Source organism: Ptychodera flava, chromosome 1 (assembly GCF_041260155.1).
Source record: "Ptychodera flava strain L36383 chromosome 1, AS_Pfla_20210202, whole genome shotgun sequence".
In the NCBI taxonomy this organism is placed as follows: Eukaryota; Metazoa; Hemichordata; class Enteropneusta; family Ptychoderidae; genus Ptychodera; species Ptychodera flava.
The window spans coordinates 58,716,062-58,777,009 of record NC_091928.1 but is presented as its reverse complement, the minus strand read 5'-3'; the positions used below and the strand labels follow the sequence as shown (position 1 = coordinate 58,777,009).

The 60,948-nt window shown below is 36.6% G+C and overlaps 3 protein-coding genes across 4 annotated transcripts in view; 1 reads left to right on the top strand and 2 right to left on the bottom strand.

Moving 5' to 3' along the window:
- The first annotated feature begins 8,482 nt into the window (after positions 1–8,482).
- On the top strand, positions 8,483–23,533 carry LOC139146090 (cysteine and glycine-rich protein 2-like). Its single transcript, XM_070717534.1, has 7 exons — positions 8,483–8,572; positions 11,671–11,830; positions 17,836–17,970; positions 18,716–18,887; positions 21,094–21,232; positions 22,347–22,440; positions 23,069–23,533. The coding sequence occupies exons 1-7, from the start codon at positions 8,483–8,485 to the stop codon at positions 23,143–23,145; spliced, it is 867 nt and encodes a 288-aa protein (XP_070573635.1). The 3' UTR covers positions 23,146–23,533.
- A 6,822-nt stretch (positions 23,534–30,355) lies between these two features.
- LOC139141966 (palmitoyltransferase ZDHHC17-like) lies at positions 30,356–55,948 on the bottom strand. Of its 2 annotated transcripts, none has more exons than XM_070711752.1 (15): positions 55,879–55,948; positions 50,064–50,365; positions 48,889–49,111; positions 47,710–47,774; positions 45,631–45,793; positions 45,080–45,205; positions 44,326–44,465; positions 43,640–43,740; positions 39,373–39,497; positions 38,469–38,667; positions 35,341–35,424; positions 34,756–34,913; positions 33,566–33,660; positions 32,275–32,425; positions 30,356–31,855 (listed from the first exon to the last, which is right to left on the bottom strand). In XM_070711752.1, the coding sequence occupies exons 1-14, from the start codon at positions 55,927–55,929 to the stop codon at positions 32,281–32,283; spliced, it is 1,977 nt and encodes a 658-aa protein (XP_070567853.1). In that variant the 5' UTR covers positions 55,930–55,948; the 3' UTR covers positions 30,356–31,855; positions 32,275–32,280. The 2 variants fall into 2 exon arrangements, with proteins under 2 accessions (XP_070567853.1, XP_070567860.1); XM_070711759.1 differs by lacking the exon at positions 55,879–55,948 and adding an exon at positions 52,919–53,092 and having other exon boundaries at positions 38,511–38,667.
- A 3,111-nt stretch (positions 55,949–59,059) lies between these two features.
- The window catches only part of LOC139146077 (cysteine and glycine-rich protein 2-like), a 23,930-nt gene continuing 22,041 nt past the window's right edge, over positions 59,060–60,948 (bottom strand). The window contains exon 6 of the mRNA XM_070717527.1: positions 59,060–60,948. This exon is cut by the window's right edge and continues 247 nt beyond it. The gene's annotated coding sequence lies outside the window, so the exon portion shown is untranslated.

Here is a 60,948-nt window from a genome sequence, read left to right as displayed (position 1 = left end):
TGTGATAATAATTCACGCTGGTATAATAAATGTTATCTTGTTTTAGGAATTGTGGGAGTTTCATTGACTGCATTAGGACTATATTGGGGGCGTGCTCGACATACCCCCTGTCCCGTTAATCGATCGAGTCCAGATCGGAAAGATCCTCCCCAGAAAGCGAAAAAAACAGAGCACGTAGCGGCTCCCTCCGGAACAGTTCCGACAGGGGAGGGGGAGGGGGAGGAGAGGGGAACCCCAGCTCCTCTACATTGTATGAGATGGATTAACTCCCATATTTTTATTTTTATTTTTATTTATTATACTAGTCAGCAATCATGGATATTAAAACAGTTGTAAACACAATGTACGATGGTATTGTAATCGCAGGACTTGCGATGGGATATCTTATGATCTCCAGCAAATTTCTGAAAATAGAGGTTGGCGATCCAAGTCGTCCAAATTTGACTCGATTGGCAAAATTAGGTGGTGCGACTGCTGCCGCAGTTGCGACCAAAGATCTCCTGAACAGAAAAATATTATTCTGCAGAACCTTATACTTCGTAATAATATTCATCGAACACTTATACTTAGTAATATATACAACGTACAACGATGATCATTTGGATTGAAAGTCAAACAGGTGAACCAGTCACTGTTAATTTTTACCCTTGCATTGACACGACACAGTTTACGAAGATAAGACTGCTAGAGTGCGGACTATATAATTCATGGCATAACATAACATCGACGAATAATGTAATAAAATATCAAGAAGGTGACCAACCGAAGAAGACTAAATCAATACGTCCAGGTAACTACAATATCGATACGTTAAACAAAGCAATCGGGTTGAAGCAAAAAATTAATTTTGAAAAACATCTGCCGACAAACCATGTTTATCTAACTTTGGCTAAAGATATTAAAGTCTATTTCAATGCTACAGGTAGCTTCGCCAACGTAGTTGGTTTTCAGATAAACCTGTGGACAACCCAGTTATAAAAAGTACTATGAGTCCGAAGAAAGTGGATTTCTTAACAGTCACTAAATATATAGTTCATTCAGATGTAGTCGATGTTACTGGAAATTATGTTTCATTTGGTTCGGGTGCCTCCGGAGGATACATACAGGGGAAAGTATCGAACTGTTTACAAATACTTCCCATCCGGGATACGAGAGAAATAAGTGAAAAGGTTACTTACGATTTTAAAAACGGAGCAATTTCTATGCCATTGAGAAAAGGGGGAGATTACATGAATTCAATTCGTATCTGGATAACGGATCAGGATGGAAACATGATCGATTTCAATAACTGGCCAATTAGCTTTGTATTGAATTATGTAGTCCCGAAGCGGGCCGAAGGGATCCTACCGATGTAACATAAACCATCCCACGACCAATCCTCCAGCAATATAGATCATCTCATATTTCTTTTGCTCAGGACTGGGTTGATAATAATCTGAGAATTGAACTGCCCCTTCGGAACGGCTTTGCACCGCTTCTGCTTCTTCCAGGATTTCTGCATCTGTATCTCTTAATTCTGCCGCAGCATGCGCGTCCTTTGCCTGATTTTCTCTTTCCCAGTCAGCCTGTAGTAATCTTTTTTCTGACCAGACGTTGCGATCATGTTCAAATTTTTCTAATGCTTTATCATGTCGGACCTTTCTTCAATAAGAGCGTCACCATTACCAGAAAGCTTTTGTCCGATAATATTTCTCCTGTGAATGCCGTTGCATTTAATACAGCACCGAGAACTGTCATTCCTATAGCTGAAGCCATGATTGTATATTATTACAAGGTATTATTTTAATTTTCACTGTATATAGGTCCCTACGGAGTATGTCTGATCCAAGTGGCTTCGGTCTAGGTACAATTCGTATGCAAAATCTTGAGCTTGAAGATCTGAGTGATGTTAAAGTTAACAATAATACTAAGATGGCTGCTAATCATAATAAGGATTACGTCCTTCGTTATAAAGACCGCGAAAAATATTTCGTTTTAGCCAATGCCGCGGCGCCACCCCACGAGCATGCTGTAGAATTTTCCGAACTTAAAGACATTGATGAAACTGTAATTGACGCCACAAAGGCTTCGAATGATTCTACTCCTTTTGCTCTGACATGGGATTCGGCTAGTCAGAAATTCATGCCTTATAATGTGCCGCGTAACATCTTAGATATATTGGATAGTGAAATTGCAGGAGGTGTTGCTGAACCACCAGGAACTCCGAATGTGATTTATTTTGATAGCAATGTAAACAAATATAAATTGTTAGATTTTCGTAGTTGGCTTACTCCTACAAATCCATACATTGCACTTCTTGGTATACCGATTCACCTTAAAATTAGTCCTCTTAATACAATAATGAAGGCAGATAATACACTAAGAAGGTGGATAAACGAGGGGGAGAATTATTGCTCGTATACATCTAGCGGAGTTCCAGTTAGATTATTTTGGGACACAACTTTAAAGAAACTGGGTCTTAAAAGTGTCGGTGATGAGGCAGCTGTTCTCACTTTACAGACAGTAAATCAACAGATGACAGATAATATGAAAATACTTCAACATGGTACAGTTCTCATTAGATGTGTAAAGTTAGCTACTGGAGATGAATTTGACGATTTGGTTGGATATTATGCTATGAAAACAGATAACAGAACAACTTGTGATATTATCATAAGTATGATAAAGATCGGGGAGGGGAAATGAGTATTGAATGTTTTGTTGGTGGGAATAGAATAGAGAACGACTTAGGAACTACATTTGTACGTAAAGATAAAAGAGTGAACACTTTAGATATCAGTACCATTCATCTGAAACGACTCATTTTGTTTGAAGTAATGGTCTTTCGTCATATTTTAAGTTCAGAGGAAATTACTAAAATTTTATCTATCGGGTGAACAAGTTCGCACCGATAGGAACTTCGTGTTCAACATCAGCTAGACTCCGCGACGGCCGGCCGGACTGACAACGGGGGTCCTTATATAGGCTAGTTTGATGGTGATGACTCACACGGAATTTCCCGTACATGTATAAACATGTTGTGTGTGACTCAGCAGGGAATTTCCCCGCTTAGTTCAGGACAATGCACTGCGCGTGAGTTCATATATAGGTCAGGGTCACACTTTAGTTACATGGATGGTTAATTTTTCCTTCGCTTCATGTAGATAAATGAATAAAATGGGGTGTAAAATCTTATTAATCACAGTGTCCACCTTTCTTTACTACTAATGTAGAATCAAACCCGTAATATTGATGTGATTTGTGTCTATTTTCCCATGGCCTATTACAGAATTCACGGCGAATATTCACATCACCCGATTGTCCTCGTGACTGAAACAACATAGCCCGTTTATCGTCATGACTCCCAAGAAAGTGACAACCATAGTCGAGTCCACAAACATATGGACTACAGAGAAAACCATGAAATTCACACATCTTTTTAATAATATCGTTGATATTAACAATAAAGATATATATCCCCGTTTATTTAACACTTTAATTGGAACCCCTGATCACTTACCAACACTCTGCCGTTATAATTAGTCGATGAACATTACTATCATATAACCTTTGGGGATTAAGGTAGAATACGCCTCGGGGACAGATATTTGGACTCTCAAATTTTAATAAATTCTTTTCTGATCTACTACTTGCGGGGACTCGGTTTAAAGCTCTTGGAGTAAGAACCATTTCACCGTCTTACTTTTTAAAAAATCGAAAATTGTATTTTTCCGTATGGAATGGCGGCCATTTTGAATTTCAAATACGGGTAAATGTTAGGAAATTTGTTTCTTTAGTACCGAACTTTGTGACCCCTGATTTTTATTCTCAAAAAAGTTTGAGCAAAAGTTTAAGTCTTTCACTTTTTAGGTGCGTACTAAAATCAGTCGGCAATGCATCTCCCAATATGCTAATGACGTGAGAGAGAGAAAAAGAAAGGGAAAATGACTCTACACCATCGGGGATATTTAATGTTGTATGTTGTCCGGTGTTTATGTACTCTCTCTCTCTCTCTCTCTCTCTCTCTCTCTCTCTCTCTGAAAGTGTATCTTCTCTTGTAAAAGACAGCGTGAAAGATAGAGTCAAAATAGAACGACGGTCCTTTATGTTTTCTGTGTGAAATTTTCTGACGATAATGAAGTTATCTTTCTCATGTTTTCGTTTGCGACGTTCTCAACAAATCCACAATAATTTATTCCAAAGGAGAAAGTATTTAAACTTCAGAATTAATTTCATTTATGAGCAATATGTATGATAAATCTTAAACATTGTCAGCAAATCGCCGTTTTCACTGAAAGAAAAGATCTGATTTGAGGAATTCATGTTTTTGATTTTACTTGATGTGGAAGTCTGTTGTAAATCTACTTAAATCGTGCCATGATCTCGTTCGGATGCATTGCTCTTTGATTTTCGGGTAAGAGAGAAAACGGCTATACTATAGCTCTCTAGGATGACTCAAAGTGGACGGACGTGTATTCGAAGAGACTATAGGAGCTGTGATACAGTAGGATAATTTCTAACGGCTAAAGTGACGACGACGTCAACCGTCTTCCTTTCCAGCGTAAGGCCTATTTAAAGTTTCCGATGGATTGATGGCAGGGTAGACGGACGGGGACGGGGACGGACGGCTGCACAGTGTTTTACTATTATATTTCCAACCGCTACTCGTTTATCTTGCCACAACTTTTGTGAAACAAATACACACACAATATGAAGCTGAATAAGTCTAAACTAACTTTGTCAATAAACATTCAGTTATTTTCAGAGACTAGCAAGGAATTACAGCAGAAATCGACATTCGAACAAAATAAACGAATACTGATGATTAGAAGGGAAGAGTGATTGGAAAATAACTACTATAATTAATGAAGTTGTAACTGTCCTATCCACCTAATATAAATAAAATAGCATGCATAATGTGACGCCCTCACGCGGTCAAAAATTGACTGTAGACCGATTCATATAGAACAGAAATAAGTCCCTGCAGCATACGTTGTGAATAATTTCGTGATTGTTTTCACGTCTTTAACTTTATATCTCTTACTTTTGTGTCCGACACATTCCTCTGTGATATATGTTTTTGACAAGCCGTTCATTACTCTCCGTATATTGTGGTAAAAAGTTCGAGTATCGACGATGACACCGTCCACCACATCAGGTCAGGTGCTCGCTTCGTTGTTTGGATTGTCCGATCGAAGGCCGTATGGCCGGGAGTCTGAAGCCGGAGGATGGACGGCCTTACACTCCCGGCTTTCGAGCGACAATCCAAGCAATGCTGCCAGCACCTGTGCATCACAACACTCGCTCACGATGCGTCCAGGCCATTTGTCCTCAACGGCTGAATGTTACAGTTATATATGCTGTGAGGGAAATATAAACTCCGTGAACGTTGAGGCTTATAGTATGTAGTTTGGTAACAGACGAAAGACAATTTTGTGGTTGTGGTTGTCAATTGGTTTCGTGAACGAAGAAAATGTAACGAAGTGTTGCAAAACAAGTGTATACATTAATGCACTAATTTACTTACATTGGGTTAATTGATATATCAACAGTATTATATCGCTGTAAACGTGGCCCCTGTATACGGCTGCATGTCTGCAGATCTGCATGTGTGTAGATGGAGTATATAGATATTGTACTATCTGCAGCCGCAATGTTTTAGTTTTATTTCTTTCAACAAAGAACAGATAACAGAATAAAAATTGCTCAACAAGCTCCGAATCTGATCTCGCTGTGGTATATACGAACAAAGGAAGATTACTTCACAACTGTTTGTTTTGCTACGATTACTAAGTTTTCCAGTATCACCTAGCCATGTAAACCAGTTTACGAGTAACTAACTGACTGATTAGGAAAATTTGAATAGACAATATTAAAATTAAATTTTCCAGAATGCTGACTACTCGCCGTGCTAAAATAGTGTGCCACAGTTTACGACATAATCTAAGACAAGCCTAGAAAACTATCAAGCGCAACTTCTGAAGATGTCAGCTCCTGCCATTTCGAGTAGTGTTACCTGTTTTTTTAACCTTTCTCTGGCGAATGCCGAGATTCTGTGTGACTGGAAATCAGCAAGAATTTCTACAAACTTTACGAAAGGCTCAAGACAGGAACTTGGAAATAATCACCCGATATTTGTATTGCAAGTGATCTCTAAGCTCCTAGAACGTTATGTTCACAACAAGTATATGATTTCCTTGTGAAAAATAATTTATTTTGTCAAGAACAATCAGGGTTAAGAAAATCATTCTACTCAATCTAGTTTACATAGACAGACTGAGTTCTTTTATGACGCGCTTCATTCAGGTAGGATGGTCGGCATGGTGGCTCTTGACTAACGCAAAGCATTTGATACCGTGGACCATACCATCCTCTTGAATAAGCTGATGACAGCGCTTGCTGCTGGTTTCGATCATACTTAAATAACAGAACCAGGTTGCTTTTGTTCTTGGATTTTATTCCGAAACTCGAGTTCAGGAGTTCCCCAAGGATCTGTACTTGGTCCGCTCCTGTTTTTGGTTTATGTAAATGACTTACATAGTTGTCTGTCACATTGCACTTGTAACTTATATGCTGATGATACATTGTTCTATGTTACTGGTACAGAAATTAATGAAATTTCTACCATAGAGGGTCTTGTCGAGGCCCGGCGGTGGCAGTCCCCGGGTTGGTGGGTACCCATGCGCGTTACTCAAGTTTGAAAAGTACCCCTTTCCTAGAATGTTTCTGAGAAAAACACCCCTATTTGTGTCAAATCTGGGAGAAATGAGCTGTAAAAAACATACCCTTATTTTCGAAATCTAGGAGGTTAGTATGTTGACTTCCAGGGTTGACCCTGGAGGTTGACTTTGTATACATGTACATACATCACAAATGTTTGTCCTCACCTGATTTTAGTCACATTCATACACAATCATCTTCCTTAGGGGTGGACCATTTGATATCCTGGGGGGGGGCTTGGAAGATTTGGGGGAAAAAAAGATGCCAGGTGGAGTTGCTCGAAAAAAAAAATCTGGCTTTAGGTGGCTGATGGAAAAAAATTATGGACCATTGCGACTCGGAAAAAAAAAATCTTGGTAATTGTTCGATGCACACTGCAGCATCAATAAAAATCAAGCAGTAGCTCTGGAGTTTTATAAAGCATAAACCATTTCAAGCTTGAGGAACAATAACTGAATATGAACAATTGTACAGTATACATGACCTTCTGATTAGAGGAAGTATGCTGAAATTGAAATTGCTCACCAGTGTTTTCCAGAAATGTGTAAATCTGAATGTAAGGATTTTGTAAAAATACCACAAGAAGAGAGACAGCCTGCAAACATTTTACTATTATCGTTTGCGCATAGAAAACTCATAACAATGAAAAAATGCGTAGAGACTCAATCCAATGCGTAATATTATTACGCATTGGATCGACTCTACACAATTTTTCATTGTTATGAGTTTTCTATATACGCATGTTTTATTCGTAATTGCGAACACTGTTATAGTGAATTATCTTACCAATGTTTTTCTTAACAAAAGCGAATGTGTTTTGATTAGAATTGAATGAGTTTGATGGTTTTGGGGAAACTACTATGTGGTAATGAAGAATGGGAAATGGGCAATGAAATGAGCAGACTGCAGGTGATTTAGATTAAATGTTACATCTTCACTGCAAATAAAACCATAAGTGTGTCATAAATAATACAAACAAAACAAAATCATGTTTGTTTGTTTTGTTGTATGTGAGCCACGTCTAAGACACACAACAAAAGTACTGTTTCAGTCAGTAAATGTCACCTCAGATGCCACCAGAGAAAACCATTTCCACTCCAAAATTTCATTTTTCGCCTTGCGAGAGGGGGGACACCCCCCTCTCGCGCTCTCCCCCCCTCGTTCGCTACGCTCACTCGCCACTCAGTCGCTTCGCTCCCTCGCAGTCCACCCGTCTACTTTCTTAAATTACCCGGCTACTTTCAATGTAAGGACAACAATAACAAGTAAATGCCATAAATGTACATGATTTTACAAATATGTTTTTGTAAAGTGAATCAAAAATGTATATGTATTTACATAACTTCATTTAGTTTCTTGAATATAGTCTGTGTGCGATAGAACAGCATCTTGTTACTGGGTGTGAAAAACCAAGCAAACAAACATTGCACCAAAATTTGGTAAAAAAAATATATCTCGAAGAAGGAAAGTGAAAAAAAAAAGTTGCCAGCATATGCCCTGTAGAAAAAAATAATTCATGGTGAAGCACGTGGGAAAAAAAATAATGGCTCTCCACCAATCTTCCAAGCCCCCCCCCCAGGATATCAAATGGTCCACCCCTTATCCGTTTGGATCTGGAGTTCTCTGCTGGCTCCTGTGTGACAATACACCTCATTTTCTTTGTGAGTGAGACTAGACCAGATTAAGTGTCCTAGGGAGATTATGAAAGGACTACCCTTAAACTCGGAGGTTACTCTGAAAAAGTACCCCTTTTTCTCGATTTCACGGACCTAGAATCTCCGAGATGACTGAAGGAAAACACCCCCTTTTCCGTGAATTTGGTAACGCGCATGGGTACCCACCAATCCGGGGACTGCCACCACCGGGTGTCGAGGTGAGTGATTGTCTATTTGCTAATAGGTTAAGACTTCACATCGGCAAGACAAAATGTATGATTGTTGCAGCAGACAAAATGAAGCTCGTTTAAATACTACCATCTTAGAGCTCAGTCTGGACATAGACCCTCGAGAAAAACGTTTTTCTCGAGGGTCTATGGTCTGGATAATCAACTGATTGATCAAGTTGAAAGGCTTGATTATCTGGGTGTCCGTATAGATAAAAACTTGAATTTGTATTATTTAGTTGTATTATTATATGAAATGCATATAAATAATACAGTTAACAGGATTAATAGAGCACTCTGTGTTCTCAAGAGGATAGCCCAATGGTACCTCTACATATTCGAATCACCCTATACAATACACTAGTTCTTCCCTACCTTGACTATTGTATATTCGGTCTCATTGTAGTGAGGCCAATATTTTGCGACTACAGCGGCTGCAAAACCGTCACGTGGTATACGTATCATGTAAAAATGTCACTACAGAACACACAGCGTAGATATGCTTAAAAGGTTGAACTGGGTGTTACTGAAACAAAGATTTTACTTTTGTAAATGCGTTCTGATGCATAAGATAAATAAATAATAATTTAACTCCTCCCTATCTAGAATAGATCAAATCCATAATTATAGAACTAGGGCAAGTGACGGCGAAGATTTTTACCACAATGACTCTCATAGAAATTCCTTGAAATACATCGCAGTCAATATCTGGAACAAGATTCCTACTTACATAAGAGAGAGCTGGAATCTCTGAACAGGGCATGTGCCCACCATGTCTTGGATTTTTGAAATATTGTATTGTATTGTATTGGTTTTATTGTACCGCGAGGTTTTTTCTCAACCTTGTATTGTTCGTCCTTTTGTTAATTTCTGAGTATTTTATTTCAGTTTTGATTTAGATGTATTTTTAGAGATTTTTTTGGCTCCATGAAAAACAGCCACCACTCTGTAGAAAGCTGATTGTATTCCAATAAAGAATAGTAATAAGAATAAAGAAAGACGCACTAGATAGAGTTGTTTAAATTCCAACGATTTGACAAAACACTATGTGGATATTTGTTGCATTTCTACTTAAAATAATGTAAACAATATTCCCACGGCACAAATTTTGGTGATAAATTATAATGGGAATACTTTTCCGATGGCAAATATTTACCCTTTTTTGTCGATTGTTTCACAAGAGTCATTGAATAGACACAGATAGATACCATGGTTATATTATCATTTAAAAAGAAGTGTTTGAAATTCTTACGTTTATTGTATCACAATGTACATTTGAAGCTTTATAAGAAACCAAAAAAAGTCACTTCTACATACTTCCTAGTTTTGCAGCGATCAACACAAAACATTAGCTGAAGGGCCTGTGAATAATCCTATTGATTACAAAGTAGTGTGACGCATTCCTAAGGCTAGAATAACTCTGTTGTTACTGTCTTTGATGAAGACTATCACAAGTGTTCGTCGTTTAAAGTGTTTGTCAGTCACGGTTATACTGGCCGTGCCTGACAGCGGTGATAGCTGAGTCATCGTTCGGTCCGCACGGCATGGTGTAGGTCGGCGTAGTATATTCTCCCTAACCAACCGAGGAAGGTCTCTACCCAAAGAAACACCCTTGGCTATAGCGAAGTTGTAGTGCGGAATAAATGAATGAATGGATATGTGAATATATGAATGAATGAGTGAATGAATGGATGGATGGATGGATGGATGGATGGATGGATGGATGGATGGATGAATGAATGAATGAATATGTGAATATATGAATGAATGAATGAATGAATGAATGAATGAATGAATGGATGGATGGATGGATGAATGGATGGATGAATGAATGAATGAATGAATATGTGAATATATGAATGAATGAATGAATGAATGAATGAATGGAGGGATGGATGGATGGATGGATGGATGAATGAATGAATGAATATGGATGAATGGATGAATGAATGAATGAATGAATATGTGAATATATGAATGAATGAATGAATGAATGAATGAATGAATGAATGAATATATGAATGAATGAATGAATGAATGAATGAAAGGAGGGATGGAGGAACGGACGTATGGATGAAAATACACAATATTCTAGAACGGAACAAGCACACGAAGGAAGAATAACATGATTCTTTTAGAAAAAATGAGATTCGTGGTCTTTAACTTCGCTGCTATACTTTCATCGGTATATCACTTTGTGAGCATCGAATTAAACTTTAATTCTATACAATTTATCTTCGATCTAAGAATAGTATCAGCTTAATCTTCGTAGCCTATCCAAACCATGCAAAAATGTTCTTACTTACGGTTCTTCGTTCCATATCTTGACATCGTTGCCGTTTTCAGAGATTTTCTGATACTTCATGCATTAAGTGACTTGGTTTGTCTTGAGAAGGGTAATGTGAGGTCACTGAATAACATCCGGGTAATCCTTGTAATTTGATCTTGTCGAGTTACGGCAGATAGAGAGTGCATAAAGTAAACAAATCGGAGCAACATGATCTCAAGGTCACCAAAGGTCATTGGAGATTCTGGCACTTGTCGACAACACAGCCACTGTCTGTTTGTCCATGATTTGGATCTGTGAATTAACATAGCAATTTTCTAAAAAGATAAAATTTTAATATCAACAGAAACTAGAACTGGTAGATATAGAATGATTAGCTTCAGTCACGTTTGCGAATTCAACCAATTAACTGTTCTGAGAGATTTTCTTCGTCAGATTGGAAGTTATTGATGATTTAACATTGTATATACATACCACAGCGTCTCTAAATTCAAACAACACTTGTTTTCAATGAGACGTGAAAATTCTGTTTGAGGAATGAAATAATCTATGAACTGTGATAAGGACATCATCAAATACATGCCTGGTTTATTCTGGCATCAACAAAATTTACTTTTGGTGAAATGTATCCTTTCGCGATTCATTGTTATGTAAGAAAACTATTGGACTTGGTAAGACAGCTGCAACTCAGAAGCGTGCTGTAATATCTTGTGTTATGGCTGAAGATGTGCTTCTGTGCCCCCGTTTCCACGGCGACAGTTTTTACACTCTGTTCAAACTTTTAACTTCCATTTCTGGGTAGAGGACTTTCGTTCTGTGTGCAAAACGAAGATTTCGAAGTGTTGTGTGCAAATTATGCCTGGAATGTCCGCATCCAGATCTTACTTCTAGAGCTTTGCCAAAGTTAGCCACTGTCAAAGGCTGCCAGTTACCCTATCCCACGTCTGTCTTGTCAAGTAAAGGTAAGTCTGTTCATTTCATCAGTTAAAATCCAAGGATTGTGTGGCATTTATCAGCGTCAAGTACTCTTTGATGAATGTACAGACACGTTTAAAGCACTCATTAACAGTTGAATTCAAAGACACCCAGTATAATATGTCATGGTCTTTCTAAATCTGTTCCTTCAATTCTATGCTGAACCTATCTGGATAATCGAAAGATATGAGTGTAGATAATTGGGATAAATTTCAAACAAGTTTAATCCTTGTACGGAAAATACGTTTTCTCTATGATAATTTGAAAAAAAAATCAGGAAATGATATGAGACAAGCTGCAACTTTTATATTTAAATTGTATTCATGGTTGGAGCTAAGATACTCAAACTAATGGAGCAAATAGTCAATGCGCTATGTGTAAATATATGCAGTTGATTCAAGGCCATGATAGATTTTATACAAGACACTTGATTATAGTTTTATCTTCTGTCACTGAATGAAGAAACCTTTATTCTTGTTGTCTGGGAATACTTTTAAGTAGTAAAGATTGTATTTGAGTAAAGTTGTCGATATGGATGTGACGACGATTGAACTGCAAAGCTGGAGAATTAAAGACGACAGAGGACAGACGTGTAATTATGTTTCAATGTAGACTGAACGTTACTTATACCACGCCATATATGGCAACACAGAGGCCAGTCTAATGATCTCTTAACTCAACACTACAAATATTTCTTTGGGATTTCTCGATTCCTTGATCAAGGTCAAATTTCTGTCTACGTCACAGTGTTCATAGTTTTACTACCAACAAGCGACAAACTTGGTTTCTATGCTTGAGGTGGAGTTTTTGAACAAAGCTGTGATTATATGTTCTGCAGTTCATTGCCCCGGACGGTTTCTCAGTTGCTGGATTTAAGTAAACTAGGTTCAGTCTAGCTCTACGTAGCAAGGCTGTAGTTATCGGCTGTGCCCGTTCCATACAGCCCTGCCAGGCAGAGTCAGGTTCAGTCAACTCTACGCTAATATTTTGTAAACAACTTCGGTGATTAGGTTTGTAAAGACACGCTCATAACACTATGCTTCACAAGACATGAGCGTTCGATTATACATCGTACCTGAATTAGTTTAATTCTGTAAGCGAGGCAATGTTCGTAGTTTCGACGTCCATGAAAACTATTTTAAGGTTACGAGGTGCAAGGGAGGAGTGTATCTGCCATTAGACTTGGGGTCACATTTCATTTCTCTATAAATCTTGCAGATCTTCAAAGACATGGAGTATCAAATAATTTTTGTTGAAATTTAATCAGCCAGGATGTTGGGGCGTCAGGTCAATGTGAGATTAAATGTCTTGAAACTGTTTCAATGAGAAGTATTCATCGTCCGCTGTGTATGGCAAACTTTTTCACAAAAAAATTGGAAGCATTTCATAATTTCCAGCCAGGCGATGTTGCAGCAAGCTGACCTCAACGTTTCCGTCAAAGTTAACCCGAAGTTACTTTGTTTTTACCTGAGCGTTTCTGATCATAGCATGTCTGTACTAATATTTATTCGTTATTTTAAGAATATACGACAAGGACTGCCAAAGTGTGGGAAAGTTAATTAAATTAATATTACTAAGTGAAAAGACATTAGTCGAAGGTGAGAAATGAGGCTGATAACTTGTGTTGACAATCAGACAGAACAGGGGAGTTGTAGAGAGGCACCGAAGACGACAAAAGTTGTTTCTGAAAACTGCAGGTTTTACATACAGTTTGTTTGTGTTCTTAGAATAATCGTCAATAAAATTTCGCTGAAACTATTTACTGTGGTTATACGACTTATCCGGACACCAAACTTGCTAATTACCCAGCAACTTCGCTGACAATATTGAGACTTTGATAGGTAATTACCAAAGCACTTCGGTAATTCACCTCAAACTTGATACTCGATCTGGCTGCATGAGTGCTCCATGGGGTACACAATGTGTATACAAAGTCACTGATAAGTATCATACTAGTGCCATAAAACTAATTTGTGACCAGGGGTTGGCATTCCACTGAACAGCATTCCTCAGTAAAACCAAACATGTACATGTGTGCTGTTCGTCCGTGTTACATGTAAAACTCAACTATGGAGAGGTTAGGAGAGTATAATGGGTTGTTAGAGTTTGTTTTCAGAGCAGAAAAACTATTACTAACGTTAATACAAGGGGACATTTGAATTGCTGTGACAGCATTATGAGGAAAATCCGACATTATCCAGTTTATTTAATCCTATGACCCTCCGTCTCCGTCACCTATATAGAATATTCCCACTCCACGCATCCGCCATTGGTTTTCCTCCTCTAAACCTGCAGTTTCATTCATTTGAAGCAATTATCCGTTCATCTTTGAAGAGTTTTTACTGGTGACTATTACAACTTTCACTGCCAGTTGTTGTTTTCATAAGATGCAGACCATTTGATACTGAGTACACTGAGTTGCTTTTACGTGCAGGCAATGCAGATGCCACTTCACAGCTCACACTGTGCTGTTGATCGGCAAAGTACAAGTCGTCTTTGTTTCACTTTTTTTAATTTCAAGATATGATTCATGTGAAAATTTTACCAAATGTCACTGATGGGATTGTGTTTTCAATTTCATTTGATGCAGGGATATGAAATACTGTGTCAGTTTAGCTCGGAATCGTTGCTGAGTTTTGCTGCCTTTTGGCAATGGTTGTCTATCAGCATAAATGTGATTGAGGAATGCCCGTTCATGAAGATAGAGAGATTGAAAATCTTTTCTGTATTCTAACTTCCTTTACAAGTTCTTCAGGTGTAAGTCGATTTAGGAAAGTGATTGAAAGTTTGAGTGGTGTTCAATAATTGTGCCTAAATCAGCACGAATTGAGTGGAAAAAGTATTTAAGTAGGACTGTTCAATCAGGCATGATGTCCATTGAAGTTACAGAAATCTTTTTGGTGCAGTGGGCAGGTTTACTGCAATGCAAGTTGTATTTGTCCTGTGCCATTTTCATCACTTTGTTCAGCAATTTTTTGTATGGGTACACTGTTGAAAACTTTGAGTGCAAACCTCATGTCTCAAATTGGTTTATGCTATCACAGTATGCACTGAGATGTCGGCGTCTGTGTTTACACTTTGCCACCCATGGAGTTACTGCAGCCAGATCAAGTATCAAGTTTGAGGTGAATTACCAAAGTGCTTTGGTAATTACTGATCAAAGTCTCAATATCATCAGCGAAGTTGCTGGGTAATTAGCAAGTTTGGTGTCCGGATAAGTCGTAAAACCACAGTAACGTAACTAATCACTCATCTAGCACCACAGGCGTCCGTGGGTTGGGTATTCTGCTTGATCGATCGCGTGCTGGTTCTGCCCTCCACTTCAACCTAAGCAGTGGTGGGCAAATCGAGTACGGGATCGATAGATCGACCAGAAAATTGATCGATCAAGCAGACTACCCAACCCATGGGCGCCTGTGTCCGGCACAGATTTGGGAAAGGATCAGCCACTGCAATGACTTTTTAAACACACAAAAATAGACATCCTTGACTGCTGTGTTAGTTCAATTGGTAGTATCAGATACTAATGAGACAGGTCAGATTATAAATAGAGTTGTAATGAGAGTCATTTGATGTCAAACATACCATGGATTAATCTATGCGTCCTTCTTACACACACACGTTAAAGTTTTCATTTGACAGTTTTGTCTGTTTGTTTGTGACAAGTAAAAACATTTTCGTTGCAGAAGGTAGATGTGAAGGGTAATTTCAATTTAAAGAATGAAATTGAAATACTGGGATGCAAAAAATGCCTCTGAGAAACTGCATTGTAAAATTCATATTTATGTTTTCTTAGACTGTAATAATGCCTGTTTCGATAATCTTTAAATGAATTGTAATTTCCAATGACACTTTCACAATGTTTGTCATCATGAGCTTCACACTAACAAAGCAATGTCCAGAATTCATAATGAGCAATGCTGGATTCTTTGTTTACACCATGTCATTGGTTAGTACATGGCTACTTAACAACTGTGCTCTGTCTGTTATGTTTGCTAACATGTTTGACATGTAAACACAGTCATGGAACAACACAAAGCCTGTCAATCAGTCCTTATTAATTACTTTTCTTGGATCATCTGATCTCTCTGAATGTTCGCCATAAGAAAACTTGTCATCTGTAAACTGTCCTATTACAAGGCAATTCTTTGAAGGAATATTTTAGTCAGCTTCAAATCTGAGCTTTATTTTTAAATTCAAAAAAACTTCATGGAGAAGGGTTGACATCCCTAATAACTTGTTTTGGATAATCCCACCAATTAATGACCAATTAATGACCAATTAATGACCAATTAATGAGCAATTAATGGATTTGTTCCTCATTTAGTTGTGATTAGATGCTGTGATATCACACTATCTTTGCAGCTCATCACATAAACATTTTAAATGGAAACAGAATAATGTAATGATCGAAGCATCAGAACTTACAAACAGTTTAAAATAAGTGTAACAAAATAAGTAAAAGACCAGATGTAAGAGATAGTGTCATGATTAAACTGTGCAACTGTCTTGCCAGAATCTTATGAAATTCTCTCCATGCAAGTCAAATACCAGAATCTGAAATGTCATTCTCCAAATTCCTGGTCTCTTGTTTGCAAATCTAGAATGTGTGGCAGTATTATCTTGGAATCTGACCATCAGCTAACCAACACTTACAGCTGCTTTTCATCTACATCTGTATTTTCTTTCTTCAATGGTGGAAATTCAACTTTCCCAATTTTTCTTGAATGTGTGTAATTTTTTTTACTTCTGATTTTTTTGTTTAAAAACAATGACAGTTCACGTTTTCTAATTGAACCATAACTTATGAATGTATATCAGATTTGTCAACAATGGAACAGAATAATAGAGTGACACGTTTGATATGGTAATTAGTAAAATTATTGAATTTGTTATCACTGGTATTATTTGACATTGCTCTACTATTCCAATTCAATTTGTACACAGTTTGACATGATGGTGTCTGTGTATCTTGAAATACAGGGACACCATGTGGTGAACGCCATCAACGTGAGTCACTCTACGATATTTGACATACCATACTTGTACCTTCTCCATACTTGGTGAAAAAAGGGGCCCAGGAAATCATGTGACCCCAAATCTCACTCCCTAGGCAGCACATTATCATACTGTGACCCAAAATCTGTCTCCTTAGGCATCACATTATTATACTGTACCATAGCCTTGGAAATACCAGATCAGCCATGCCATCCGGTACATTTGAAAAATGTGATCTGCTGCTATGCTATGTCAGCTGTTACATGACCTCCTACTGTCAGGGTCACACTATGATGTTATCAAATTGCTACAGGACACACCCAACTCCGGCTGACTTTTACTTTGATTCAAAATGATTTTCTTTGCTGTTTAATATTAAATAGCATATGCCTGATGTGATGAATGTTGTACTAGTGCTTTTGTAGATGAACTGATCTAGAATAAAATTAAGTTCCTTGCTCACCTCTAGCAGATAGTACACAGGATGTTTATAATAATAAGCTCATAAAGAAATTGATGAAACTTTGGTTCATAACCAATGTTGATGACATCATTTTCATTCAAAGATAAACATAATCAGTTTCTTCCTTTTTTCAATTCAATGACTATGACATGCTCCATCAAATATTAAAATCATAAAAATGTGTCATTAAAATATAAACTTTCACATTGTAGTTAGGTAATTATGGGAAATGAAAACCAGACAATTGGCAATATGAGGAATTTGTGACGTTGGTTTTATTTCTCCTTGTTTTCTTCCTACGTAGAGTACAATATGTGTAGTGACAGGCTGTGAATAAATTTTCACTAAAGAGACTGTGTTCACACACTGGTAGCTGTTACTGATGTCACAATACTTACAGCTGGGTGTTCACACTGGTAGCTGTTACTGATGTCACAATACTTACAGCTGGGTGTTCACACTGGTAGCTGTTACTGATGTCACAATACTGACAGCTGATTGATTTTATCTGTACATGTGTTTCTCATTTAGGTTATCAAAGCAGTCAACAAAATGCCACCAAGTTTGGAGGAGCACCCAAATGTCCAAAATGTGGCACTTCTGTCTACAAGGCAGAGGAAAGAATTGGAGCTGGCCAATCATGGCACAAACAATGCTTTACTTGCAGTAAGTTCAACCAGCTTTATTGCATCAATGCTAGGTTTTGAAATTCTTGCCATTCTCAAAGTTTTAAAACCTTACTTTAAGACTACTGAGTTTTTGCAAACCAATTCATTGCTTATATTTAATGAGATTTCCAGCGATTCATCAGTATCTTTAATCTTTGAGAAAATTAATTTTGTAAAATAATATCAAAATTATTTCCTTGTTTGAAAAATGTATAATTACATCAAAAAAATAAATAAGTATGAGAACCAAGACAGCTTAATGAAGACAAGACTGATATGTGAACCATATCATAAAACTAGCAAGTACTGTCAGGTGTTTTTAGAGAAATAACGACATCCATCCTGCCCAAGCCATCCTGCCCAGCAGGTAGTACCATCTGTAGGTGTAATAAGCACCAGCCATGTTGTCATGACCAACATCAATGACTTTTTGTTTTGATTTTTTGTGGCACTGCCATACATGTGATTGCTCTCTCAACAACAATAAATTTCTTCATCTTTTCCAATCTCACTACTTTATCGGTGCATAGTGGAATACAGTGGCTTTGACCAAGATCTCTAATTTCAAGCCTTTATAGAAAAAGTACCAACATTTCAGCAATTCACAGGTTGCCTTCTTCAGTGTTACAGTTGTTGTTAACAGTAAAACAGACAATGAGATCAAACTGATACAACTAAAATAATGTGTGGAACATAATTGTACTGGACTGAGAATAATTCTTATTATCAACGTTACATTCCAGAGCTGTGTAACAAGATGTTGGATTCTACCACTGTGGCTGAACGTGATCAGGACATCTACTGTAAGAATTGCTATGGCAAGGTCCATGGACCTAAGGGATATGGATTTGGTGGCGGTGCTGGCACACTGAGTATGGATCAAGGAGAACGCCTTGGCAACAAACCAGTCAAACAGTAAGTTACCATGGCAACAGCTCCCTCTCACCATAGCAACCATCGTAGTGAGGATGCACCTTTCCCTCTTATCGCTTCAGTCTTCCTATGTGTATACCATACTTGCTTCATCATCAAGCATACAACCAATCATCATGGAATATAGGAACTCTCTTTCATTCACTGAGATGTGTACTCTCTTTATGAGTTATTTTATCACTTCATTCTTCTTTATGAATGTACACAAATGTTTAAATATTTAATTATTGTGACAATACTAATTTTCTTCTCTAACATCATTGAGTACATATTTCTTGATCTGGAAATTCATTTAACTGATAATCATTCTCTCAACTGAAAGCTATCAACCTTTGATGTGAAGATGCTCGTCTCTGAGATTGTTTCATTATTATCCTTCATCTGTACTTTTACAAGTACTCTTGTCTTGATTGAGTAACTCTCTAGATTACAGTCATTTCTCAGTAAAGTTAAAAGCATCTTTTCATCAATGGTGTTGGTGTCTATCGGTCGTGCAATCTAGCTTTTTTATACTTGAAAAAATCTCTCTTCTGGAGGAGAAAAATTTGTTTCATTAAAGAAATTTGGTTAATGTTAGAGAGAATACATATTAAAGGCAGTTATCCATGTCATATAAGATAATTACTGGATCTGTTCATATTCAAGGGTCTTACTTGGTTCATGTACATGACATGTCTATGGTTAAGAAATTGCATGAATTTCAAAATAACAACGTGCGACTGCTATTGCATGCAAGTCCCAGATCCCAGAGTGAACCTTGATGGGTTGTGTGACCCAACTTTCATCCAGGAGAGATTGACATAGAAATTTCTGCATAAATAAAAGTCAGTCATTGTTTGGTTGGCAAAAGGAGAAATGTAAAAATGCAGAGATCAATGTCTCTCTCTTGATATCATTCTTTCCTATTGTGAACTGACAATTTACTCTTTATCCCATCTTAAGTCTCTTTCTACTATCTTGTAAGTTTTTCTCTTCATCTGTGCAACCAGTTTACTTGCATTGTATTACCTATTCAGCTTTCTGTCAGTAGACACTAATAAAGTAATGTGTGTTGAGATTCTTTGCTTCTCTATGGAGAGTTAATTGTGCAGTTGAAATGGCTTCCCCTGCACACAGGGCACCAGTGGCAATGCAGTTCGCTTCATTGGAACCATTATCTGTTGTCCAATCTCTGTTCTGTGGAAAGTATGAATTTAGCTACCGTTCAATGCTGTCATGTTTAAAATGTATGCATTGTGTGACACTGCACCATGGCAGATAGTGGCTGGGCATCAGAATGTATAAGAATGTACAATAGATTGTCTCACTTGGTAGAGAAGTGAAAAGGGACGAGTCAATGACAACAGAAAAAATATTCTCATAAAAGATAAAGTAACTATACACTTGCTTTACTGCAGTAAAATGATCTTGGTAAACATTAGAGTGATAGCTTTTTATTTACTTCTATCACTACAGTACATCACTAGAAACCCACTTGAATATACAGCGGATAAAAGCTTTCAAACACATTCATTAAACTGAATGTTGGTTAGCGTTAACAAATTTGCAAAAAGGCACAAACAGGGACTGGTTCTATTGAGTACATTAAATTTCATATTAAAGTGTGGTGTGGATAGAGTATCATCAGCTCACATTAGGTTTTACATTGGTCTAGTCATCAGGCTGTAGAAATAATTTGGTGATACTCTCAGAGTGATTGTGTATGCCACTGTGTGTGACACCGTCTTTGAGCATCTGCCTTAACCTTGGTATCAGCTGAGCAGATCAGCTGACCATGTCACTGCATGTTCCTTTCCCATCTCTCCCAAAACAACCCAGCACATTGCCATGGCAATGGTTGAATACAATAAAGCATTCATAAAAGATGAAGTACTTGGTAAAAAAATCAGCAAATACTGTACTTGGTCAAAAGCAATTTAGAAGTAATTTACATAGACCCCACAAAGTCAATGTTATATTTCTCTCTGTGAAGATTTTCTCAAATGTGCAAGGGTATCAAAGGATTCCATCACATAGACACATTCTAAGGTTAATTTATCGATCTGCAGAGTGTTTCAGTTTTTCTTATGTTAATTGTACAATGTAATGTCACAGACTTTAATGCAAAATTCATGTCACACCAAGAGTAATGATCTATACTACAGGAGCATTGTGCTAATGCAAGCTAAGATTGGTTTTCTCTTACCAGGGGTGGACCGGCAATGGCTGAAGCCTATACCCACTGTGATGTTGCATCAGAACCGCCTTCCAAATATGGTGGTGCCGATAGATGTCCACGGTGTGGTCATTCTGTTTATCAAGCTGAAAAAATGATCGGAGCTAATTCTGTAAGTAACAGATTAATAAACTGATCCAACACTGTCATTTGGTTTGTTCATGAACTGATCCAACACTGTCATTTGGTTAGTTCATGAACTGATCCAACACTGTCATTTGGTTAGTTCATGAACTGATCCAACACTGTCATTTGGTTTGTTCATGAACTGATCCAACACTGTCATTTGGTTTGTTCATGAACTGATCCAACACTGTCATTTGGTTAGTTCATGAACTGATCCAACACTGTCATTTGGTTTGTTCATGAACTGATCCAACACTGTCATTTGGTTTGTTCATGAACTGATCCAACACTGTCATTTGGTTAGTTCATGAACTGATCCAACACTGTCATTTGGTTTGTTCATGAACTGATCCAACACTGTCATTTGGTTAGTTCATGAACTGATCCAACACTGTCATTTGGTTAGTTCATGAACTGATCCAACACTGTCATTTGGTTGTTCATGAACTGATCCAACACTGTCATTTGGTTGTTCATGAACTGATCCAACACTGTCATTTGGTTTGTTCATGAACTGATCCAACACTGTCATTTGGTTTGTTCATGAACTGATCCAACACTGTCATTTGGTTTGTTCATGAACTGATCCAACACTGTCATTTGGTTTGTTCATGAACTGATCCAACACTGTCATTTGGTTTGTTCATGACTGTTTGTAAATGGTCCAATGATTCGAACTCAGACATAACATTATGCAAGTGGTACTTCAAGAAGGTTCATTTCACAAGTTTGATGGCTTTAAGGAGGATCCATTAGATTAGATGATGAGCATGTCCAGTGTTTGGATGCGAGTTAACAGCTGTTTAAACCAACTTACAGAAGTACTTTTGGTTTCTATTATGCTGTTGACACTTTCTTCATAATATTTGCATTTTCTTCATTGTAATTTGCATTTCGATCATGGTAATCAACATCTCCTTCATGGTAATCAACATTTCATCCATTGTAATTTGTTTACAACTATTGTCTTACAAATTTTGACCTAGTGTTATTGGATTATGGATTGGTATGATTGCGATTATTGATATGGATCTGATATTGTATATTTACTGCAGCAAATGATGATATCATTGACTATTGTTATTTCTTTTACTGTACAGTCTTGGCATAAGAAGTGTTTTACATGCGCCTACTGTGGCAAAGGATTGGATTCTACCCGTGTTTGTGACAGAGAGGGTGAGATCTTTTGTCAAGGTGAGAAATATCCTTCTATGTAACAACTACAATCAAAATGGAATGTTTTGAATTTGCTGAACTAAACTTTTGAATATTAACTAATTTTCAAATCATGATATTGATGTCAACAAAAAAGTGCTAAAAATCTTAGTTTTGAAAACATTATCCAATTAGATTACCAAACCTTTAACAAGGTATAGGTATTGTCATGCTATTGTCTTTTACATCTGTCATTTTACTTGGCTTAACTTTTCCTCACTTCCTGTCCTGTCTACACATCCTGCTAGATCATTGGAAGTAATGGATGGACTTATTTAGCTTGCAAATGCTATATGCTTTGAAACAGAATATCTTAATATATTCACCAACACTCCTCTCAAGGAAACTTTAGACTTTTCTCTTTCATAATCAAGAATGAATATCAGGGGTCACTGCACAAAGTGTAGGATTGGTGAAAACAAATTACTGGTACCGGTAATTTTCCTAGGTTTGAAATTCAAAATGGCTGCTGTACCATGGTTTAAGTCTACAGGATAAATTAAGAGTATTACTTTCACAAAAACTACTTGAAACCACTGGAGGATGCAGGATATCAAAATAAAGATAAATTTACTGTTTTTAAAATTATTTATTGATTATCTTGCAGCCTGCTATGCCAAAGGATTTGGACCTAAAGGTGTCGGCTATGGACTTGGTGCCGGTGCACTAAGTATGACTGAGTAAATAAACAGAGAACCTGAAGACAAGCAGACCTTGAATTATACAATTGCAAAAAAATGTCAAAATAAAAAAGAAAAAGCTTAAGATGATGTAAATGGATAAATACAAATATGTGTAATTTACATGAATGTGTAGAAAATAGGGCTGCCTAGCCTACTGTAGATGAAGATCAAAGTGGGGACAGTGTGCATAATAACTTTTAAAGATACTCCAAGTTTACAACTGTCCGTGAAAATTTATCATGTGAATGACATCCACCAGTCACGTGACAGTCATGTTATTATCACATGTTGTCACATGGCACATACTTAACAATATGACAGTGTAATAATGAAAGATACTATCACATTGACAAATATTCAGCTGACAGTCTGTGTATGAAATGTTCAGTCTATTTAGTTCATAATATGAAGTTAGGATGGAACGTTTGCTGTAAAAAACTGAGACATATTGTCATTATGCAACATTCATTTTCAGGTTTTCCCAATAGGATAAAAATTCATAAGCTTTACAGTCTTAACTTTATTCATGTTTCTCATGTCTGAAAAGTCTCTAGTAAGCCTGGTCATTTTTTATTACATTTTCATAATATTTAGCATTTTCTATGAATGTCTTATAGTTCTTTTGAATGACAATTTCAAGACAAATTTAATGGTTCACCAATGTGCCTTATTACTTTCAAGTCAAATGATAACTCATCAAAATGTCATATGCAAAGAACCATCCAAATATGGTATATGCAAAGTATCATCCAAATATGGTATATGCAAAGTGTCATCCAAATATGGTATATGCAAAGTGTCATCCAAATATAGTGGTAATTAGGAATATGCGTGACATAGCAACTTAATGATAAGGGTAACAAGCTCATTAAATTTTTTTTGTTAGACATTTTGTTGTTTTGTCGTATGTTCATACCTGTAGGGAAAAACTGCTTTTGCTCAGAAGACAAAATGAAAGTCGCCGCAAATCAATTTACAGATATGTCTACACTCCAAACAGAGTTGGCAGACAGTGTATCAATAGTTCACAAGGGAAGTAGATGAGTTCCCTGATGGTACACTTTCTGAAAATGACCAGACAATCTACACCGAGCATCAACTGAACATGGTAGATGTTGTGATTGATGCAAAACACACTATAGATGTGATATGACGCTGGTTAACCTCTAAAATTCCACACCTCATTCCTTGAACTTCTTGTACAAACCTAGGGTGCTTCTCATTACTGTCTGTGAAGCATGGAAAAGTGTTGTATAGATTGAAACTTCTTTAGTATCAACTTTATTTCCAGTAGTAAGGTTCATAACATACTTGGGACAATTGGTAGTGTGGAAACTTGATGATCATGGAAAGTTCTGGCAAGTATTGGCATCCGGATCAGTGTTCACAACCAAAAATGATTTGTTAAAATGAAAGTCTAAGATATATTGTGGTTAATAATGCTGGTGTATTTGTAAAACTGAATTGATAGTCAGTATATGCATCAGTTGTGGGATTATTATATTTTGGATGTCTTTCTGACATGAAAGCATATTTGGTCTTTTCTGGGAAGTATTTGCTGTGAGCTAGTAAAACAGAAATGATCCTGAGTACTCCATGGTAAGTATAGAATTTGTTGTTGCACTCACAAATGCAGCAACACACTGTAAAGTCTGTTATCACAAAAACCCAAGATCAGACATAATGGCAGGTGTGAACATCTAATTGCCCTGCATATGGATTTGACTTTACTAAGAGTTTGTTGTTGATAAGTCAAGGTACAGATAAGAACATTGGTAGCATGATCTCTCATGGAAAATTTAATCATTGAACAATAATTTCAAAATCAAGTGGTCTGGGGTTCTCTGCATTTTAATTTCCCTACATATAGTCCATGTGTAAATAGCTATAATTGGCCAATATCATGCCAGTATTATTTATTAGTTCATTTCATACTGATCAATATATGGAGAATTATGATTCAACAACTGTAACTTTGATATAAAAAAATAGTTAAGATTCTGTGATTGACAGAGATACAGCATGATGATGACTTTGAAGACGGCTGCCAAATTCAAAGTGTGAGAGACACTGTAGTGCACTGCTTGGCTTTTACACTGTGGATTTCACAAACTATCCACCTGGGCTAGGTGCAGACAGTCTGGCCAGTCTGAAGTCTGGCCATAATTGCCTTACACAGACAGCACTCACAGAGAGGTGCGAATGTCTCCAGTACTCACAGGAAGATTGGAGAGTCTATAGCACTGATGGGGAGATTGGAGAGTCTATAGCACTGGTGGGGGATTGGAGAGTCTATAGCACTGACAGGGAGATTGGACAGTCTATAGCACTGACAGGTAGATAGGACAGTCTATAGCACTGACAGGGAGATTGGACAGTCTATAGCACTGACAGGTAGATAGGACAGTCTATAGCACTGACAGGGAGATTGGACAGTCTATAGCACTGACAGGGAGATTGGACAGTCTATAGCACTGACAGGGAGATTAGACAGTCTATAGAACTGACAGGGAGACTGGACAGTCTATAGCACTGGAAGGGTGATTGGATAGCTATAGCACTGACAGGGAGAATAGACAGTCTATAGAACTGACAGGGAGACTGGACAGTCTATAGCACTGGAAGGGTGATTGGACAGTCTATAGCACTGGAAGGGTGATTGGATAGCTATAGCACTGACAGGGAGAATAGACAGTCTATAGACTGACAGGGAGATTGGACAGTCTATAGCACTGACAGGGAGGTTGGACAGTCTATAGCACTGACAGGGAGATTGGACAGTGTATAGCACTGATATAGAGTTGGGACTTCTCAATAAATGACTGCCATCCCCTGTGGACAACATTGTTAGAGAAATGATACATCAGACAACCTGAAGGGATGTCTGGTTGATGTATCTTATCATGGTAGATGAATGAATTCCCAGTATATTCATACACCCTGGGAGCAAAAACATGCTTTTAATGATATGCACAATAAAACAAAACATAATGTACAAACATTTATTTATGGATGTAACATACAACATGTATACTGAGAGAATGCCATACTTTACAGACATTTATTAAAAAAAAACACAGTCTACTAGTATGTTTACAAAATCGCACATTTTTGTCACAGAATTGGAAATACTACACATTTTTACAGTTTATTCGTAACACTTCAATAATTCTCTCAAAATGCATTCTGAATTTTTATGACAAAAAGAAAGAGATACCAAGCAATAGGACAAAGTATATGTAGGTTCTCAAGTAAACACACTCCATTTCAAGATACAAAGTATAGGTGCTACCACATGGAACTTATTTTGTATAACAAAAAACAAAACAACAAAGATCCACATTTACTAAATTAAATGTATCTCTACATGAACACAAAATGTCTGATAGAGGGCAGAGATAGGTATACCGTATATTGTACAAAAACTTGTGTGAGTAGGTTTTGAAGTTGAGCAAAAAGAATGTTTCTCATTTAATTCAGTGATAAGCATATTATTGAGGATATTTAAATTGAGCACCTATCATTTTGAAAAAAGTACGCAGACACTCTGTTTCACTGACTGCTGCATGAAAGAAAACCTGTTCCAGCAACATGTTAAAATCCACACTTGTCAATCTACTTGCACTGTATGGATATGACACTGTTGTTGCAATGTATGGCTATGTGACTGTTCTTCATGTTGTCCATCTGGCTACATGGAAGAGACTTTCCTTGTATCCCTGTCGTACAATGGAATGAACAGTTTCTGTCAAGTCGTAATGCATTATCCTTACACTAGGTACAATGAAGTGAAATCATTTCTGTCAATTTGAATGTATTATCCTTACACTGGGTGCAGTGAAGTGAAATCATTTCTGTCAATTTGAATGTATTATCCTTACACTAGGTACAATGAAGTGAAATCAAGTGAACAGTTTCTGTCAATTCTTAAACATTATCCCTAGACTAGGTACAATGAAGTGAAATCATTTCTGTCAAGTCGTAATACTGTAATTACAATATCCTTACCCTGGTACCGAAGGAATCAAAAACTCTGGACATGGTCAGAGAAAACTAAACTGTTCAACTGGCCATGTTTGATATTTTCACAGATTAACAAACTTATATCAATCATACTGTTAAATTTTATGCAAAAAGTTGGAATGAAGAAAATAGATGCAAAAAACCCCACAGTAGCAGAGCAATGCTATATGATATTCAAATACTGGACATTAATTGAAAATATATTGGATCAACAGCTCCAGATGCATGGCGGACTGACTGGTGAAATTTGGAATGTGTTATGAAATAAAGTTAGATGAACATGAATGGTTCATTGTGTTTATACCTAGTAGCGTGAAAAATTGGTTTATTTACAGCAGGTAAATGTCTATTAATGGCCAAACAAGTCAATAAAACTACAACAAAAAGTTCCATGGATGTCTGTTGATGGCCAAACACAAACAAAATAAAACTCTACCAAAATGTTCCTTGGATTCCATTCACAGGGAGTAGCAAGTCAATTTATCGACAACAAACGGCACAGACAGAAACATCAGATCCCTTCACCAACTCCTAAAGGACAACCCTAAATTTTTGACAGCAAGTCAATCAAAAACAACTCAACTTACTGGTAGATTAATCAGCAATACTTCCATATCAAGAATATTATCTTCACTATTGACCATCCACTTGATCACACCCAAAAGAAATAATCTTTTATCAAATGATTTGTTAATTAAGGTACTGAAGCATGCTCATGTACAATTCATTATGTCTTAACAATGTTCAAATGTCCATTGTCCATTTTAAGAAAGTAAACAGATTACTTTCAACTTTTTTCAGACTCTTTATCTCATCACATTTGTTGTTGAAGTTCAGATGTTGCAAGTAATTTTGTACAAGCAGTAATTTTTTCAATGCAATGAAATTGATCTGTATATATGCAATAATCATAGCATGGGTTTTTAGTTACGTGATAATATACATCTATATCGTGACTTGTAAGTTGTAATGGACAAAACAATCTAGTATCTAGTAGATTGTTTTGTCCATTACAATCTACTATATTGAATTGTACATTTCTGAAACTCAAAACAAAGTTGTAATTCAAAATGAAAAGTGGTTTCTCACCATGAAATAATTCAGCAAATTAATGTGGTACACTTTTTCATCACTTGTTTATTGTCATCTTGGATTGCAAAATTTCAAATATTCCACTGCAAACTTCAGTTTCAAAGAAATTAAGGGTCTATTGTGTAGCTAAGAAATCAGAGTCAACAAATTACATCATAGTAGCAGAGTGTAAAAGTAAGCCCCAGCAGTATTATCTTTGGAGATATTCTTGAAAATAACTTAATCTTGTAATACACATAAAAACCCTTTACTTTATCATATTAACTAAAATACCAAGGTATCAATTTTCATGATAAACTTTGTTACACTTTTCATCTGCTCGTTGATAAATATGTAGTTTGGAGTGCACCCACCGATGCAATTTCCAAACATTATGTACGCAGATGACACTTTACCAGGCAAGTATTGATCCTTGGATATGCTTAAATTATAAGAAATTGATTAATCAACATAAATATTACAAAAATATCACCAAAATGCTGCTGCGGAGGCTTTGTTGAAGACAATCACTTACACAGCACAGAAATATAATCATATCTACAAATTTAGAAGAATACCTTTTACATAAAAATTGCAAAAATGTTTGTTACTTTGTATCAAAAACCTCTGATCTAACAAAATTACACTCATACACATACAAACACACATACATACATACATACATACACACATACATACACACATACATACATACATACACACATTCGCATTCTGTAGAAACGCAGAGGAGCATGCTTCATTAAATTTGAGCAATGCAAAGTACAAAATTAAAATTCAAAACATTTAATTGTTATGAGCTGCTTGTTGAAAATTGGACCTACATCTTTGATACACAAATTTAAAAATCGAAATAAATTTTAAAAAAGTCAAATTGTAAGAAACACAAAGCGAAGCAAGAGAGTCTCATGTTTGAACAGGTGGATTGTTTCTTAAAATTCATGTTTTACTAAGAAATGTTTCTTAATCAGACAAATGCTTTACTGGTGCAGATTAATCCATGCATAAATACTAAACTGTATGAAGACAACGTTGATACATCATTCTGTAGTACAATTGTATTTTACATTTTCTTAAACTGGTGGGAATTCAAATCTACATGCATAGTAACAGGGCCTTGACATTCCAGGCTCAATGTTAGTCATGTCATTCATTCCTTTCCATTGTTTCGATTTACTTTTCACTACTTTAAGTCTTGACAAATGAGAATTATTAATGTTAAAGCAAGAAAACTGTGAAACATGCAGCTTTCCATGCTGTGAGGTATCATTACTACAGTATACATAGTGTCTCTAGACATGGATACTATATACTTACATTGTCGCTATGCACTGCTCCAATGTAAATATAGTTTGACAGAGCTACAATCTAATTACATTGTAGTTTGACATAGATACAGTATAATTACATTTGTGCTTGATATTGCAACAATGTAGTAAAATTGTTGCTTGACAAGTGACACTATGGGTTATCACTGTCTTTTACCACAGCAACTATGTACTTACAAAGTAGCTATGCAATGCTATGTTATCAATGACACTATTGGTTATGACTGTCCTTGCAACAGCTATAATGCACTTATACAGCAACTGCATGTACAAATATGTCCTTACAAAGAAGCTATGCATTCCTACTATGTACTTATAAAGTAGCTGCACATTACTACAATGTACTTACAAAGAAGCTAGTCATTGCTACTAAATACTTACAAAGTAGCTATGTACAGCTACCATGTAGTTACAAAGTAGCTATACATTGCTACTATATAGTTACAAAGTAGCTATATTCTACTACCATGCAGTTACAAAGTAGTTATACATTGCTACTATGTAGTTACAAAGTAGCTATATTCTGCTATCATGTAGTTACAAAGCAGCTATGCATTGCTACTGTGTATTTACAAAGTAGCCATGCATCACTACTATATACAGTCCGGGTTATGTCCATAGAGAGGATATTACGATTGACCAATCAGCGAACCTGCCGCCACCAACGTCACGAATAATTAACCATGCAAACCTGGGCTCGTACATTGCAACGAGTTTGGAACTTTTCGGCTTGATTTCGCCCTTTATTTTTAGCACTGGGTAGTTTTTAGATGTAGACGTTACTCACAATGTTTAGTACGGTCGAGATGGTGACCGACACAAGTGGTTAGTACATTGAAAATTACTTATTTGGATGAATTTCCTGGCCGGGTACGACTCCTAGAAATCAGCATTTGACCCTTGTAAATCTACAGTAAGTTATTTGTCGCCAAATATCGCCTATTGTTGGTCAAATTTCAATTTAACCTTGCAATCTGCAGTATGGAGAATGTTTCAAGCTTTGCAAAGATGGGTCAACTGTTTTAGTCGGTCATCGGAGCACGATGGAGCACGATTTTTTTCGATCACCATGCATTCCCGGTACGATTGACCCTTTGCTCAGAAAAACGCGCGCCGGATCAATCGCCGAGAAGTTAACCAAAAGCTGGAAAAGAGAACGAAAAACGTCCAATAACTCTTTGTCGAATATGGTCAAGGGTTAAGAAACTTAGAAAACTATTCCTGAAGAAATCTTACAATTTTAACACGGTAGAACGTCGCCAATCGACTGGAGCTAAGATACTTCCGGGTAGCCAACAGTCTCACGGTGATCACTCGATCGGTGGATCTGTCCGGTCATATCGCTATCTGAACAAAGTGAACCAACATAACCTTTGACCCTTATTACATATACAGTACGTGATTGGTTCTTGCCTTAATTTCATTACATATACGGTACGCCATTGGCTCTTCCTACTATCCTCTATATGGACATAACCCGGACTGATATACTTAAACAAAGTAGCTATGCATTGCTCCTTCTCTTTGTAATTATAAATTTAAATTACAGTTGCTTTATTTCACTCATCAAGAAAGTTTCTTAACAGCCAGATTGATGCAAGACACTGTTACTATGTATTCATACTGTAGATTGGTTAGCTAACTGTGCACACCTTACATCCTAGTTACTAATGCCCTCCACTCACACTGGAGGTTTACTTTGAAACCACATTTTACATTGACAAAACTCACTCAATGCTGGTTAATGCAATCACTGATTTTTCTTTCATTATAAAAGCTGTGAAACTAAGGATTGGGTTCTTTCATGTTTTTTTTTTCAATTTAATTTTATTTAATGAACTCTGATAACTAGGTATCTGAATAATAATAAATAAGCTTTGTTTGATATCAACAAGAACTTGGTTTCATTGGTACACATCTAGAACAATAACTATGATGACAGTATATGGTTTAAGCATTTGCTTGGATGACTTCAAGTTCACATATGATAAATAAAATGTTATAAAATATATAGAGCTTTCTCAGTTTACAGGCAGACCTCTTTAGTATCAGAAAAACAAGTTCAACTGCGTATATGTTTTGTGTGATAACTGCTGTTTTATGTTTAATCACAACATGAATGACCTCTCCATCACAGTCAGTGTCAGTTATTTTTTTATGAAGACAATGAACCACAAACTTTGAATGTACTCATCATACTCTAATGTTAACAAGGCAGCATGGTCATCCTGGGTCAAAGGTCATCTGTGGATCACAGGTTACATCACATTGCTGTAATGATCACAGAAGAGTAGGATTAACAAAACATCACCATGAAATCATGAGTACTGTGGATCTGAAAATATTTCAGGAACACAATGTATGCACAAATATCAGGGTTCCTGACGACTTGTGATCCTGTCAAATAAACTTCCTAGAATAATTTATTTTTATATATACGAATTCTAGCAATTTTTATCATTTCAAAATAAATTAAAATATCCTGTGGTCAACTTTGGCACATAATAGTGAGTATGACAAAAATAAACTAGTGTCCATTTATCACAGCTAGAAGCCATACAGCAATGAACAGTTATATGCTATATGATGAGGATTTCAAGGTATAAACTTGTAACAACTTTATAACTGTAGAATTCTTGTCATCAAAATTTGTCTTTACAGGTAATGATATGCATAATGTTGACATTTACCTTGATTTAAACTGAATGCTCGTTAGCAAAGCTAGACTGACTTGATGAACTGCTCATATCAAATTGATTTTTCCAATCAATACGCTGGGGTCTGTACAAGCCACACAAGGTACATTCAAAGAAGTCTAGCAGATTTCTGATGATGCCACGGCTGTAATAGAGTTAGAGGGAGGAACTATTGTTAATTTCTTTCACATTTCAATGTTTTTATTTGCATCACTGGGACAGTAGTGCAGGTGATCTATCCTACTAATTAATCCTACCATACTAATTCATACAAGACTAAAACGTGACATATGAGTCTACAACAAAACATTCATTGTCGCACCACATTTTATAATCTACACTCTCACTATTGGTTTTATAGAAAGGTGAATTCCACTGGATTTGTCAGTCCACTGGTCTGGTAAACCAGTGTATACCAGTGGATTTGGCAGTCTATTGGTCTGGTAAACCAGTGTGTATACCAGTGTATTTGGTAGTCTATTGGTCTGGTAAACCAGTGTATACCAGTGCATCTGGCAGTCTATGGTCTGGTAAACCAGTGTATACCAGTGTATTTGGTAGTCTATTGGTCTGGTAAACCAGTGTATACCAGTGTATTTGGTAGTCTATTGGTCTGGTAAACCAGTGTATACTAGTGCATCTGGCAGTCTATTGGTCTGGTAAACCAGTGTATACCAGTGCATCTGGCAGTCTATTGGTCTGGTAAACCAGTGTATACCAGTGCATTTGGCAGTCTATTGGTCTGGTAAACCAGTGTATACCAGTGCATTTGGCAGTCTATTGGTCTGGTAAACCAGTGTATACCAGTGCATTTGGCAGTCTTTTGGTCTGGTAAACCAGTGTATACCAGTGCATTTGGCAGTCTATTGGTCCGTACACCGGTAAACTTCAATAATTATGGAATCAGTGATTGTGACAATTTGCAGCAAATCATTTTATATGTACGAAAAGTGAATAGAACAAGATATGATAGAGCATTGAAGACTGCCAGCACTGGTAAACAGAAAGGAATAAATTTAAAGGGGCAGTCTTCAATTCCGTGTTCTTGCAATAGTTCATGTTGACATTGAGTATTCACAGTGTTAGCCCTTAGTTTCCCACTGAAACAACTTGCCCCCAAAGATTGCTATTACTGGCAAATAGATAGGAATAGATTTAAGATTGCTATTACTGGCAAATAGATAGGAATAGATTTATGACTGCTATCACCAGTTCTGAGATGGGAGAAGAATTAAGATAGCTGGCACTAGATCATAGGTAGGAAGATGGTTTACAATGTACTCACTTGAATGGACTTTTGATGGTTCCTCTTTTACCCTGGAAGTGTTTGTATCTATGTTGATTCATGCGTTCATTGGTTGACATTGCAATCACTACAACCTGAAACACAACACAGACAGCTGTCATTATTTTGAAGAATAATTTTGAAGAATAATTGTTTCGTGTCAAAATCACTAAACACAACAATGAGCTAAGTCATAACACTCTTTTGATAAGAAATGACAGAATAACTTTGGCCTAATTCAGTGCTAGTTGGATATTTCACTAAAATACTTGTCTTAAAAGCATGTGATGAAATCTGCTCTTGAACATTTACCTCAAGATATGGCAAAATGGATTGACTGATATGCTTAAAATCTTTTTAACACTAAGTCACTATGGTCGCCATAAGAACATTCTATGAGTTGTGGACATCATCATCTGAATCTTGCTGATTTCAAAAACTTTTCAGAAAAAGAAATTATAAAGTAGCTTACAGGAAAGCGCATGGAAATATTACATAATTTAAAAAGAGTAAAATTGATTTATCATTATTAGAAGTTACGTGAACCTGAACAGTTATGGAATAAACTGACAACATTTTAAACACATTACATGCATATGTGTTGTCAAAACATTTTTGTCATTTCAAGAGTTTCACATAAATTCTAAAACAATTTCTTTTATTTGACAAGTTTGACAATCTATCTTACCTGAAAAGCTATCTGGCTTACTTGACTTTAATACTTGGTAATTTGCCCAGTTTACCATTGCAAGTCATCTAACTAAGCTTGCAAGTTGTGTGACTGAGCTGGTAAGCAGCCTGACTGACCTTTGAAAGCTCTCGACAAAGCTAGGTACGCTATGTGACTAAGTTGGGTTAGTTGTCTGATTTAGCTAGTATGCTATCTGACTCAATAAGTTTTGTGAATTACCTGTAAAAGCTGTCTGACCTGGCAGATGACTGAATGACTCAGTAAGTTGTCCGACTCAAACAGTAAGTTGTCTGACTTAGTTGGTAGTTGTCATACTTAGTTGGTAGTTGTCATACTTAGTTGGTAGTTGTCACACTTAGTTGGTAAGTTGTCAGACATAATACCGGTAAGTAAGTTGTCTGACTTAGTAGGTAAGTTGTCAGACTTGGTAGGTAAGTTGTCGGACTTGTCTGGCTTAGACAGAAAGTTGTCTGACTTAGAACATAAGTTGTTTACTTACCTGGTACATTTGACAGAGCCATAGCAATCCAACCCAAATGACATGAACGACAGCGTTACAAAAAGTCCAAAAGACCCAGGGTGAACACTTCATTAGCGACCATATAAACAACCAGAAACCATCCTTTTCAAAGTCAGTTGGACAAATTCCATCCCAATCTTTGCAAAAGAAAGAAAAAAAAAATTTAGTGTTGTGGGGTTTTGACTGTATAAGGTTTATTCTTTTTTGTCTTTTGCTGGGTTGAATTTAGTTGAATTTAGTTGAAAATGGCAACTTTTATGAATTTGAGTACCAAACTATGTCAAATAAAGTCAATTTAATTAGATAAGTCATCCATTCACTCTCCAAACTCTCAATAATGATGTCTTATTTTTGAAATGTCAAAATTACACTTACTAGTGTTTGTAGTTTTGAAATTGAATTTTCTGTATTTTTTTAAGAATTCACTGACATAAATACACAAACATTTAACATAATTCACCTTGGTACGGCAAGGACAACCCTACACAATATCTCTTATGACTTTTTCACTGGGGATAACTTCAAAGTTGACATCTGTTAGAGTTGATCAAGGGTTAAACTTACATTGCAGAGTTCCGTATATACACCAAAATAACATTCCCTCCAGGAAGAATAAATATCCGATGAAATACTGGTGGTTGCCGCTGCCTGTGAGGTTATCAAACAGAACAATAACAACGGTTATAAAGTATTGTTGTCATTATGCAAAGAGTACAGCAATTGCAATATAGGTCACAAAGAAAATGACAGGACTTATTACAAACTGTGGGATAGTCACTAAATGTACAGATCCTATACAGGGACAATGACAGGAGTTATTACAAACTGGTGATAGTCACTAAATGTACAGATCCTATACAGGGACAATGACAGGACTTATTACAAACTGTGGGATGGTCACTGAATGTACAGATCCTATACAGGGACAATGACAGGACTTATTACAAACTGTGGGATAGTCACTGAATGTACAGATCCTATACAGGGACAATGACAGGACTTATTACAACTGTGGGATGGTCACTGAATGTACAGATCCTATACAGGGACAATGACAGGACTTATTACAAACTGTGATAGTCACTAAATGTACAGATCCTATACAGGGACAATGACAGGACTTATTACAAACTGTGTGATAGTCACTAAATGTACAAATCCTATACAGGGACAATGACAGGACTTATTACAAACTGTGTGATAGTCACTAAATGTACAGATCCTATACATGGACAATGACAGGACTTATTACAAACTGTGTGATAGTCACTAAATGTACAGATCCTATACAGGGACAATGACAGGACTTATTACAAACTGTGTGATAGTCACTAAATGTACAAATCCTATACAGGGACAATGACAGGACTTATTACAAACTGTGGGATAGTCACTAAATGTACAGATCCTATACAGGGACAATGACAGGACTTATTACAAACTGTGTGATAGTCACTAAATGTACAGATCCTATACAGGGACAATGACAGGACTTATTACAAACTGTGTGATAGTCACTAAATGTACAAATCCTATACAGGGACAATGACAGGACTTATTACAAACTGTGTGATAGTCACTAAATGTACAGATCCTATACAGGGACAATGACAGGACTTATTACAAACTGTGGGATAGTCACTGAATGTACAGATCCTATACAGGGACAATGACAGGACTTATTACAAACTGTGGGATAGTCACTGAATGTACAGATCCTATACAGGGACAATGACAGGACTTATTACAAACTGTGGGATAGTCACTGAATGTACACATCCTATACAGTGTTGTCTCAGGTTTTCCTTGTGCAAAGAAAAACCCACCAAACCGTGGTGTTTGTTATTGATTACAGCAATTTATTTGTAGTTTATCAATAATCTAGCATTGTAAACCTTTTTCACATTGGGTCACCTTGTCATTGATAGGTTGCCAGGGCAACGGGGATTCACAGGGAATGTTATTGTAAGTGGCAATCCAAAATCAGTGACACTGAAGTCAAACAACACAATGGGATAAGTCACTTTGTTACTCAAAGAATTTTGAATGAGTTCAAGGGCAGTTACCCCCTAGACTTATACCCACTGAATAGTTCAAGGGCAGTTACCCCCTAGACTTATACCCACTGAATACTAACCTTCACCCTACCCTTGACTGTAGCCCCAAGTAGCTGGTGAAAATGTCACAGTAGTTATAGCCAAGTACTGTAGCAACACTCTTGATGTCATACAAGGAATTGTTGTTAACTACTGTGTTCTAGTGCAGTTACCCCCTGACATTAACCATTGCACATTTGCCCTAACCCTAGCCCTAACTGGTGGGTGGGAAATGTCCAGGTAATAAATTCTTGATCAGTTCAAACTCACACAGTACGGCATCCAGTCAGGGGGTAACCATCCTGACTCATCACATTAAAGGAGGTAATATCACTGATACTGTACAATGGATTGATGTTAGCTACATGTAATGTCTTTAAGGATAGTTATCCCCCAAACATTTACCCAATGCACACTAATCCAAATCCTATCTCTAATCCTAGTCTTGACAGGAGCTTAGAAGATGTTGAAAAAATGTTGGGAAAACTTTCAGGTGGTAAGAACCATCCTGACAACCTTGAATGCAATCATTGTTGGTGAAGACTTACTCACTCAGTTGTCTATCCAGGGACAATGATGATCAAACTTACCAACACAGTTGTCTACCCAGGGACAATGATGATCAAACTTACCAACACAGTTGTCTACCCAGGGACAATGATGATCAAACGTACCCACACAGTTGTCAATTCAGGGACAATGATGATCAAACTTACCAACACAGTTGTCTATGAAGGGACAATGATGATCAAACTTTCCCACACAGTTGTCTATCCAGGGACAATGATGATCAAACTACCAACACAGTTGTCAATTCAGGGACAATGATGATCAAACTTACCGACACAGTTGTCTAAGAAGGGACAATGATGATCAAACTTACCAACACAGTTGTCTATTCAGGGACAATGATGATCAGACTTACCAACACAGTTGTCAATTCAGGGACAATGATGATCAAACTTACCAACACAGTTGTCAATTCAGGGACAATGATGATCAAACTTTCCAACACAGTTGTCAATTCAGGGACAATGATGATCAAACTTACCAACACAGTTGTCAATTCAGGGACAATGATGATCAAACTTTCCAACACAGTTGTCAATTCAGGGACAATGATGATCAAACTTACCAACACAGTTGTCTATCCAGGGACAATGATGATCAAACTTACCAACACAGTTGTCTATGAAGGGACAATGATGATCAAACTTTCCCACATAGTTGTCTATCCAGGGACAACGATGATCAAACTTACCAACACAGTTGTCAATTCAGGGACAATGATGATCAAACTTTCCAACACAGTTGTCAATTCAGGGACAATGATGATAAACTTACCAACACAGTTGTCTATTCAGAGACAATGATAATCAAACTTACCAACACAGTTGTCAATTCAGGGACAATGATGATCAAACTTTCCAACACAGTTGTCAATTCAGGGACAATGATGATCAAATTTTCCAACACAGTTGTCTATCCAGGGACAATGATGATCAAACTTTCCGACACAGTTGTCTATGAAGGGACAATGATGATCAAATTTTCCAACACAGTTGTCTATCCAGGGACAATGATGATCAAACTTACCCACACAGTTGTCTATCCAGGGACAATGATGATCAAACTTACCCACACAGTTGTCTATCCAGGGACAATGATGATCAAACTTGGCGATGCATTTGTCACAATATGAACAGTGTTTTGATCGAATTGGTTTTCTAATCAGACAGGTTGTACAGAAGATATCAACACTCAGTTTATTCATCTCCGCTAACTCAATGATTGTCTGTAGGAGTGAAAGAAACCACATGATAGACATAAGTCAATGCTGGATTAGTTCTGGTTCTTATGGCCAAGACACATTCAAGGAATTGCGGTAGGACTGCCTGGATTGGCCAATACCTTGTACACATTGCCATGACTGAAAGCTGAATCTGACCCAATATCATTTCTGTCAAGTATTTGAACAATAACTGTTAACTCTCCACACAGAAGTGCTTGCAGACCATATAGTTTAAATACAACTTGTATTTGGTATTAAAATCATACTTATACTGTCAGTGATTTACACAACATCTTACAAATCCTTATCATCTTTCCTAAACTGACTTGTCTACTCCTCTGTGAAAATATATCTACTCACAATAAATGTTGTTCTATTTCCAAGTTCATGAAATATCCAGAAAGTCTGATTTTACATTGAAAATATGATCTTGATAAATTTTGCCTGTTGTCTTATCATTTTGTGTTGCTGTACTGCAGATGTAATCGGAGTGTTATTCAACAGAATGGGATGTTACCTTGTCAAATTATGTCAGGTAAGATGTCATGATATGAATGTCAGGGGTCAGCATCATGGTATAAAAGGTCAGGGGTCAGGTGTCATGGCATGGAAAGTCAGATATCATGACATGAAGGTCAGGGGTCAGCATCATGGTATAAAAGGTCAGAGGTCAGGTGTCATAGCATGGAAGGTAAAGATGAAACTTACCCTTTTCTTTTGTTCTTGAGATGTTGAAATAATTCCTGGGTCACTTCTCCATGCTTTGGTGAAATTATAAACTAAGAGAGCTGAGTTGATGAAAAATGGTATGTGAATAGACATTGTGTTGATATGTACACACTCTGTTAAGGAAACAAGTTGCCAAAATTTCTTTGTTTGATAAAGTTTACTGAGTTGATAATTCTTAAATCAGATTATCTCACTATGGGTTGTTGGGTATGTGTTCACAATGAGTACACAGTAATTCAAAACTATAGAAGTTTAGTATACATAGTCTTCTGTGGAGTGGGAGAAGTTTCTCTTTTAATGGGACAATAGGCATAACTTTTGACAATATTTTTTTTTCAGAAAATATATATGCTTTTCTTCTTCAGTTAAAAGCCTTGTAGACACAATGCATTGTGTGTCAATAATAACATTGTGTACAATACAGAATGTTATAAATGATATATGAATATAAGTTTGGACTGAACCAATATCAGATTGTAGTAAACTCATACTGGCTATGTTGAAAAGTTGAAAACTAAACAGAAGTATTTTACAAACAGAATGCAAGTAACAGAAGATTCGTCAAAAGTTAATACTGCTGTAGCTTCAACTTGGAATTGAGCCAATCTTTGTAGAAAGTGAGTCCTGGTATAGTAAATACACTAGTGCCTCTATTTTTGATCTTATTGCTTTGGTTTACCCAGTCGTCCTCTAGAGGTAAAATATGCAAAACATAAGGATATGATAAGCGTGTGGTGGTTGTTGTAAATGAATTAAAGGGGGAAAGTTTCAATAACAAGGATAAACCCCGGTGCGGGGTATTAAAGACCCTAACTCATCGAAAATTCATAATGGCGCTTGAGTGACAACTGGCAACAGCAAGGTAGACCGCTCCGTGAAAATCAGCCGAAGCAATTCTCAAACAAACATTATTGGCATACCATAAACATAGACTGTTTCATAAACACGTAGGCCATATAGGTATCCGCAAAGTTTCACAAAGCCTTTGAAAATTACGACGATTTGGGGAAAAAATCGCTTTCGTAACAAAGGAAATGGCCCCAAGCGAACAGTCGTTCCGCGATTCAAACAATTGTCAATCATACAGTGACGCGCAGAGGTGTAAACTGGTCAAACATTTGCTGTGCATACGAGAACAATTACGATGTAAACAAACCATGTGTACGCTTAGAGTTACATATATATATATAGGCATGCACACAGGATGAAAACTTCGTGGTTGTCATAAACTATTTTACTAACAAGCGTTTATGATGCAATGACATCGCGAAAGTGAGCTATTTTCGGTCGTGACTTAGCAAGAGATGAGTCAGTACCGGTACGATGTATCCTTGCGAAAAGTGCGTACACTGTATTTTACAGAACTGCAGGCAGAGTCCATAGTTTACAATGACATCGAAAACAACTAAATATTAAAGCATGGCGGTAGCCTCCATGATCAATTTAATTACAGTCAGTCAAAGAGAGCCACTTTTTTAAACAGCCCCCCCCAAATCTACGGCCGAAAGTACCGGTACGCTACAGTCGCTTTTGATATAAATGCTAGCCCTGAAAACGGCCGTATGGTTTGTACATGTACACGTGTTCTCACAATGACATGTCGTGTTCGGAGGGTTGGTAAGGTTTTGACATACCGGTTGCCCCAGTAACGTTTGGACTTCTGCTATGAGAATTAAACAAAGCTTGTAAAGACATCAAACAGTATTTGTCAATGCATGGTCAATGTCAGTTCAAGGTGAGCAAGTGAGCGTCGACGCGTCATCACCCGATCTTCTTTGAAAGGCTACTACCTCCATGGGCCTACTGATACGTGTGTCCGAGATCGGCTCATTGAGTTGGCACTACATCGTATGATTTCGACAAAGGTTGGACTTCAATTTCTTCAATAACGAAGATATCTATGAACCCAGTCCCCGGTTCATCCCATTGCTCCGAAAATAAACATAACTCGTGATCGTGATGAGTTGTCCGGGGACAAAGCAACCGAGCAGCCGACCTCGATCACTTACAATATCGTGGTAAGCGAGATTCATGGAAATCTCGATCCTTCCGTGATGTAGTGAACTTATTTTTCTATTTTAGCGATCGGTCATGACGTCGCGTCGTTCACCTGTTTCCTACCATTTTCCTGACCGTGTTTCTCAGTCAATGTTTAGATCGGTAATTCGTGATTTCAACATACGAAATTACCAGCTTCGGATTATTTTTAATGTTTATGTTTATTACTTTCTTGATGATTATTTCCACTACGCGTACTACGTACGGCGCCAATTCCGTATGTAGATATGGCGGTCAGTAGCAGAATCATTCTCGAACCATGACCCAGAACTTCAGTGAATCAACTCAGCAAAAACTTCAGTACATCAACTCAACACGCTCCTGGTTTTAGGAAATTGATATTTTTTCCTTCTTTCTTTTTTCTTTCGCGTATTGCGAAGGCTGTACCTAAGCTTATAGTCAGAGCGTGAGTTGAGAGCAAACAGATTACGCAGATAATGCGAACGATAGCAACCGTTACCAACAGACTCATTATGCAGAGCCGTACCCCAAAACGCCCACCGAAACTTGGCATTAATCCGGATCCCGGTCCATTTCGCCCCGGGCTTTAAGCATATACTTGCATTCTATTAAGGATACACTCCCATTGTTTTGTAGTTTGTTCTAGCTTAAAGGGCCATTATTTGTAACTTTTGACCATTTTTACCTCGGAAAATTCCATGTTGGAGGCTCATATTTGTTGCAAAATGTTGTTTTACGAAGAAACAAACATGATTAGTGATGTTATAGCCACATAAAACTGCTAATTTTTGTTCAAACGTGTTGCCCTTCCGAGCTCGTTTGTTGACGTCTGGCATGCTCAGCGTGCTGGGGAGAACGCAGATATGGTGACGCCGCGATCACGCCAGATGTACAAGTTCACATTTATTGCGGGATCAAAACAACATTGCGTCGTGGATTGCCAGACATCTGGCTATGCAACGTGCTCGGACAATGGACTACGACGTAAGTGCCGGGCATAAGTAATGAATATTTATTTTGAAATTGCTGTAAATGGCTCACGCAGGTGCAGAAGAATGCCTACGTTGCAATCCGCGTGTCAACAGAGTTTGTATTTCTGTCCGGACAAAAATTGTAATTTTCGTTGTAAAATCACATGTTATTTAGTTGTAGGGCACGTAATGTTTCCGAATAATATGCGATTCTCTCTTATTTGACAGGCTATTCACATGAGCCAGTGAACATTTCAATCAAAACTAACGGAAAAATCGCAAGAAGATACAGCTAATGGAACTTTAATGTTGACAAGTTTGAATCAAAACACTGATTAAACATACTTGTAAGTCAGATTGTTGGCCATCAATTTTCACAGAAACTTATTTAATTTATCCAATGATGTTTGGTGATGTTTTGAAAGACATCAAAATGTGATACTATGCAAATTTGAATTCATTGTAACCCTAGTTAATTGAAGACTGATTCATACATGATGTAATCCAAAGCTATAGTTGTCAAATGATTGTGGACACCATACACTTCCTTTACATGTAATACATGTTAGTGGCGGTAAGCAGCTACAGGCTACATGTTACCACCAGAGTCCCCCAGTGATTGTACGATGGTTCCCCTTGGTATTTCAACGCAATCAGATTTAGGGACAGCAAAAATGTTACCGAGGTTCCAAAATCATTTACTAATGTTCCGTTACCTTTGCAAAACACATTGTTTGTGCCTTTAACCGTATTACTACCAAACCCATTGTTATGGAAGGTGAGTGTGGACCACTTTACAGTGTAAGGGAGTGAACAGCGTAATATGAATTCTCACCACCTTAATCATTTTTGTCTTGTGCTAAGTGGGCCAGGTGCATGATATTGAAATGTACAGAGAGTGAAAAGCTAACTTCTCACCAGGGCAATAGTCTAAGTCAGTGATCTCATACATACTTCTAACACACGGGTAATTGCTGCCATGGCAAAAAGCTCTGTTTGTTCATGAAACTAGCTGAACTTATTCATCTTTTCATCTTTTGGGCATTTTTGGCATTAAATTCTAAACTTTACTTTTGATTATTTATGTATTTGTATGCGATTTACCTGTAGAAATACACCATATTGAAAATATGATTGGCTGCCTGAGACTTTAATAACTCACAGTGTGTTTGTGAAAAAGTCTTTGAACAATAAGGAACACTGAAGATAATGGACTCACAAACAAGTCAAATTTATTAAATGTATATAAAGGATATAGGGCCAATAGAAGACAAACCATGATGTGTACATCAACAGTTTGGTTGCTAAGTACACAGACACTGGCGTCACGTTGCCATAGCGCTCATCAAAGAACATCCTGTAAATATGAACAAAATTTTGATAAAATTATGACAGCATGCTTTTGGTAAAAACATATACAATAACATCAATTTAGAAAACAAGATTGGAAATTTACATCTGCTTTTTCAATTCAAGAATAACTAGTTTGTCCATTTTTGACCACCGAGTACTGTCTGTAGCCCTTACATGTATGGACAACCACTGTTCACTACTAAAGGATTTGAAAACTGTCACAGAAATATTGATGTTTCAGATGGTAGTTTTCCTTGTTTTTCAAGCCATTTAGACTGACCTTTGACCTCACAGTTAAAGCTAGATGTCTTTCAATACTCACAAAGTGAAAGTGGTGTTTCTTAAACAACATTGCCTGTGATGTGTGAATATATTACATTGAAGTTATCAAGGGCAGTTATCAACAGATAAACATCTCCATGTTTATTTTGTAATGGCCATCATCTGCTTTATTTTCACCACAAGTAAATATTCTGATGGTCTGCGTCAACTCCATCAACAATTTTAGCTGAGAACCTTGGAGTACATTCCTACATAATATCAGATGACATTTTCTGAAACAGTAAAAGGAATAATTTGAGCGACTCACCTTGACACAAACCAGAAGAATAGATAGGTCAGACCTAGTAATAGTGCTTTGATGGAATAGGAAAGTTCTAATTCCGGGATAAAACCAATCAGGAAAAATAGAAAAAATGGTACTGAATACATCACCCTGGTTCTATAAGTCTGAAATGGATAGAAAAAAATACTACTGCAAAAACAAATTCCACATCCCCTACACTTGATAGGTTCTGTAACATACATGTAACTCTAGTGCTACTTCCACAAACACAAAGTAATATGCACTGACCATTATGACAACAAATTAATGACTGGGATGTAAGATTTCTGAAAATGCTGTCAACATGGAAGACATTGCAAAGACAGTCTGTACAACCTCACTTTGTTCTTCCAACAAATTACTCTGTTGAGTCGATGGACATATGTCAATAATAGACATTCGATCGTAAATAAAGTGACAACAGCTGAAAGTTATTATCACTCATGATTACATTCACAAATGACATAATTCCTACTGGATAAAGACATGTTTCTCTAATCTATGCAAGACTTCAAGGAGATTGTTAAACATCAACATGTTGATTTCCAATGTACGGCAGGTGCTATCATTAAAGCAATTAGCACTGTCCAGCTTATTTTCAGTACAACACTGATTCAGAAACACTGAAACTGAATATTTGTATCAAACATCAAACAAATCAACACTTTTCACGTCAGGATATTCCAAATGAATAAACAATTTTAGCCGCCGGGGGCGCTGTTCCAAACCACTTACTAACCTTGTTCATAGCTAGTCTGTTAAGGATTCCCATACTCTTGAAATGAGTTGTTCCTCTGTGTTCTTGGATTTTCTTGACTGCATACAAATTTTTCTTGGCAAGAGCCAACTTGAAGACACTTTCTCCCTGAAATCAAAACAACACAGCCTTACATCATCAGAGCTTTGTCGCTAAAAAAATATTCTGAATGAAAAACGTCAGAAAAAGTAATAGTAACTTTCTACAAATCATTGATTGATAATACACCTTTGATGTCAGAGCACAGTCGAATAATGAATTAGATAACTTTCCTTGATTTGTCTTTAAAGCAATCTTTTGATGATTTCTACATGACATGGTATTGACATTTTGGTGTGAAACTTGGTTATGATCAAAATTCCATGACAGAATTCAGGCAAGATATCTGCTAGTATTAAAATGTTTGATTCTCAATCAAACTGATAGATTCATACCAACTCAAATACCAGGATAGAGTTGAAAGGTCACATAGGGGTCAAGAAAATGTCAAATTCAGACTTGTCACAAATGAATCAAAGTGATTACACTATTACCTTTGCATTTTCTACATGGGAATCACTACCAGCATTGAGTAAGACTTGAAAGACACAGGAGTTTCCTGACATCACTGCCCAATGTAACGCTGTATTCTGATGCACTCTGTCTTGTAGATTAATACTGGCACCCATGGTTAACAACAACCTAGCTGGATCCACTCTGTATAAATATATCAACAGTTCATGTTAAATGTTAGTAAAGGCGGAAACAGGTATTTGGTTCAAGGAATGACACTCCCTGGATGTTTAACCAATGGCACTTGCCCTGACTCTGTTTCAAATTGGTCTGTCAGAGCTGTCCAACTGATAGATGTTAGGCAGTATAATCCTGATACCTAAACATGAAAATTGATGAAAATTGCACTCAAACTGGAGTTGCCACCTGCAACTGATCATTTTTGCAAAGCTATAGAATGAAAGGTTCGGTCATGTGAGGGCGCCATACAACCTCTGACTTTACACAATCACTGACAGTGGAGTGTTGGATAGTTGTTCTCCATTAAAATCTTGTTGGAACTAATAACATCACAGCACCTATTTTATTGACAGTCAAGTCAACCAAGACTGTCCACACTGTTTACAAAGAGCTTGATCAGATTAGCATACTCACAAAGGTTGCCTGTCTATTGTAACACCCTATTACCTGTCACACGTATAAACACAAATAACTAGCACAGTCCCTCATTTGTTCTGTCGAAGTCAAACAGTCGCCAAAACGATCTACTAGCTCTTAAATAAAGGATAACTTTGCCAGCAAATTTTTTCCAGTTGGTTTCATAGCATGACTAAATGATTTCCAAACTTTATCACCAAGACAGTGAGTAAATACTAGATGACTAGAGAATTGTGGTGAAAACAGAGTGAAGAGACAGATTTGAGAGATTTAACAGCGTGAGTCTGAGAAGACGTATTCATAATTTTACGGATACTGAATGTCTATGATTATATATGGCAATGGAAGTTATGGACATACTGGAGATACATTGTGAATGGTGCTGATTGCAATGACGTCATTTTTCTTTCATTAATATGCATTAACTATTTTTCCCAATTTTTGACACAAGAACAAAATGAACCTTCTAGTGTTAAAATACAGTAGATACTAAAAGTCACAATAAGGTATGGCTAAGACTACAAGCTGCAATAACAGCCAAGCATGCAACAACAAAATTTGTCCTGAATTTCAAGCAGCAGAGTCCAATGTTGCCTGAATGCAGCTATATTTCGTAACAAACCTGAAATTGCGAACAATGCTATTGATCATTCTGGTCAAATCGCAATATTAGGCAGAAAATTGTTAAGTGATTTAATATTACTCTTGCGTTCATCCTTTTTTGCATACATGAAATGTATAGACTTATGACATTTTCATAACATCTCTTGCAAATACAGCATTGCTGGTGAATATCAAATATTAGAGCAACGGTAAAGAGATGTTCTAATATCTGGTTTATGTCAGTTATACTGGTAAAGTTAGAGAATCCAGAGTCTCTCTGCAAACTTTACATTCTCCTATGCTAATCTGTGTAACAGCAAAGAGATTAATTTCTGTCATTTGTACTTGAAAAGATCAATCCTTTCTAACAAGAATCAAGTGTTTCCGAAAACTGTGCATTCAATTACACTAACTAAGTGAAAAATATTATGTACATTCCTATATGTGCCAAGAGGGTACACATTCCCTTGTTTGGGATGTACCGGTAATGTTTTCATTACAACGTGCCTATCTTACCTAGTTTTCTCTCCAAATTTTCGGGGTTACGTACACATGACGACCGTATGTTTTATTTCCATTTCAGACGAAAAACAGTTGATCGAATCTTTTACACATAACATTGCAAAAACAGTATTTCCTATGTAAAAAATGCAATTTTATCATTTTTCTAATTCCCGAAGTTGTCAAATTGAAATTAGTTCTGGTTCACTTTTAGTCAGATGATGACCATGCGGCCTGCAACATCATCAACAAGTTACAATTGAATTGTATGGAACATGCAACGTTCAATATATGAGGCATGTAATAAAACACAAAACTTTTAGAATACAGAAAGTTTGACGCAGACTGGTGATACTTACGAAAACATTCTGTAACAGGACCACATCAATGGTGTCATTCCATTCTGGTCCATCAAATCTGGATCCTGTAAATTCAAAAGAAAAATGTATAGCTTGAATTATTACCAAAAATTAAAAACAGGTAAAGTTTGTAGATGCCCGAAAATTGGAAGTATATTCACAATTTACTTATATTTAAGTGATATTGTCCTACAGTACAAGATATTTAAGCACTGCAATCGACAGACTAACTTACCAAACTCAACTTGCACTAAGCAAGAGGCACCAAGAATGCAGTGTGACCAATCTGACTTGCTAAACTCACCTCACCCTTAGCTATAAGATATGCTAAGATTGCAGTGTGACCAGACTGAGTTGCTAAACTCACCTCACCCTTAGCTATAAGATATGCCAAGATTGCAGTGTGACCATGCTGAGTTGCTAAACTCACCTCACCCTCAGCTATGAGATATGCTAAGATTGCTGTGTGACCAACTGACTTGCTAAATTCACCTCACCCTTAGCTATAAGATATGCTAAGATTGCTGTGTGACCAAACTGACTTGCTAAACTCACCTCACCCTTAGCTGACTTGCTAAACTCACCTCACCCTTAGCTATAAGATACGCTAAGATTGCTGTGTGACCAAACTGACTTGCTAAACTCACCTCACCCTTAGCTGACTTGCTAAACTCACCTCACCCTTAGCTATAAGATACGCTAAGATTGCTGTGTGACCAAACTGACTTGCTAAACTCCCTCACCAATAGCAATACGATATGCTATGATTGCCGTGTGACCAGACTGACTTGCTAAACTCACCCCACCCTTAGCTATAAGATACGCTAAGATTGCAGTGTGACCAAACTAACTTGCTAAACTCACCTCACCCTTAGCTATAAGATACGCTAAGATTGCAGTGTGACCAGACTGACTTGCTAAACTCACCTCACCCTTAGCTATAAGATACGCTAAGATTGCAGTGTGACCAGACTGACTTGCTAAACTCACCTCACCCTTAGCTATAAGATATGCTAAGATTGCAGTGTGACCAGACTGAGTTGCTAAACTCACCTCACCCTTAGCTATAAGATACGCTAAGATTGCAGTGTGACCAAACTGACTTGCTAAACTCACCTCACCCTTAGCTATAAGATACGCTAAGATTGCAGTGTGACCAGACTGAGTTGCTAAACTCACCTCACCCTTAGCTATAAGATACGCTAAGATTGCCGTGTGACCAAACTGACTTGCTAGATGCACACATGCACAGCCTTCACCGTCAAGTATGGATGGATCAGCACCATATTGCATGAGTAGTATAACCATTGGTAGATGACCCTGTCTTGTTGCCCATTGTAATGCCGTGGAATTCAATTCACCTCCTAGCTCATCTATTATTGCACCTTTATTTATTAAATACCTGTGAAGAAACAAAACAATGTCATAAACAGATTATGTTCAATCTTGGAACGATGTAAGTGAAATTCAACTGTCAATTTTTCTAGCAAGCTGAAATAGTTGTTGGTTAACCTATTATATCTCACTCTGATCCACTCAACATCTTTTAAGTTTAAAATTCAGTATTGTTTTTGAAATGAGATCATACACTCATAGTCATCATACACAGATAAAGGTATTGTTTGATAAAACTTTGCAGATTTTTTTGTTTCGCCTGCTATGCCACCAATGATGTCATATTATTGGAATCTCTTGGACAGCCAAGCCAAGATATAGAATGGTCAATGTTATCTGTGACTTTGTAGCCCGACATGTACATGTATGTATGTATATTCCACAGCTCAGTGCTAAAACAATCAAAGTACAGCAATGGTCAATGTGATCTGTGATTTTCCTGCCTTATATTCCATAGCAAAGTACTGAGAAGAATCAATGTACAACTGACTAAAATAGCATGGTGGGGAGGATTCAAAGCCAGTGGTATGCATGTTACCTTTTGTTGTGATGAAAGGTAATCAATGCGAAATATAGTCAAGGATGCCTTTCAGTTCAAGCCAGAAAAAATTGGCCCGATTGAATCATCGTATACAGTTATCGCAGCACTGTACTGTATTTTAAGTACTTTCTAACTCTGTTCTGCTAGACATACTGCAGAATGCTTTGAATAAAATGAAAAAGTTTTTTACTTGCCCCAAGTTTTCTTAAAAATACTGTAAAATACTTCAAATCAAAATTAAGATGTGTGCAGTTTGTGAATGTCAAGATAAACCTTGAACAAGACATAATAATCAGTGCAGTTTATTTCTCTGAGTGAAAGGAAACGACAAAATATCTGATTTACTTTTTATAAACATTTGTGTAGTGTTGTCCAAGGAATATCCGAGTAAACTCCAAGACATGGATGACTGACTTACTTGACTAGATCAATTCTATTATTAATAGCAGCCCAGTGTAGTAATGTAACATTTTCATGATCTGGTTGTCTTACATCATACCCTTCATCAACAAGTTCTTTAACTCTTTCCAGTATTCCATACTGTGTTGCCTTGACGATGTCCCATGAACTGTAATCGTCTTCTTTCTTCTTGATGGTTGGTTGTTGCTGTGCGAGGAAACTGTTGACATCAGCCATGTTGGGTGGTATTGGTGCTTGTGATGGGTACGGTAGAGTTGGATCATAGGTTGGCTGGACTGGGTAGGGCTTATGTACATGTCCCTGTCAATGAAAAATATACAGGTTAAATTGTCATGTTTACTTTCAACAACCAAATAAATAAAATACAGTAAGAGTATATATAAACTGGACTTGTAGAACATGTTGAGTGAAACAAACCCAAATACATGAGAACTTTAAATGACTGTACAGATCTGGTCACACAGCACATCTGATACATGTAATTATCATTTACCCATGCCCATATTGCTTCATCCTAGTGATGTTCAACGTAAAATATCTGCCGTGATATTTCACGGTAAACGTCGAGATATGCATGATGAACGTCATCAGTTTTAGAGTTTTCCCGAACTAGATTAGCATTTTGTTGGTGAACAACGTACACAAAAAAATGGCTGCCGCTCCCTGCCTGCAAAGCGATGTCGCATGTCGCTGACTTAAAAACTTGAAGGGCTTCGAGGAACACAGGTATTTTTGGTTGCAAAATACGGAAATAAAATGTTGAATCTTGAAATGTTTTCCCATGGTATTTTTTTGGGTCAAGTTCCAGCAAACATTCTGCCATTCGCATGGCGCCGGCACTGTGCATGGTCTCCCCTGAACAGGTAGTGAGCACGTGGCGTAACAGCGATGTCGCACACGCGATGACTGTTGACATGGCAACTCAGGGTAAATAAACAAAATGGCGTCCCCTCTCCGCACGAGCTCCGTGCCGTACGACAATCGAAATCAAGATAGATTTAAAGCTGAGCACAGTTTTTGATCGGTTACAATTGTGATAGTAGATTACACCTTAAAAGGTTCCTTCTGTATGACGATTTTTGTGTCTTTCTTCTTGGGTTTCATTGAGATATGGACGACTAGCGATGTCGCACTTGATGTTGACAGCTTCGTCGTATACTTTATGAATGAAGCCTGTTCACATATCATTCTGATATTTATGCGCAAAGCGTAATAAAGTAAAGCCTAAAAATTTAAGGTTTTCCATTCTATTAGTAAAATTATGGGCATGGGTATATGATAAATAGGTTATAACCAAATATCGCCTTTTCCTTGTGTCATATCAGCATTCGTGTCATTTGTGCTGTGTCAGACACTAGACGAAGTCCAGTGTCTGATGCAGCACTGCACAAATGACACGAATGCTGATATGACACAGGAACAGGCGATATTGGGTAATAACCTCTAAGTATTTTACAAAACAGTGCAAACTATTCTATAATTTTGGAAACCCAACTAACACTGATCCTTGTTACAGCTTACAGTTACTAGATTGATTTTCTTTAAAGGGAAGGTATTCATCAACTTCACTCACAGAGAGTAAAGCACCCTTACAACCAATGTAACACGAAAGGTTTACAGATACAGTGATGACAACCACCTCCTTTTAGATAGAGTGTAAAATATTTTGATCAATGTTTACACCAAATCTGATATTTCACTATTATCATTTGATTTGATGAGTCATCTGTTAAATACTTATGGATGAACAATCTGAATATGGATTATTTTTTGAAATGTCAAAATGCTTACAAACTTGAATTTCTCATTATCTTCAAAATACCATGAGCTAAAGCAATTTGCCTCAGCATTGACTTTGCAGAAAAAGGTAAAGTGAAAAGGGTATGTTACAATTTTCCAGACATTTTTACTGGTATCTTTGAATTACTTGATTAACTTGACTGAGTGAAATATGAGTGTTGAGTTATGAAATGTTACAACACAGTCTCTCCATCTCCAAATTGAAACTTATCCATCTCTAAAGTAACTACAATGTACCGACACTATACAAGATGAGCAATGTGTCTCCATTAACTTGATATGTCATCACATACCTTTCACTAATGAGACTTTTGCATATTATGTGTACTGTACAGGACATAAAGGTACACTTTACATTACAATACATGTACATGTACTGCTACTGTATAAGGCATGGGACACACTGAGAAGAGCTTTCATACTTTAGTATGTTGTGAATTTTATTGTAATGGCAAAGCCAGTCAGTTGTGAGTTGTGCCTGGGGGATTGAAGGACACTCACAAAAAGTAGAAACTGATAAATTTGCACAAAATGAACTGTTGAAAGCTATACTATGTTGACCTGATTTTGAGGACTGCATGTTTATGACCTTTGAACCTAAATTATCAGCATAGGTCACTGGTCAGATATATTCCACACAGTGTATGAACCATTGCAGTAGATTACTTTAAAACTCTATCTCAGATCAATGATTTTTGACATCATTGGTATAGGTGGTATTTAGTGTTTCTTTCTAAACACTCTCCAACACATGCTGGCTGTCAGCGTTTGCAAGGACTGACTGGATTTATTGCTGCCACAGAGCATGGCCATTGTTAATAATAGCCATGTGCAGTTAACCTTCATACAATCATTGATTTTACAAGTCTGTGTAAATTTTTTAACCACTAACCCAAACACTAAATAGGTACATATTTTGTACAAATCATGTGACTGTTCAGTGCTGGTTTGACAGTAGACACACAGCTCACACTGAGTATGGACACACAGCTCACACCAGGTATATAATACAGATCACACAATGTAGACACACATTAACAATGAATTTCCTACCAATAGCTCCCTGGCATTTGATTCGTCATTTTGCCATCCATCATCCACAACTACCATCTGGATTGGTACATCGCCATGAAATGACATTTTCTAAATCCAGTCTGATCTCAACGGAGCTTGCTAACAGTCATTGAAATGTTCAAGTTCTCTAGAATCTATGATTTCATCAACCAACAATCCATTCATGGATTCTACCAAGCTATGCTTCTATGTTGACCTTTGACCTCTTTTGAATATCAGTAAGGTAAATAGACACACCTAACTTAGGTCTGATTACTCAGTTGTTGCTATGGCAACAATTTACAGAAACTATGTTAGCCCATGGTCCTTGGATTGTGGTTAGCCCTTGTGTAAGTTTGGCTTGATTTTTTGTTTATCAAAAAAAGATAATTGGTAGTGTATATTGACACAACATAGTTTATGTCACAGACAGTGAGGACTGATAGTGAGGCTGTCAAGGTCAAAGGTTAGGCTAAGGGACACACCAGAAATCAACTCAATTCTGTAAAAGTACATTTTCACTCCTAACAAGAATACAGAGACATTCAGAAAGGGTCAATTACAAAGTTTTCATACATGTACCGGTACATGTCTGACAAGAGTCCATGATATCAGTCTTGCCATGGGCACAGCAACTGTTATCTTGTATTCTAAACCATTCATCTATTATTGAAGATGCATCTTTCAAATTGACAGGTCTGTTGACATTGTTGAACTTGATTATAATGCATGGGTTTTTTTTTGCATGTCAGAAGCATCAAGTTTTTGTAGATTGGCAGAAGGATGACAAATTTTCTGCAAAATCTTTCAAAACAATTGAGATTGTTAAAAATCTGTGCTTGCCCATGTTTTGTTTTATTGTGACGTCTATAATTCTACCAATATTTATATCAACAAAACCAAAAATAACAAATGACATAGCTTTTCAAGTATGTCAATACAATAGGTACAAAATAATATAAATAAAGATGCTTACAATGTACAATTTTCCATGCACAAGTGTGGATTGCAGAAGTAATCATACGCTCATTGAAATTTTCTGTATCACTGTGGCAAATTGTTTTGCACTTACTTAGTAAGTGACAATGCTGAGAAATCACATCACATATGGTAACCTGCCAAAAAGGATCTAAAATCCAAGTTTGGCTATCATTGACAAACAGTTCACTGTACGTGACCATAATTAACCCCTTCATTATCCTAATGCAGAAAATTTTCAGAGCCATAATGAATTACTATTGACCTTGATGGCTGGAAAATTCCAGAGAGTGTGTTTGGTAGTAATCATACCACACTGTGGCAGTCAAAGGGTTAAAATATTTAATGCATCGTCACAGCATGAAAACTAATGAATTGTCATTACTGCTACATGTACTTGACTGCAGTTGAACCTGAACCAAAAACTATACACCTGTACACATCTGTGTAAATTTGTAATATCATAGGCTAACCAACCAACTGGCACAGGGTAGCTAATTAATTTCCATTGAAAGTGACAGTTAATTAATTGACTGCTCATAGTTATTGTTTGCTTTGATAAAAATATTGGGGGATACTCTCCATCAGAGGTGTTGATGGCAACACATATGGTAGGGACGGCAAGGAATAAGTTTACATGTGCTTGTACTGTAGCTTGCTGAGCAAGGCTACCCAGCATACTTTGTGCAAAGACGGTTATGGTGGCTGTTACATATTTCATCTCAAATGAAAAATTATTGATGTGCTTTTGTTTATTTTCAAATTCTCAAGTTATGTTTTTAACTTTATTGATTGCAAATCAGAGTAGAAAGTATGGAAGCTGGTGCCATGACATGCAATGAAGCACTCGTAAACATTGTGAGATTGCTATGGTGACAACTACAAAAATTTTATTCTTATCATCCTTCTATAATGCATGCGTACATGTGTGAGTAAGTGCTTGCAGCTCCGTTGGTGACCCGCGGCCCGAGCTATTAAGGGAGTACACAACTCAAAACTGAAGGACAAACTTTTGCTAAAACAGCTTTAAGTTTTCCCAATCAAGAATACAAGCCAGGGATCAATTTGAAAGTTGTGATCCAAGGAAAACAAGTGACATTCAATTTACAGACATTTGATATTCAAAATGGCCATTTCTATGTAAACTCTACTAGGAAAAATTAATCAAAATTAAAAATAAATTATTAGAATTAGCTGCTATTCAATTTACACAAAAAATAAGATGTTGAAATGTTAATTTATTGCTCTGGCTTTAAATGATATCACACAAGCAACAGAGTATTGTAACAATATTAGAGTTCTATTTATCATAGGATGAGTTAAAAATAAATTATAGTATGTTGCTGTTTCAGAAATGGTGAAAACTGTTCCACTACCGGTAATTGGCATTCTAAATTAATATCTAATGAGTACAATTTCTGTATTTCACATTGTCCCTTTACAGTCTATAGGACACACACAGCTTGACAAAACATATCATTTTGTAGTTTTTATGAATGATGAAACTATTGGAACCAAAGCCTGAATTCAAGATCTGACTTTGCTATGGTATGAAATGATTGCAAACGTACTGTAAAAATCCCTTGTCAAGTCCATGCAATTAAATACCTGGGATTGACTTTTGTAATTTCTTTAGTGTCTCAAGTGTCCCAGTCGACACATCCTGTTCTCAAAACATTGAATTCTGAACTGTCGATAGCGTTTTTTATGAACACACGATCTCTCTGTTTGTTTACAAGGGATTCAGAGTCAGCCCATATGACAATATTTAATTTCATAAGCTAAGTTGTAAGCTATGATTGCAATAAATTTCCAAACTGAAAGGTTGTTTCACTTTCTTTCACTATAATATGATAGTGAAATACTTGATACTTTCATTTTTACTGTCACAGTCAGAAACTATTTTCTCATATAAACTCTCTACTTTATCACGCGACAGAGACTGCCACGACTTATCATTTCAAATAAATTCGTCGTCTTACCTGACCGGGTAAAATCGTATGTTTGCAACTCACTTCATCTGCGTCCGCCATGTTGACTATGTGGAATTGTGGGTAATGAACCTCTAAGTTCGTGAGTATTGCTTAGGTGTGACCCTTTAACCGCGGATATTTTCTTGTTTCGAGCTACAAACTACTATAAATCTCAAAATTTTTGAAAACGACGGATGCAAAAGAAAAATAAAACAAAAACAACAACAACATCAACAAAAACTCTCAAATTTCTTTCCTAGGGTCGTGCACGGTCGTACAACATATCCTGACAAATACCGTGCATTCTTATGCATTTCAACAATTTTCAAATAGGCGGCTATAGGCTTCATATAAACGAAGAAAGGCCATCAAAGTTATTTGGCAAAGTTTTTTCAATCATTTGAAAGTTACAAACCTGGTTTAGTAATATGCATCAAATGCTGAAGTTTCTACACATTTGCCTTACATTTATTATTTCTGGGAAAGGCACAGATTATCAACAAAAAAGTCATGCAGCCACAGACAGGAAGACCATCTCCCTTGAAAATCACACAATTTGACAAACAGTTCGTCACTATCTATACACATCATCAGTTGTAGTCAAAGAATGCCAAATGAAAAATTTTTTTCAAAGAAAAACACTTCAATTATCCTGATTTATGATATTTTTTAATCTTAAATTTTGCAATTCTTTGCTCGTCTGCAATTTGTATTGATTTACATTTAAACATGTTTATATTCCTGTAAAGGGAGAAATGTTTCTGTTTTGAGGAAAATATGGAACCTTAGAAGTTACCCCGGATATTAAAGAATAGAATACCCAGGAATAATCAAAACTGAAGTTCAAAGTTCATGATTGTCTTGTCACAAAAATAAACGGATAGTGATTTATAAAGCTTTAGTTTGAAAACCATTCTCTGAAGAACTCTTTTACCAAATAGCCGTTGTGTTAAGTTAGACATAGCATAGTATAAGTGAGCAGGGTATTAGAGTTGTGGTGTCAGTAACATACAACAAAATAACACGGATGTCTAGTCTGTAGAGGGCGCTATTAGTTCAGCTGTGACTGGTCAGCCCTCTCTCATTACTTTACATATTTCATGTTGATAGTATATCTGCTGTCAAAAGCTTTTAGCGTATGAACAGACTTTTCAAAAGTATAAAGACTTTTCACTCTTTCTAATACAATTAAAGTTCTTATCTTTCTCACTTCCTCTTTGTTCCAATATCCATTGTCATTTCTCTCAGTCAAGTTCAGGTCTTTTATTTTTTGTTTTGGTTTATTTATTCATGCTTCACTTTATTTGTGTTGACATTTCATGCCTCGTAAAATTTAACTTTCCAAATAAACCATAGAAACAACAGATTATGCAAATCATCAAGTTTAAACTTTAATAACATCTTTATCTTTCATTGATTTGCTGTAAATTTGTGACTTGTGAAATGAGTTACAATGCAGTATTGAGAATTTTTATAGGGACAAAGTCGGACATTTTTCATGAATTTTGTTCGATGCAAGATACTTCTTTTATTGTTTGACATGTTGAAAGATACTGAATGAATGGGTGACTATGCATATATTTGACCCCGGTTTTAGACAAATTAAATGAAACCATGGCGAAAATGAATTAATGGTCATGACCATTCATTTTTGTGACGGTTTTATGTATCGTGTCTAGTGGAATATATGCATGGTCACCCATTCATTATTTTTCAATATGTCAAACAAAATTAGTAGTATCTCGTATCAAACAAAAATCATGAAAAATGGCCGACTTTGTCCCTTTAAGTCATTCTGTATGCCATGTCAAATGTAACTAACAGTAGATTATATTCTAAACCTATGACACAGGGCACTGAAACCCAGGCTCTTTAGTGTTGGCTTTTGTATCAGTTTTATCGTAAATGATACCATTGTAGCTGTTATCCATACAAGTGAATGTTGTGATATCATCCCCCGATTAATACTGATAATGTATCAGATTTTATCCAGTATCATGGCGTGATGTGCTTTAGGTCTACACATTCCCTGGCATTGCTAAAACCTATACAATAGTAAACAAGGACATAGTACCGCCTCTCATTACAGGGAGTCAAACAAACTATGCACTACATAGTGTACTTGGCTTTGCCTCATACATGATGTCAAGCAAACTATACACTACATAGTGTACTTGGCTTTGCCTCATACATGATGTCAAACAAACTATGCACTACATAGTGTACTTGGCTTTGCCTAATACACGATGTCAAACAAACTATACGCTACATAGTGTACTTGGCTTTGCCTCATACATGATGTCAAACAAACTATGCACTACATAGTGTACTTGGCTTTGCCTCATACATGATGTCAAACAAACTATACACTACATAGTGTACTTGGCTTTGCCTCATACATGATGTCAAACAAACAATGCACTACATAGTGTACTTGGCTTTGCCTCATACATGATGTCAAACAAACTATGCACTACATAGTGTACTTGGCTTTGCCTCATACATGAACAAACTATACGCTACATAGTGTACTTGGCTTTGCCTCATACATGATGTCAAACAAACTATACACTACATAGTGTACTTGGCTTTGCCTCATACATGATGTCAAACAAACTATGCACTACATAGTGTACTTGGCTTTGCCTCATACATGATGTCATACAAACTATACACTACATAGTGTACTTGGCTTTGCCTCATACATGATGTCAAACAAACTATTCACTACATAGTGTACTTGGCTTTGCCTCATTCATGATGTCAAACAAACTATACACTACATAGTGTACTTGGCTTTGCCTCATACATGATGTCAAACAAACTATACACTACATAGTGTACTTGGCTTTGCCTCATACATGATGTCAAACAAACTATCACTACATAGTGTACTTGGCTTTGCCTCATACATGATGTCATAACAAACTATGCACTACATAGTGTACTTGGCTTTGCCTCATTCATGATGTCAATCAAACTATATCTACATAGTGAACTTGGCTTTGCCTCATACATGATGTCAAACAAACTATACACTACATAGTGTACTTGGCTTTGCCTCATACATGATGTCACACAAAGTTTCCTTTTGTCCATCATGGGGTCTGGGAGGCAGTACAATTTTATGCCGAAACAACTCGAATAAATTATGAATACTTTCAAGGAAAAGAATGGCTAAATAAATATCAATGGTTACAGCTTGAAGACTATGGGTAAGATGGTGAATGATCTTTAATGTGAGATTGTTTGACAGAAATCTGAACAAGATTTAACAAACAAAAATAAATCTGTATATTTACATCAAAGACCTGTTGCCCCTAGTAACAGTTTATTACAATAATCCATATCGACTTACATATACTACAAAACCTAGAAAATATAGAAAAATAATTTTGAAGCAGAAAAAGCTTACAAAGTCTTGGAATAATAGTGAAGTTAGGAACGTAGAAAGAGATACAATCTCACACTGTAGGAATAATGCATTGTTTGTCTTCAATGTATGAAAAAAATTCACAATTTCTTCTTTGTAAAATATCAGTGGAATACTCAACACATCAGCAGAAAATATTTGACTGCATGTACCTTACAACTTTTACTGAGGTTGAAGAAACAGAACAGTTGACAATTGAAACTCTTTAATTACCTGAATGCATTGCAAGTATCTAATAAAATGCATCTTACTGGCTATCTTGAAACTTTTATATCCTATGAATGTAAACTTGAATTTGTCTGAAAGATTTCTATCAACAAATTAAAGGACTATTGATTTCACCTTGTACTTCTACATCTGTTGTGATGTCACTATTTCCAGAGATACTAGCATTCAGATTTAAGGAAAGGTGGTTTCATTTAGAATATCATCTGTTCTTACATATAAGATCATCTCCTCCTCCTTTCAGCCAATGAGAGACTCACATTCATATTGCAGAAAAAAACTGGTCACTATTACATTAGTAAATTAAGTGGTAAATGCATTCTATGCTGAAATTCACAGATCAAATAATTGAGCTGACAAATCATTGATTACAGAGTTGTTCTAGAATTTGCTAAGCAAATTGTTATGCTCACCTTTGAACTTTGACCTCACAAAAATGCTGAGATGACCCTTCGAAGTGTGAGTACTACACTTGACCTTAAGACAGTCATTTTTGTGTCAACTTTAACATCTTGATAAATTATTAATCATCCAAAGATTCATCATCAAACATAATGGTTATGCATAGAAAACAATTCTACGATACAATCAATAATTGCTGGAGTCTTGAACTTTTAAACTGCAGCTCTTCCAAGATCAATAAAACATCAGATTTAAAGAAGACTTTAATAGAAGTTTTAACAGAAGTATGATGATCTCTCATAACAAAGCTTTCACTTTCACTTTGAGTTCTTGTCTTCCTTACACTTCTTGTGAAAGACGGTAATTTCTGATGTTTTTGAAATCTTTATGCAAATGAATTGTGGTAATTTGTCAAATGTTGATTTGTTGACATGGCTCAGTGTCATATTATATTACCTCATTTATGTTGCCATGGATACCAATTGAGTCACAAGTCTATGGCCACGACTGACACGTGATTGGTTGATATTCTGAGGTGATGTATTTCTCTGTAAGTGATTTACTACACTTTCACTGTTGTTGAAAGCAATATCTTTAACTTTGAAAATAAAGAAAAACTTCAATCTGAGCATCTTATCGTTGAGACAATGAAATGGTTACATGCAACATGCATCAAGAACTCTGTGACTCTGATGTAGTGGTAAAAAAGATTAATATTGAAAGTTACTAATGTTTTTTTCTTGACTATAAATTGCATTTCTACCGTACCTTCCATGGTTATCAGTTAGCAAAGCAACTAAGCTTTCATCTATCACTTGAATGCCATAAAATAATCTGTATTGAAAACTGTTGAGATGGTGGATTATTTCAAACTATGATAGAACCAATACTACATTAAATACTGGATAGACTGTAAAGGCTGGTGAATAAATACACTATCTTGATATCATCTCAAAGTAGAATTACTGATAACTAGAAAGTCTTGATACTGGTGTCTACTGAATAAAGTTGATATTTGA

Coding starts and splice junctions, on each gene's coding strand:
- LOC139146090 (XM_070717534.1), top strand. CDS start 8,483: ATGACTGAAGGAAAACACCCCCTTTTCCGTGAATTTGGTAACGCGCAT. Junction 17,971..18,715: donor CAAACAATGCTTTACTTGCA/GTAAGTTCAACC, acceptor GTTACATTCCAG/AGCTGTGTAACAAGATGTTG. Junction 18,888..21,093: donor GGCAACAAACCAGTCAAACA/GTAAGTTACCAT, acceptor TTCTCTTACCAG/GGGTGGACCGGCAATGGCTG.
- LOC139141966 (XM_070711752.1), bottom strand. CDS start 55,929: ATGGCGGACGCAGATGAAGTGAGTTGCAAACATACGATTTTACCCGGT. Junction 44,466..45,079: donor ACAGACTAGCTATGAACAAG/GTTAGTAAGTGG, acceptor TATCCATTTCAG/ACTTATAGAACCAGGGTGAT. Junction 34,914..35,340: donor TATATACGGAACTCTGCAAT/GTAAGTTTAACC, acceptor TCTTTTGCAAAG/ATTGGGATGGAATTTGTCCA.